At 39.4% G+C, this 60,416-nt stretch overlaps 1 protein-coding gene across 5 annotated transcripts; it reads left to right on the forward strand.

Annotated features, from left to right (window-relative positions):
• The first annotated feature begins 5,672 nt into the window (after window positions 1-5,672).
• On the forward strand, window positions 5,673-57,685 carry WDR11 (WD repeat domain 11). 5 transcript variants are annotated; one of them, XM_075107386.1, is made up of 29 exons: window positions 5,673-5,909; window positions 7,385-7,496; window positions 10,425-10,578; window positions 14,170-14,343; window positions 15,516-15,702; window positions 17,631-17,796; window positions 18,517-18,631; window positions 19,561-19,756; window positions 21,661-21,764; window positions 22,808-22,987; window positions 24,816-24,900; window positions 32,837-32,943; window positions 34,375-34,450; window positions 42,347-42,455; window positions 42,771-42,895; window positions 43,311-43,458; window positions 44,361-44,467; window positions 44,956-45,070; window positions 46,856-47,027; window positions 48,571-48,679; window positions 49,470-49,532; window positions 50,733-50,798; window positions 51,595-51,766; window positions 52,017-52,112; window positions 53,318-53,483; window positions 54,368-54,465; window positions 55,412-55,557; window positions 56,398-56,477; window positions 57,389-57,685. In XM_075107386.1, the coding sequence occupies exons 1-29, from the start codon at window positions 5,824-5,826 to the stop codon at window positions 57,544-57,546; spliced, it is 3,672 nt and encodes a 1,223-aa protein (XP_074963487.1). In that variant the 5' UTR covers window positions 5,673-5,823; the 3' UTR covers window positions 57,547-57,685. The 5 variants fall into 5 exon arrangements, 4 of the variants coding, with proteins under 4 accessions (XP_074963487.1, XP_074963484.1, XP_074963485.1 ...); XM_075107383.1 differs by having other exon boundaries at window positions 5,685-5,909; window positions 22,811-22,987; XM_075107384.1 differs by having other exon boundaries at window positions 5,685-5,909; window positions 21,664-21,764.
• Window positions 57,686-60,416: the final 2,731 nt, after the last annotated feature.

Consider the following 60,416-nt stretch of genomic DNA (forward strand, 5'->3'; position numbering starts at 1 on the left):
CTAAGAATCACTCGATTTCTTTCAGTAACTTAATGCCACATGAGAAAGAAGTTTAAAATGTGAAGATCAGCCACTGCAGGAGTCAGCCTTATTGAAGAAAAAGCCCTTGAGACCTGCCTTCACTCCACCGACCATGTATTTCTCCCTTTCCCATGGTTCCCAGACTCTAATCTAAAATAATTGTTGTTGACTTCCACTTCTTTCCACTTCTTACACATGTGATGTTTTTGCAGAGCTGCCTACTACCTGCTCTGGCCAGTCTGCCCCACAGACTGACACCTTCCCCGCTGATGAGGTGGAGGCCGTCCAAACCACAGCTCCCCATAGCCACACTTCTGTGCTGTTCACCATGCTGGTTTGCTTTCAGAGCCTTTCCCAGAGTTGTCTTTCCTCCTTTAAGCAAACTTCAAAGGATGTTTGCTTCTCCTTCCCCCAGGATGCACCAGTGTCCTTCCCCTGCATGCTCAAGAGCTACACCCTGTGAAGCAGCTTGTAAAGCATCAACAGTGAACCAACTTCAGAAGCCAACTTTTTAAACATGTTTGTTTAATATTTGGATTCTAGCAGCTGTGTAGAATTACTGTCTCTCTGAGTATCACAAATCTGGATATTTTGTTCTGCTACCAATATATAGACTGCATAGTTTATAATTTTGTTCTGCCAGACTACTGCATGATTTTCTGATTCTTACAGACTGGTTCCTAGGTGATCATTCTTTGCCTTACTTAAACTGGAAAAGTGACAAATCCTGAATCAAGTTGATTGATCAGGAACTCTGGTGCACTTATGCAGTTTGTAAAACACAAGGTGTCTTTTCTTCCTGCCTGTGATCTATTTATAATTACTCCAGAGGAAAAAGAAATCATGGAACAGCTAGAGAGAAGTCACAGGTAATCACTGTGCCAAGTAAGAAGGAAATCTAGCTTTGTGCATCATTTCCAGAGTTTTCCTGCATCTGCTTCTGTTTCTTTGCAAGGCTTTGGTCCTCCACCTAGTATATATCAGTATATCAAAAAGAACAGAACATTTTCCCAGATGCTTTTCAAAAAAGAGTAGTAAGGTTCACCAAAGAACCCCAATCCCATAGCAAAATGTTGTGTAACACTCTTAAAATTTATTTTAGTAGAAAAAAAAAGAGCAATTAGAAAGCTACTACTGAGACTGAATATGTAATGCCTCATCAGAAACTACTGCCTAAAGCTGCTGATACCTCTCAGAGGAACTGGTGGGAATACATCCATAATGTGTAATAGAAGTGGTCATTTATAGTGTCAACTGATAGCTGAGTTACTGCCACGAGGACTGAAGGTCCATCAAATACGGTGAACAAAATCTTACTTGAAATAATGTCACTGTCTGCTGGCTAACAGTTTGTGTTTAAACAGGGGCTTTATCTTTCACAGGCCATCTTAGCTTTTTATTTGATTCTTTATATTATCTTACCAAGCTTGAAGCATCCTTAGTTTCCCTTGAGCTTATAAGAGGTTCAGAGCCTCAAAGCTTCACAGTATTGCTTAAGTCCTAAACCAGTCCAGACCACAGAATTCACATCACATTTTGTGGAGGAGAGGAACTGGTGAAGGAATCACCATGGTTCAAGTGGCTGATACACTAGGCTGTTTGTTTCCTTGCAACATGCAGATTGCACTGCCACATATTGAATTATATACAGGTATTTTGCACCATATTGAGATTTTCTGTGGACATCTTCCATGTAAACCCTTGAAGCAGGGCCGTACTTTGATATCAACTGCCAAACATCACTGGACATTGTGGTCAGACAAGTCCTAATATAAAATTTTCTGATTAATGTGAAAACCATTTAATGAAAATGCTATACATTATGAAATAGGAATGACTGAAGAGGTGGCTTAATTCTCTGAATGAGGGATGAAATGAAGATCATATCTTGGAGATCTGCTAGCCCCACAGGTCTTAGTGGACCTAACAGAATTACTCACTATGCAGTTTCATATTTATTGGTTGTATAGCAATCAAAAGTGCATCACTGTATTTACAGCTCAATGAGGAGAGTAAGTGACTTGGCGTGAGTATTTTGCATCCTTGCTCAGCAATGATTTAAATGAAAAATAAGACAGAGAAAGTGGATACTGTTAGCCGCCTCAAAGACAAAGTTAGCACCTCTGGTGTTAGTTCACATCCATTTGCTGTGCATCAGCCTCTGTGTTGTTGAGCTACGGATGGACCCCAGGAATCACACGTTCATCCAATGCACAGCTCTCCTGCCCCTCTGACATCTCACATTTCTATTCCTTTCAGCTCTTCCAATTATTCTTATCATTGTTCACAAACCTCTTCCTCATCTCCTTTCTATTCCTCTGACACATCTTCAGTATGTATTTGTCTGGCTGATGAGCCCTGATTTTCACCCTGCTATCTGACCCCAAAAACTGCTCTTAGATTCTTAATTTTTCAACCTATAATTTGGTGACACAGCCCTCACTCTTGTTTCCTCCCCCCCTCCCCGTTCTTCTGGTACCTTCATCCTCATCTTCAACTACCTTGAAGTACCTATTTCTTCTAAGCATTTCATTTATCCCTTGGTTTTCTGATGTCAAGAAAGTGGATAGAAAATTGTCAAGAAGACCCTCTGGTGTGCAAAAAAAGTTCCAAAGCACCCTCCTCACAAAACCTCAACTCAAAAAACCAAGCAAACAACCACAGCCCTCTGAAAACATGAGTAGCAGGAGGATGTCCAAGGACACAGAGAGAAAACCCAGAATTAGTGAAAAATAACTAAAATTAATGAGGTTAGTGGCTGCTCAGGCTCCTGCAAAATTGATCTCTGGACATGTAGATCATGTTGTCCTCAAAAGGTAGCAAAGAAAAAGGAACAAAAAACTGCTCTACTTCTTGAAAAAATTGATTTTCAGCTTTTAAGGGTAAAGAGAGAGTTTCTGGGAGAAGGAGGTTTTGAGAAATAAGTTCCAGTATTAAAGTTACCTGAAAATGGTATTGAGCAATGTATTATGTTTTCTTTAGAAGAGAGTTGGAAAAGACATCAGCTGTAGGTTGTTTTTTGAGTTCCCACTTGCGCAAATTCAATTTTGATTAAAAAGAAAAGAAAAAAAAAACAGGAACAGCACTTATTGCATCTTTTGTGACAAAGTGACACTGCGGCAATGCAAAAATGTGTGCCTGGCATTATGATCTTGCCAACTTTGGCCATCTAGTGGTATCTTTTTCACTACAAAAAATAAAAAAAAACCAATTACTAACCATCTCTTCTGAAGAGAAAAAACCCCCAACCAGTGCGTGTATGCCAAGCAATGTGCCTGGAGCTAAGCAATTCTGGCTGTCTTATTAATGCTGTGACACAGAAACAAGCTCTGGATGTTTCAAAGCTCTGCAGCCTGGTGCGCTCTGGTGCAAACACACAGCGTTCTGGCATGTGGATGCATCAGCCTGGGCAGCTTTGCCAAGCATGAGCAACAGCTTGCAGGAAGGGCTGGAGGAAGGGTTATGTGAGGCAGGACTTGGTGCCTTATTGTCACCGACCTGCTCCTTCACCTGGATGTTCACAAGTCCATGGGGCTGGATGGGATCCACCCAAGGATACTGAGGGAGCTGGCAGAGGAGCTCGCCAAGCCACCCTCCATCATTTATCAGCAGTCATGGCCAACTGGGAAGGTCCCAGATGACTGGAAACTAGCAAATGTGACACCCCGCTACAAGAAGGGTCAGAAGGAGGATCTGGGGAACTACAGGCCTGTCAGCCTGACCTCAGTGCAGGGAAAGGTCATGGAGCAGATCATCTTGAATACCATTACGCAGCACATGCAGGACACTCAGGGGATCAGGTTCAGCCAACATGGGTTTATGAAAGGGAGGTCCTGCCTCACTAACCTGGTCTCCTTTATATGATAAGGTGACCTGCTTAGTGGATGAGGGGAAGGCTGTGGACATTGTCTACTTGGACTTTAGTAAGGCCTTTGACGCCATCTCCCACAGCATTCTCCTGGAGAATCTGGCTGCTCACGGCTTGGACAAGTGCACTGTGCGCTGCGTTAAAAACTGGCTGGACAGCCGAACCCAGAGAGTGGTGGTGAATGGAGTCAAATCCAGTTGGCGGCCAGTCACGAGTGGTGTTCCCCAGGGCTCAGTGTTGGGGCCGGCCCTGTTCAATATCTTCATTGATGATCTGGATGAGGGGATCGAGTGCACCCTTAGTAAACCGAGCTGGGTGGAAGTGTTGATCTGGTCGAGGGCAGGAAGGCCTTACAGAGGGACCTGGACAGCCTGGATGGTTGGGCCAGGGCCAACGGTATGAGATTCAACAAGGCCAAGGGCTGGGTCCTGCATTTCAGTCACAACAACCCCATGCAATGCTACAGCTTGGGGAGGAGTGGCTGGAGGGCTGCCTGGCGGAGAAGGCCCTGGGGGTGCTGGCTGACAGCCGGCTGCGCATGAGCTGGCAGTGTGCTCTGGTGGCCAAGAAGGCCAATGGCATCCTGGCTTGTATCAGGAATAGTGTGGCCAGCAGGAGCCGGGCAGGTATGGTGTCCCTGTGCTCGGCGCTGGTGAGGCTGCATCTCGAGTACTGTGTTCAGTTTTGGGCCCCTCGCTACAAGAAGGACATTGAGTTGCTGGAACGTGTCCAGAGAAGGGCAACAAAATTGGAGAAGGGTCTAGAGAGTAAGTCTTATGAGGAGTGGCTGAGGGAGCTGGGGTTGTTTAGTCTGGAGGAGGCTGAGGGAAAACCTTATTGCTCTCTGCAACTGCCTGAAAGGAGGTTGTAGCGAGGCAGGGGTTGGTCTCTTCTCCCTAGTAACAAGCAATAGGATGAGAGGAAATGGCCTCAATTGCGCCAGGGGAAGTTTAGGTTGGCTATTAGGAAAAATTTCTTCACCGAAAGGGTTGTCAAACACTGGAACATGGAACAGGCTGCCCAGGGAGGTGGTAGAATCTCCATCCCCGGAGGTATTTAAAAGAAGGGTAGATGTGGTGCTTAAGGATATGGTTTAGTGCTGGACTTGGCAGTGATAGGTTAGTGGTTGGACTTGATGATCTTAAGCATCTTTTCCAACCCTAACAATTCTATGATTGCCCTTGTTGGACAATGTTGTCCAACAGTGGCCTTGGTGGTTTATGGTGCAAGGCAAGTGCTTTATGCTGGTATTGAGGGATGGTGCAGCAACACAGCAGTTACCTCGAGAGGCCCATCACATTTTGCCATTTAAGAGGTAACTTGGGGGCAAAATGACTACGGTGAAAGAAATTCACTGGATCTAGTAGCAGGTCCCACAGAATCCGTGCACCCGCAGGTGTGGTGGGGAGCCCTTTGCGTGCTGGGGTGACCTCAGGAGCCCCAGCCGCCGACAGGCCGCAGGGCCGAGTCTCCCCGGTACTGCCCAGGGGAGGCAGGTGGGCCTCCGGCATCCCGCAGCGCGTTTCCCTTCCAGCCGTGGGATCTAAAGCCCGGGAGGCAGCAGCCACATCCTCAAGCCCGGGCGGCTGTTCTGGGGTTGCCCGGAGGCACCGCGGGGTGAGCTGCAGACGAAGGCACCCCGCGGCGACGTGGCCGGTCCCTGAGGCGGCGGAAGGCGGGAACCACCGCGCTGAGGCACGGCTGCCGCCGCGGCCCGCCGCAGTGGGGGCGGGCGTTTCTGGCCCCGGAACTGCCGTTCCCGAGCCGCGGGTCCCTGGCGGACCCCGGCGGGACGGACCGCCGGCACTGCCGAGCCGGCGCTTCCTGCGCGGCGGCGGCGCTGGGTCGGGCCGCGGGCCGCTCCGCTACCGGCTGCCCGGGCTCGGGCTGGGGCCGCCCCGCCTGGACCGGCGCTCCCCGGCCTCTCCCTCGCCATGCAGCGCTTCACGGTGAACATCAAGCTGCCGGCGCGGACCCTGACGGGAGCCCTCAGCGCGCCGAACAGGGGGGCGGCGGACTGGTGAGGGGCCGCGCCGCGGGGGAGCGGGGCTGGGCCGCCGGACGCGGGGAGGGCAGGGGAGGGCGGCGGGCGGCCGAGTCTTCCCCCGGGCTGCCCCGTGAGTCCTCCGCCGCTCCCCAGCCGCTGGGCTTCCCGGTCGGTGCCTGGTTGAGGCGGCGGGTGGGCCCTGCGCCCCGCCGCCGGCCCGCTCCGCCTCCTCTCGCTCCCCGCCAGCCCGCGGGCCCGTTCACCGGGGCTTCGTGCAGTCGCACGTCCAGGCGCCGAGGCTCAGCCCGCTGCCGTGCGTGCGGTAAAGCAGTGGTAGCGATCCCGTCGGGGAGCTGGCTGTGCCCTCCGGCGAGGGAGTCGTGACCAGCCGCCTTGGTCAGGGCCGTTACCGCAAATACTCGGGTCCTTTTTTGCAAATGGGACCTTTTTTTTTTTTGGCAATGGGCACGCCAATGGGCAATGTCCAAGGCAAGCGCTCTTCTGCTAAGGGCTGGGCAAGCTGCTGACATCCCCGTCCCGCTCCCCATCCCTAGCTGGAGAGGCTGACAGAGCGCTGGCAGGGAGCCCTGTGGGTTGCTGCTGTCAAGCTCTCAGGCAAGAGCAAAGCCGTGGTCAGAGAAGAGCGTGGGCCAGTCCCTTCTGGCAGTAATATTTGGCAGAGGTCTCGTTGGTGCAACAAATTGTAGAGATCAGAGCAGCTTCTTCTGGTTTCTCTTGCTGTAATTTTTTGAGTGTTGATGTACAAAGCCAGTACACAGATTGCTTTTTGTACGCATTTTTCTGAGCAGTGACTTCACCCACCTGTGCTGAAAAGCATTATTACTGCTGAATCTTAGGGAGAGAAAATAAAACGAAATAGTTGAACCAAGGATTTTTTGAAAACTGTGGCCTATGTTTGTCAGCTTGCAAAGCAGTGAACCTTGCAGTTCTCTGAAGTTCTTAGTTTGAAGCTTTATTTTTCGCCTTTGACTGTTCCCACTTGCTTGCTGTTCACCGTGACTTTAAAAATGTCACTAGTGGCTGCATTAACCTCTCCCGAAGTTGGGCAGGCCTCAGGAAGTGTTCACTATTACTGTAATCATTGTTCACATGCTCTTTTTTGGTCTCCAAAAAAAAAAAAAGAGGCAATTAATTATATAACTGCAAATATATTTCTTATCTGCATTCATATATATAAAATTTGGTAATCCTCTTCATGAATTCCTATGTGATGTCTTAAATTTACAAAAGAGGATTTTTATGAATGAACACAAAGAGGTGCTTTGCAGTGGCTTAGGGTTTGGTCAGCAAATGGTTCAGCAGATAGTGCAGCAGTGTCGTTTTATAATGCTTTTGAGTTTCATGTTATCAAATACTTTTTACCTATTTGATGTTTGTGTCCAGTAGCGTGCATTCACCTTACAAAAAAAGAGCCTCACTCTTGATGTGAAGTGCTTTTCGGTTTTTTTTTTTTTTTGCTTGTTTGATGATGATATATGCTTTTCTAGGGGCTGGCAAGGTTTGATTGCATATGGATGTCATTCTCTTGTGCTGATAGTTGATGCCAATACTGCTCAGACTTTACAGGTTTTGGAGAGACATAAAGCTAGTGTTGTCAAGGTGAGATGTACATGTTTTAAGGTATATTACTTGATTCTGGTATATATATGATTTTTCTAAATCACTGATATTTTTCTAAATACTTGACATTATATTGCACTTTATTTTCATATAAAATCTGTTGTTAAATACCCGTATTTTACATGACCTCTTTTACAGCTAAATGAAACCATACATGCTGAAATTTGAGTTGAGGTTGATGGTATACCTTTATAGAGGTATAGAATATATAGAAACATTTGGTAGTGTTGTAGAACATAGAAATGTTTCTAAGAAAGTTCTTAACATGACAGAATTTCACATGAACATTACAAAATACCTGTTGATGCCCCTGTTGATCTTTCCTGTTGTGGGGGTAACCAGAGCCCCATTTGCCTGGAAAGTTACTTTTAAGTTTTTACTTCTGTTCTTACCTATAGAAAAGGAACAATAGCAGACAAAACCTAACACCTATTTTAGTGATTAAAAGTTGGCTAGAATTTAAGCTTAAGTGTAGTGTAGGGTACCTGTACTTTCCTTTCAAGGTCCTTAACTTGAAATTGAAGAGAGTTTGACTTTGGGTCAGGTGTGGAACAGGATGTATCTCTTTGATACATCATTTCTTTGACTGTGGACAGTGACCGTGACAGATTCTGTCAGGGTTTAGAGGAGTGTTTGGCTGGCAGGTAGAATGTTTGCTAGTCCTTAGCTCCAATGCTATATTAGAAGGCCGTCAGTAATTTTTGAAGAAAAATGGATTTTTAGGTAGGGGGATTTTGGTGTTTTTTTTAGTAAAAGAAAAAGTTTGAATGTGCCTTCTGGAAATTGCATGCTATTTTTTTTCCCATTTCAATGGGAATCCAATGTCAAATTTCAAAGCACACCACTATCTGCAATTAAAAAGCGAAGAGAAAAGTGATAGTTTCAGAATCCTTCTGCAGTCTGTTTAGCTATTTTTCTTTAAATACTTTGTGGCCTTTGGCTGTCATAACTGTGTCTGGAATAGGTCATGCCTTTACTGAAAAATGATCCATACTAGCTGCTTGTGTGTTCACATGGTGTATGAGGGAGACTGATAACTTTGTATGGAGTGTATTATATTTGATTTTTTTTGTACCTTTACAAAGAGTACTTGAAAGAGTACTTTCATAAAAGGAAATGTAATTACAGGAACAATTTTTTGATCCCTCAAAAAAATGGAAGGTTTGAAATTACATTTGTATCTGCTCTGATATGTTAATAAACAGTGATAATAAGGTTCTTTATATCAGGTGAGATAGATTGTGAAAATTAAAAAAGAAAAAAAAGCCCCTTCACCTCTGGTTCCTATTTCTGACCAATGCTGCTGTAGTTTCAAGTCAGGGTAGAGAGGCACTGACCAATACAGTAAGAAAATAATTTCTTTCAGCAGAGGATCAGGTCACGTGTGGGACCTTGTTGGAGCAGTGCGACTACAACGAGGAAAGAGGGCTTACAGTGTTAGAGAGCCTCATGAGCTCTGGTGAGAATGATTGTGTAAAGGTCATCTTTCTGTTGTTCATAACTTGGTGGCACCTCCTCCCTTGGAAAGTGATGCTCTCCAGACTTGGAATTTGCTTCAAAGTAATACATTTTTAACTGAGGAAGGAACAGCTTTGCAGGTTTCTGTAATTACATTTTTGAATAGCTACATAGCTACATGCAGGTACCCTTATGGGTAATTTTTTTTGAACAGCAGGGAAGCAGGAATTGCAACACTGAAATCTGCACGTAGAGGACAGTCTCCCAAGAACTGTTCGTTATTCTGGTAGAAACACATTTCAGGCTTATAGATAGAGCTCTTTGAAGATTGCTTGCCATGCATGTGTGATGTCTGTTTAATTTATTTAGCTAGGCTTTGGAGATGCATCCTGATTGCAGCTCTGAGAGGGGTAGCACAACGGTAGCTACAGTCCTTTGAATGCTGTTATAAACCTAATTCACGTTGCAAAGTTAGTGGTGTCTAATGATAATTCTATTTTTTAAATGCTGTGCTTTCAATATCTGCAAAAAGCATTGTGTTTAGCCTCACCCTTTCTCTGTCAGGTACTGTGACAGCACACAGCTAGCTAGCTACAGCGTTGTTTTTGGAGTAGGTAAGCTCCCGTTAGCTTAGCATTAAGATTTCTTTATTCTCTTACCATCTTCAGTCTCTGCAGAAGCAGAGTTCACATTAAAAGCAGATAGCGAAACAAGTCCATACTGAATAGATAAGGAAGGAGTCAGTGCTGTCTCCATATAATCACAGGAGACTTGTAGACAGAATGTTTCAGAATTCAAGTTGCATAGTTTTCGTAAGTATTGCTGACTTGCAAGCCCATGCAGCTTGAAATCCCAAACCAGGAAGTGGTATGTGGAAATCAGGGGTGGCAACAGTCCTGAAAAGGATCAAAAAGAAAGCAAATATCAGCAATAGCTTAGCATAAGACCACATATAGCTGAAAGACTAACCTTCCTTCCTCCCCAGTACCATAATTTGACAGTCTAGGAAAATGACGTGTTTTAGGATGTGTGTAAAAGCTGGATGATAAATTTTCAACTTTCATTGGTTGGAAATCAGTGGGGATAGGTTTGTAGATGCCCACATAACCTTAAACATTGCCATCTAGTTTCTTCTAAACATTTGAGTTAACGTTTTATATACATAGCCTGTGTTTATGGATTGTTTTAGTTACCTTCAGGAGCAAGGATTGTTGATTTATATTATTTGAAAATACTAACCATGGGGTCATGCAGCAGAGTTGCAATATACCTGAAATTTGCACAACTGATGGTAACTTAAAGGTATGCTTACACAGGCACTATTAATGTTAACTATTCATATGCTTTTTTGTTGAGTTGTTTATTATTTGTTTTTCCATCTGAAAAATACGAAGTATGGTGTCTTATATATGTTTGCCTTCTTTGACCAATTTTCATCTGTATCTTCAGGTTAAGTGGGCTAAAGAGAATTACCATCACAATATTGGCTCTCCATATTCTTTGCGTTTAGCTTCAGCTGATGTTACTGGAAAAATAATTGTTTGGGATGTGGCAACAGGAACATCTCGTTGTGAAATACAAGAACATGCAAAACCAATTCAAGGTAATGATAGTGTGTGATGTTTGTATGGAAGTTATTTTATGGAGTGTTGTGTACAAATCCTAGGTTTTGCAAACTATGCTCAATTCTGCCATTGAATTTTACTTTTGGGATTACTAGCCTTCTCTGTGTTTGTCTACTCATTTTCTGTGTAAAGGTAAGACTTACTGTCTCCCAGCGGAATGCTGTGAGATTTAATTCATTATGGTAATATTTTCCAAGATCTTCTGAAAAAACACTACAATCTATTTTTATTAACGTTATTGAAATAATATTTTCAGTGTCAAGTACATCTTCCTGCATTTGAATTCAGGATGTAGTGGAATTTGCATTGCACCTGAATGTTAATGTCATCTATAGTGGTGGTACTTAAAACAACATTACATTGCTGTCAGTTAAGAGTTTTTTGTTGTGCACATATGCTTTGACAATTATTTAGATAGTTCATTATATAGCTACTTCTGATCAAACGTACTAGCATGCTAATGTACATTGCAGTGTAATGAGAGAGAAGGGTTTTTGAGCACCTATGCAGTTCTGATTCATAGGTCCAGGGACGCTTTTCTATGCATTATGTTTTATATTATATTTTTATGCATTGCTAGCAGTGTTAAGATGTGAAGAGTGAAATGGGGAGAGGACAAAATATTGTGTAAAGTTTAGCACAGAAGACCATTGTAAATAAGGTTTGGCATATAGTTGGAGTTAGCCATAGGAATTCTTGAAACTGAGTATGCCACATCTGAATTAGGTTTCAAGTGTAATTAAGTGGACATAAATGGTAAGGATTAACATAAAAAGTCAAGAGAAAGGAAATTTTGAGATAGTATAAATAACTGCTTTTGGCTTTCATTTGAGAAGACAGTTTAGCAGTGGCATTTGCTACTTTTGATTCAGTTCTATGTGCATCTGGGAAGGCCTGAAAAATACCCAATAAACCCTATGCGAACAGTTCTGGGCAGCTGGATGTTTGAAGATTCTTTGTCCCATTACCAGAAAAAAAAATAATCTTGATCTCTTTCAGGGATTGCACAAGTCTCTGGGGGAAATAAAAACAAGCAAAACCAACCAACCAATCAAAATCCCACAAAAAACCCCAAACAAACAAGCCTGGAGAAAGGAGCCATGTATTTATGATGTTGTAAGCTATAGAAGGTTTATGTTCGCTTGTGCTAGAGGCAGAAATGTCTAGAAGCCTGGCATAGAGGTCAGTACTATCTTAATTGGTCTGATGAAGGATAGAGAACAGAAAATGTAGCCACTGGGCAGGTATAAAACAATTAAGAGAATACATTGGAAAGGAATAAGGGAAGTGTCTTACTTCTTTTTGTGCTCATCTGTTAGTAAGGTGTCATCCCTCAAATGCTCTCTTCCATTAGTTAGCATCTTGCACTTCATCAGTGAAAAAGTTAAGGGAGTGGTTAGAGCTCAGAAAAGGGAATCAAAAGATCTAGACTTCATTCCTTGTTGCATCACACACTTAATATCATTTTTATTATTGCTTTAATTGGTGCAGTTTGTAGTTGATAGCAGTACTCTCCTGCTATTATAAAACTTAGGGGTTTTTGTTCTAATTACTTGAGGTAGGCACGTTTCTGTCTATTGTAACCACTCCTAATAGAGCTGACCAGGAGCTGGCTGGAGCACTGGAATCTGGTTAGCTTTGTGGCTGCGCTACTGTGACTGGTCCTCTTCCAGTACCTGTGCTGCTGCTGCGAAGGGACAGCTTCCAGCATCGGGCTGGCTCTTTCAGAATTAGCTGGGAGGGAGAAATCTGCAAGTACAGCAGCATCTACATGCTCTGCTGCATGTTCTGGATTTCTGTTTATTGCTACTGCTGTCCACACTAGCAATATTTCTACAAATTATTTCTGAAGTAAAATTTAGAACACACTTTTCTTTTTCACCCATGAGAAACTACCATAATGAGTTTCTAAGACTAATTTATAGTTTATTTGGACTATTTTAAAAACTTGTAATGAGGCTTGTTTTTACCTGTTTTTTCTTTTGAATTCTATGAAAGCCCACTTAAGAAATTAGGTTATTTGGGTTTTGTCATTATTCTGTTTTTATAAGTCCTGTGAAAGTAGATACAATATTGTAAGTCTGATAGTGGGACACTGAAAATTTATTCTGTTGACTGCAGTTAATTTTATTAGCTTTATTTCTTTTGTGTCTGTGTGTTATAAATTGTGTTTTATTTACTCCTACCAATTCACCGAATGTTTGGAGGACTTTTGACCATGCCGTTTGAAGATTTCTCCAGGTTTCAGACCCAACGAAGGCTTTCCAATCTGCTGAGCAAGAAAAGAAGTCAATAAACAACAACATTATAATTCTGTTCTGTCCTCAGTCCATGTTTTGATTCAGCAATAACCTCTAACAAAAGAGGTTTCTTTTCCATTCCATCTGTTTTGGAGGCCTCTGGCTGTTTTTTATAAGCCTGTAGAAAATGGTGCAACTACAGAGATTGAGCACCAGAGTAATCTGCTGCTTCTCTGGGTGTTATCTGCAAGAGCTTTGTAGGATAACAGCTGGAGCCTCACTGTTTCAGTGAGAAGTGGTGCTTCAGTGTAAAGCACTTTATTTGATCCAAACTCTGCATTCACCTGGGGAGGAGTTAACCATTTGTTAACTTACAGTGTAACTGATTAGGACACAGGGCTGCATTTTTTTGCATCTGAAACCCAGTGAGAAGCACTTACCAGCTCTGAAAAAGCTGAATTGCTAAAACAGAAGAATGGCTGAGGAAGTAAGTTTTTTTTTTTGACAACTTAATATATATGAACACACTGTAGAGAGGCTGTGACTTGGTGAGGTCATGCCGTGAGCGGTAGCAGCTGGACTGGGGGACTTCATCCATTTCCTGCCTGATGCATTTTATTGTCTAAAACGCTGCCCCATAAGGCATGTAGGTTGCTCTAATAGAGCTCTTTTCTGATAGCTGCAGTAGCTCTCTGTTCTTATTGCCAGAAAACATACTCTTGCGTCTGTTTGTCTTGAATGGTTAAATGGTGCCCAGCTGTGATGATTGGTTGCCATACTTTTTCAGACTGACCTTAGCATTTAAGTACTGTGCTTGTATTCTTGATTGGGTGTTACAGTCAGTTTCATTTTACTCTTGAACTGTCTTCTAAAAAGCATTTCATGTGGAGAAGACATTTGTTTCCAGGTCCAGTACTGATATAATCTCAAATATTAATTTGGGATGGTGTATGGTTCATGGTGGCATCCCAAGTATTAATTGGGGTGTTGTATGGTTCTTTTCATTTTGACTCTACAGTGGTTCTGTACAGTGCAGTATGTTGTTTCACGTAGGAGTCCACTGCATGGAAAGGTCTGACTTCTTCAGATTGGATGTGGGTTGTGCTCATGTGTGTGGACATGTGTAACCCAGTGTATGGCTGCTTGTTAAAAACACAAATTCAGGCTGTAAAAGGAAATTATTTTTTGGAACTGTGAAATAGAAACATCTTGTTACTAACATGTCACTATTCATTTCTTTAAAGACAAGGTATTACAGAAGAAAAATATTCTTAATATAGAACAAACTTATTAAAAATTTTCACTGTCTTGTTCCTTTTCTTTTGACAGACATGCAGTGGTTGTGGAATCAAGATGCTTCTAGAGATTTACTGCTTGCTGTTCATCCACCTAACTATATCGTACTGTGGAATGCAGACACAGGCACCAAACTTTGGAAGAAAAGTTATGCTGAAAATATTCTGTCTTTTTCATTTGACCCCTTTGATCCATCACACTTAGCTTGTAAGTTTCCATGTATAAAATTGTGTGATTTGAATATGGGTGACCAGGAAAAATGTTAAACTAAAATGGTAATATTGAGATTGAAGTAATGGGTTGTAGAGAATAATATCATTAATGTCAAGAAGTCTCAAAACAAAGGCGGGAGTCTTTGGTCATTGTGGAATCTTCTAAAATAAGATAGGAAGTAGAAATAAGATGGCATTGTGTGAGGAGATGGGAAAAGTAGTCATGAGTAGAGAAGTTAGAGATCTGAAAATAAATGTTTGAAACTTAATAAAGAAGGTGGAAAGTGTGTAGATAAGGAGCTGGAGGAAGCCAAGTGTAGAGAGCCCTGTTAAACTGACATAAAAAGCTATAAAAGGATGGATGCTGAGGGAGAATCCAGTGAGATGAGGAGACCAAGAATAAATGGTATTTTCAACAGAAAGGATTTTTTTTTTTAAAGGAATAGCATGTGAGCATCTGTTTCAGAAGCAATTCAAATGTCAAGGGGGATGTAGTGCAGATTTATTGACATTTTAGCAGAAAGAACCTACGAGAAATAAGAGAGTCACTGTTTTATTCCTCAATTTATCTTGATTACTCCTGATCTGTAATGAGACAGTGCAGTTTCCAGGCTTTGTGGTTGTCTTTTTTTCTTTTTTTTTTTTTTTTGTTTAATCTGCCATGCCATTCAACCCCAGAAAATAATTTTTTTATTGTATAAACATGTAGCAAAATCTTAGCTATATCTTTACAGCTTCACTAAATCTTTATGCTGCAACATAAATAATGCAACTTAATGACTCTGTGAGCCATGCTCTGCATGAGAACAAAAAATGGTGATATAGATGATGTGGGCAACCCTGCCTTCTATTTGCATTGTGAAGCTTAAAGAAAAATAGTTGGTGAGAGAGAATAACTGTGGTTTCTGCCAGTAATGCCCACAGTATTTTTTTAGTATAGACTTAATTTTGAAAAAAAAAATGGTTTTGTGGATATAATTAAGTGTAATGGACTATCTGCAGCATTTTTGGTTGAAAGTGCCTGTTTAGAATTTTGAGTTTTCTCCCTAACACAGTAGTATTAAAGTTACCAGCATTTCCTCCCACCAAAATTTTATTAAATTGGAACACCACAATCAAGCTGCAAATTGTATTTTGCTTTAATAAAAATTGTTTTTCTTGTTGCAGTGCTCACCAGTGAAGGAATAGTGTTCATCTCCGACTTCTCTCCTTCCAAAGCTCCTGCCAGCTCAGGGAAGAAAGTTTACATCACTAGTCCCCATTCCAGTCCCTCTCACAACAAGCTGGGTGCTGCTACGGGGGCCAAAAAGGCCCTTGATAAAGTAAAAATCTTAATCAGTAATGAAAAACCAAGGTAGGTTGTGAATATTTCTTCTCAGATAATGTTTTGTATACCTGTATATTTTATAGGTATGATTAGGTTCAAGTCATTAAGATAATTAGTTTTAAAAAAGAAAATTCATTGGGGTAGGCAGATGGCTGGAAGTCCTATGTGTAAAGGATATAACATTGACAGTCACTTGTCCAGTTCTGTTCGTAAAACCAGCCATATCATCCCAGCATGTTTTACATACATAAATGACATAATATTCTCCCTTCGCTAACAGATTTTCATGCAGGTGTAAATACAGAAACATCTTTCTTAGGGAAAAAAATATGAAAACGGGCTAATGTAATTAAATTGTGGAAGGAGAAGGGATATAATAAGAGAATAAAAATTCTGTAAGTACTGATACCCAAGAGGAGTTGTCATTCTGATCTTGTACATGATACTGCAGTAGGAGCTGTTTTTTAAGTTAATAGTGTTTAAATAAAACTAGAATTTATATATTTGTCTGTTTTCTGACCTTTTAAAACTAAAGTTGTTGCATTTTGAATTTTTTTTTGTTAGAAATTCTCTAGGCCACTTCTGTGGTGTAATTCTTTTTTTCTTTTTGTATTTTCTGTTTGAGTAATAAAAGTACTTCTTGAGTGTGTAGTGAACTAGAGAACAAACTAATCAGACTGTATTATCAGTTACATTTGACACCAAAATTTAGTGCAGATGTGAAATTTATACTCTGTTTTAATGCGGTGTTTAACGTACAAACTGGGGAGAAGACTTGATGAGACTTCCTCTGGTAATCATTTAAGAAATGGTGATTTTTATTTTTATATGAAGTTAATCATGATCTTGTCATTTTGTTCTGTAGTGCCTAATTTATGATGCATTGGACAGAACACCTGATTTGCAAATACTGAGACAGTACATATGCTGCTGCAGCCTTATGTATGCTTTGTAATAACAGCAAATCAGCAAAGATACCATTTTTCTGTATTCTCCTGATTGCATTTTAAGTTGTGTAGGAATATTGCTAAGCGTATGATAGTCTTCTCTTTTCTCCTTCCTTTTCCTTCTGGAACACCCAAAAAGACTAGAATGGGAATAGGGGAAGAAAAATTGTAGCAGCAATGGTTTGTCTGATTTTATTATAGTTTAGGGAAACTTTGAGGAAAGAGGGGCAGGAGATTGTCAGGAAAGCGATTGATTGCAGAGAAAAGGTGAGTAATACTCCTGAAGCAAGGAATGAGATGCAAGAAGAGTGTAAGGGAGTTTAGTGTGTGGTAGAATGAGGATATTAAAACCAAAGAAAAGCCCTCCAAGGGATGATACATTAAATCAGTTAAGCGACCTTCAGACCTGAACACAATTTGAGGACGATTTTCTTCAATGTGACTTACATACAGGCATTGGATTGCGTGTACCTAATGAACCTCTTTACCTTGCAGCCTGTCTCCTGTTAACAGTCAACAAAATGACAAGCATTCCTGCTCTTTGCTACTTTCTGAGTTTGAAGACTTGCATTCTAGATAGGCTAGTTCTGTTCATTGCAAAATAAAGCAATATGCATAATCATAAAAACTGAAGCAAGCAGTATGCTAAAGGGTAATTTCCCATGAATATCAGTAAATGTCATAGCAGCCAGATCTGTTCGTAATTGAATAGCTTTGTATTTGAGATGTTCAAGAATTACAGTGGTTCCATTTGAATTACAGATTATTCTAAAAATTACTCTATAATCTTATTTAGGCAAAAGTCAACAGAGTGTGTGTCTTTTGAAGGTCAATGATGCTTTGCATGACTGTATCAATTAAATGGAAATCTGCAGTTCCCTAGTGATCAAAACAGGGAATACTTGGAAAAATGCAGCCACAGAAAAACTTATACTGTTAATTTTATTTTGCATTTGAAGTATTTGTTGCTACTGAACTTGATTGAAGTCTGTATCTGATGTATTACAGTGCTGAATCAGTAACGCTCAATGACTGTCTTCAGTTGTCATATTTGCCTTCCAAAAGAAATTACATGCTGCTATTGTATCCCAGAGAAATTTTAATTCTTGACTTGGAAGTGAATCAGACAGTGGGTGTGATTGCAATTGAAAGAACAGGTGTGCCTTTCATACAGGTAATGAAAATTTGATTGGTTTCTAACTTTGTAATAGTTTATTAAGGTCATATGTAAGTTCATGACCCACTGATAGTTGTGTTTTGATTAGTCCCAGAGGGTGAAAAGAAGCTAGCTCACCAGGGGGAAAGATGCCTTCTGAGCCAGGCGTTGTTTAGTTTTCTGAACTCTGCAGCAAAACCACTGTATGGAAACAGTGCTGTGGGAAAAGGACCTTTCGTTCTCTGGTGGTTAAGCTGCTTATACACAAGTCAATGCTAGTTCTCTGAGCATGTGCCTTTGTTTAATTAGACAGCTGTGTCTAGTCTGAGGTCTTTCTGAGACATCTTTATTCTCTTGGAATCATGAATTCTGATACCAAAAGAGAAAGGTTTTTAGGTTTTTTGGTTTTGTTTTTTTGTTTGTTTGTTTTGGTTTGGTTTTGGTTTTTTTTGTATTTTTTTAAAGTGATAGCTAAAAAGAATATATATGAGTACGTTAGTGTTAAGGAAAAAAAAAGCAAACCCACCCCAAACCAGCAAACAATTCAATTAAAATGTTTCAACAAATTTGTCAAATTAATTGGCTTCCTTGCTCACAAGTACTGTAACTAAAGAAATTCATTGAAGTGTTGCATTAATGGTAACATTTTTAGTGACTTGACTCTACATCAGGAATTGAATGATCATTTGCAAGTGTGCAAAGGATAAAGTTTTGATAATGTGGTATTGCTTTACCTAGGTAATTCCTTGTTTTCAGCGTGATGGGTTATTTTGCCTACATGAAAATGGTTGTATAACTTTAAGAGTTCGCAGATCTAACTGCAGTATAACTGGAACTCCAAATGAAGACCTAGGTAAGTTTTGTGTCAAAAATGTCCAGAAATTAACTTTGAGTCATTTTAATTAATACTTCAACAACAATACTAACCATCATGCCTCATACAGGATGGTGAATTACAGCCCTTCTAGTAGGTTTTTTTCTTCTACATTAAATTCAAATTGATGCTGCATTCTCCCAAAATTGTTTTTGACTTCCCTGAAATGTAGTGCAAAATAAGATACTAATATCCTGAAAATCCTTTTATTACTAAATAATACTTTAATTGTGAAATGGCTTAACAGTCACATATACAACAAAGTTTTAGATAAAAGATGATTACTTTGTTCTTTCTATCTTTAAGAAAAAACATTTTTCAGGCAAAGGCAAGGTTTTGGAAGTTATTTGGTCAGCTGGGAGAATTTATTTCAGAACTTAGACATAGGCTTAAATTTAGATTAAAATCTAAATTATTATAACTGTCTCTTATGAAATGTTATTAAGAATGGCCTTTTAAAATGTAATGAAGACTGGAAAAAAGAAGGGAAAACATAGTTCTATAAATGTAAATAAGTTGGTTTTAGGTTAGAATTTGTTTTGTTTGTTTTGGTTTTGGCAGTTCGATAATTTATAGGGAGCTACATTACTTGCTTCCAGGTTTACCAATAAACCAAATGAGTTTCGGATTGTGGAGAGTAGATGTAATTTCTGCCCAGATATGAAACAGTAATTTTTTAGATTTTGCAAGATTGCTGTGGAATAAGATTCTTGGAGAATTTTTGAAAGCTGTGTTATGTACGGCAAGATCAACAGTGTGTAGTCTTTGATTATTCTTCCTAACTGTTGCACAGGAAGCATGTGGATTTCAATCAGAGCTCTGTCGTTCTGTTGATACCTCTGTTGATTGATAGCATCGTATGTTTTACATTCTAATTGTTTGTCCTCTATGGGACATTGATGTTACAGATCCAGACCCAGTTCAGGAGCTGATTTATGATTTAAGAAGTCAGTGTGATGCAATCAGGGTAACAAAAACGGTTCGACCCTTCAGTATGGTGTGTTGCCCAGTGAATGAGAATTCTGCAGCTCTTATAGTCAGTGATGGCAGAGTAATGATCTGGGAGTTAAAATCCAGTATTTCTGGCAGAAATGTGCGTAACAGGTAATGGGATTTATTTCTTTTATCAAAGCTTCCTTCAGTTCAATTTACAAGTGGCATGTGGTATTTCATTAAATTCTAAAAGCAACAGTGATGTCCTTGTGCATTTGGTAGTGTGACACATGCTGCACATGTGTATGAATGAAAGGGAGAGGGACAAAAGGAATCATCCAGATAAATTAGTTCTCTTGCTTTGGGGAAGTGAAAGAACTTTATTTACTCTATTTAAAAAATAATTCCATACTAAGTGCTTGGGATAAGGAAACAAAAGATAGGAATAAATATTCACATTTTGGGGGAACATTTTCTTCTCATTTGGTTTTCTTCAGGAATGAATCCCTCGCTTTCAGTCACATAAAAGTCTGCGAAATGAGTCTGGAAAGGACTACATATTTAGTAGGGTAAATGTTTTATGCTAGATTGGTGTGAATTTGACACAGGCCAATATAAGGCTGCACAGCAGGTGGCTGGAGTACAGTGATATAAACAATATTTTTATATACAAAGCCTTTAGAGTTTTAGATTTTGATCAGTCTCTAAAAATACTATATGAAGTGGTATAGTTCTTCAAACGTTCCGTGCGTTAAGGTCACTCTGCTGCAATAAACCTTTAAAGTACTATTGAATAAAATAAATAACTTACTGACATAAAAGAAAAACAGAATTCTTAGTACACTTTTAAATGTCAGAAGTACCACATTTCCAACATAGATACTTTTGTTGTTCACCAATGATTTAATGTTTTTATTCTTGGTGTTCTCAAACATACTGTTAGATGGATTCTTTGTGATGCATATCCAAGAGAGCTGTTTAAAATCCATATGTTGCTGGGTTTTACTTCTTGGATTCTTAGGCTCATTTCTAAAATATTGATTTTCATCATGATTATATAATGAGAAAAAAAATGTAATAATAACAATTATATAAGAACCACTGAGCCCAAAGGATTCTGGGTATGGTTGGATTGTACTGAAAAGTAAAGCATATTTCTAGTTGGCACAGAGTCTTTAATGGATTTTGAAGGAGTCTTCCTTCCTTAGCTCTTGATCCTGCTGGATTTGATGGTCTTAATTAAAATTTGAACTCAAAGTCTGTTAAAGTGAGGTTTTACAGAAAAAGGCTTTGTACATGCCTTAAACTGTATTTTTTGCATACTGCTGGGTGCAGTCAGTAGCCTTTGGTCTTTGCTTATGAACCTAGACCTGTCCTCAGCCCAGCAAGATCTGATTGCCAAGGCTGCAGGGGCTGTTTGAGTTCCTTTTAGATGGAGATCACACTGGAACCCAGTCACAGTCATTGGGGAAAAAATAACACAAAATCCTGATGCACAGATATCTCACAAGACTGTAAACATAGGTGATACTGTAATTTTCTGCTGTAGCTTTGTATATGCAAAAGCAATTGTGATTCATATGTTTAGGTGAAAAGCATTGCTTCATTTATGGGTTTAATCATCTGGAACCTGTATAAATAGTTTACATAGTTTAACAGAAACCGTTCTCCAACTTTGGGATTCTGTTCTTAAATGTCGAAATATTTATAATTGTTCCTTAGCTGTATTTTTTAACAAAGTTCTATATATTAATACACAATATATTTGAAAGCTTCCATTCAGTGCTTAGGTACACTTCAGAACAAGGGATGCATCTGGGGTTTTTTTTCTGTTACTTGTAAATAGTGCAGTGAGGAAGATGAAAGTTATTTTTATTTTGTACATTTTTGTGCGCGTTATCTCCTGGTAGAGTTGTTCATGGAAGTTGATATTGGGTATAATCTTCTCAAAATACTCTGCAACTAGTAAGTGGTAGGAATACTGAAAGATCAACCTGGGGAAGAAACAAAATCGAGGACCTAAGGCAAGAGGTGATCCAGTTTGTATTCGGAACTTGTTTTCATTTCTTTTACAGCAGCTCAAGCGCATCACCTTTGTATTCCCCAGTCTCATTTTGTGGAATTCCTGTAGGAGCATTCCAAAATAAGCTTCCAGACCTCTCATTAGACAACATGATTGGTAAGAATTTCTTTCACTAATATTACTGGTGCTCATTTCTAGGATTTTTGAATCATTTTACATCTTTGCTTATTTAAGAACTACATGTGCTAGAATTATTTTCTATGCAGTTTAAGTAGCAATTCTGAAAGAAAAGAATTCCTGTTTGCTGAAGAAATTATCAAATTAATATTTTTGAGAATTTTATGTTCAGGACCGATGTTCAAAGCTCATTTTTCTCGGGGGGGGGGGGGGAAACTCCTTCATTTTTAAAAAATAATCCTAAATGGATAAAGACAATTTACCTGACACATCCATCTTTGTGAAATCTAGGTAGCAACTGACACTTCAGTGTTGAGAAATGTTCCATAAAGATGATTACCTTTGTGTTTTAAAACTAATGTTTATTGGAAAAGCAACCAGTGCTTCTTAGAGGTGTAAAGGTGCAGATTTGGATTTGGTTTGGTAAAAGTCGCATATATTGTTAGGTGCAAGTGGCTTACCACTGTGGGAGGTTCTTTTGCGCTTTATCTCATGTGTTTAAATAAGGCACTTAGGGCATGATTCTTCTCTTATCTGCATTTCCTGTAGTTATTGACATCACAGCTATTATCATTTTGTACCTGACATCACTCGGGCTGGTACAGCAGCAGTGGAATTGTATCTTCTTTGTGCCCATCTTTATTGTTGTATCTGAGCAAATTCACTGTATTTCTAGCAGTGGATTGCTCAGTTTTTATGGTTAGGAGTTATACCTCCATAAGTCTTCAAATTACCTTTTTTCCCCCCTCTTCCTCTTGTTCCCCACCCTCACACCCACATGCACCCCCACCCCCTTAGTGTTAGGAAAGAAAGCTACTATTGGAGAAATTAGCTGAAGTGCAGTCTTCCAAGGAGTTTTATCATACAGAGTTCAACAGGAAGGAATGCCTCTTTAAACAGATGTTGCTAACATATATGTTAGGTTATTTGTGATGTTTATGTTATAAACGCCTGTGTCTGATAACTCTCTGTAGCGCATCTCAGATGAAAATTTAATACCAACAAGAGCTTTCATTTTTAAGCAGGGCGAGGGACAATTGCTGGAGAAGAACAGTTAAAAAGTTCTTTTCCGCAAGAAGTGCACCTCAAATTTCTGCTGACTGGACTTCTTTCAGGACTTCCTTTGCCTCCATTTGCTATCCGCATGTGCCCACCTCTTACAACCAAAAACATCAAACAGTATGAGCCAATCCTTGCTGTTGGTGGGTATCTTGAATAGTTTGTTGGTTGCTCTAAAAATATTCTATATTAAATACAAATATAGTTACTAATACAGAAATTCCTTTTTTGATCCTGTGTAACTCATTACCAGTAGTGACCCTTGTATTAGTTTGCATCCATGGTAGTCTTTGGATTCTTTTTTTTACTGCCTTGGGTTTAAATATTGCTACCTGAAAAACTGCAATATATTAGCAAGTTTGTATTTATCTTTTATTTACTATGACATTAGTCCATTGATATTCTCAGCTTTTTACATGCTGCTCTCACTGCATTCTAAATATCACTAAATAGGCACTTCGGCAGCACTGCATTCCTAGAATAACTAAATTGACTTAACAGAGACTGTACTTTTGTTATGATGTAAGTACCTAAAAATATATTTAAAGCGCATTATTTTTCCTGAATTAATCTATTCTGCCTTTTTACAAATGTAGTTAACTCATCTAGATATTACAATAGTTGCAAGTGAGCACCTGATTTATTAACTCTGAGTTCGTCCTATTTAAATCTGACTTTTCTGGCATGCTCTTTCAGGCCACATCAGGGATTTCACAACATATCCACACAGGCTGCTGTCTTTCTCTGCAGTCAGTGGATGGGAACAGCAGACACATAGATGCTGTAATTCAAAGACTGTAGTAGCTTGTAAAATTAGTCCTCCAGATTTGGGTTGTTCAAACATGCTCTTGGTACATCTAAGATACCAGTTGATTCTCAGCTTCCCTGTCAAGGCTCTGCTGGTTGCAAAGCAGACTTGGGAGGTTTTGGTTGGTGTTTTTTTAATTAGTATTCTTAAGTTTGCCTGTGCTATAGAGCCTTAGGTTTTTGGGTGGGGGGAATCATGAAGGTGAATGTTACGCAGGACTTTACAAAGCTTACTCCAGTAATGAACAAGCCATAATAATACATGTACGTATGTGCAGTTCTTGTAATACTTCTATTATTACTGAGCTAAAGGTACCACCAATAGTTTTTGCTCTGAAATGTAGGCAAAGTATCGTTACCTGATGCAATGCTACTAAAATATAACTTTTGATTTTTATATAAGATGTAGCTGTTAAAACAGAGGGAATATAAAGAATTAGGAAACTAATAGGTAGGTATAAAGTGCATTTACAGCTATGTCTGCAGCATTCTAGACTTGAGGTACCTGAACAGCTCTTTAGATATCCATTGCTGTATTTAATAAAGTTGTTATGAGTATAAACAAAAGAGAGAAAGAAAAGTAAGTCTTCCCAGTGCCTAACAGAAAATTATAACTTTTGGGTGTTTCAAAAGGTATTTGATCTAACTGAAACTAATAGCTACTGAGTTATTGATGTGTAAGTTGAAAGAGGTCATTACTTCCAGGATGAGAAAGCAGAATTGCTTTGATGATTTGGTAAAACCTACCCATGATTCTCCCCTGGGATTATTGGTGGATAAGTGTCCCATTTACTCATTATGAGGCATTTACTCATCTTGAGTAATCAAAACAAAAAGAAACATTCATTTCTCCTGCAACTGGGTATGTTGTGAAAATGCAGGAGGAAGGAACGGATTTTCTGCAGGCTCTACAAGTAGGTTCGGGAAAATGTCTTGATCTAAATGGATTTCACTGGCCGCTGAGAACCTTGCAGGGTTTACTATTTGGGGTTTAAGCACTAGGAGTCAAAATACCTTCTATAACTTATATTTTACAATTTTACAAGTGTTTAAAAAAGAAAAGAGAGAAAAGAGAAATAGCTGTATATTGTGCATTTTCACTAAAGTATGGAAGAGAAGAATAGAACAAGTCTCTCATTTTTTTCCCATAAATCACTCTTTTAGGTACAAGTAATGGCTCTGTCCTGGTGTTTCATCTTACAAGTGGACTCTTACACAAAGAGTTAAGCATCCATTCCTGTGAAGTCAAGTAAGATTTTAATTTTAATTCGTACTACAATCCTTCTGGTCGACAAACACGAAAACATCTAACTAATGTTGTACCAGAAGTGTGGGTGTCTTGTTTCATTGTTAATGACAGTCAAGAAAATTGCCTGTTGAGTAGTCTACCGTAACAGTATCTTTGCTACGTATAAGCAGTAACACACTGTCAAAATTAGAGTGAAAATGACATTGAACTAAATATTTGAGTTTTATCTGTGCCTGCTGATCTAGGATGTGTATCAACTACTTCCAGTTTCTTTTAGTGCATTGTAGTACAAGGAAGTCTCTTTAGGACAAAAAACTTTATTACAGTTTCTTATTTATATAAATGTCATGACTCACAGATTGTGTCCTTTGAAATAATTCTGTTTCGTATGCCAAGGTTTATTTACTTTGCCCCCTTGGAGCTGAAATTGCTTTTGAGGCAGTTCTAGTCCTAACTGAAGTAAAAATAATTTTACCGTTAAAAGGTTTTAAAGACAGAATACATGACTCAGTACTTATCCATCTTAAGTAAGCAACAGAGTAAGTTTTAAAGCTGTCATACTCTGTGTTTGTGTCTACACAATGACATCACTTTTTGGATAACTAAGGGCAAAGATATTCAAGATGGTGCTTGCTGGATACACATTTCTAGACAGATTTAAGCATGGAAAATAAAATGCATATTTTTAGGAGTAATATTAGTGTAAATTTGTACCGGAGTTGTGGCATGAAGCCTTCATCAGGGTAAGGTCTTCATTTTAGTGTTCATTCTACAAAAAGGTAAGAAAAATACATGTCTGAGAACAGATAGCTCTAAGAACTCATTATGTAAACCGGCTTTGAATCTACCACCAAAATCAGGTGAGTATATTTACGTTTGTGGTGTGATTAGCAGGCACTGTAAGAATAGCATTTCCCTTTCTGTTCTAAGTCATTTGCATTTTTTGTTTCATACTGTTAACAACTTACAAAATTATTTTCATTTCATGTTCTGTTATGCACCACAAGAGAATACTGCTTTTTTTCTTGTTAAGGTGATTATATAATTAAAAATTAAAACTACGACTAATATTTCACAGATTAAAGACACAAAAAAGTGAAGCTGGGGAGGCATGAGGAAATACGCTTTTGAAAAAAAATATATTTATCTTTTATTTAGGCTTCATGTATTTTTGGAAATATTGTTAGTTTGGGCTTTTCACTTTGCAGAGGTTTTGCAACTTTTGAATACATTGTCTTTCTAGGAAATGTCCTTGCACAAGTGGTATTTTTAGAACTAAATTAAAATTATTGTGAATTTGGTTCAGTCATAAGCTGTTACCTGGGTAAATATTAAATATTTGTTTTAACTTCCTCAGTCCCACTCTTAATGCTCTGAGTGACTTTCTGCATAATTTTTACAAATTCAGGGGAATGCTTTAAGCAATGTAAAATAAAGCACAGTAATTTTTTTAAATTAATATTCATGGAGTGCAACAGCTTTTCTTTCAGTGGGAATTCTTACTTCACTTCTAAAATGCAGATAGATTGGATAATGCCTCTATTTAAGTTTTAACTGAAAATACACCTTTAGGGAACACCGTTATTTTAGTACGTAATTCAGAATACCCTGAACTTGTAATTCAAGGTAGTAGAGTTTTCGGTGCCTTATAAGTTTAGGAATAATAAAGCTAAGGTCTCTGGAATGGCAACTGTCCTTCACGTATCAACTGTGCTAAAATAATGGCCACTGAGTTGTCTAGGTGCTAGCAACTGACTTTTTTTTTTTTAAATTGGTGTTCATTTTAAGAAGCTACATATGTAGTACATACATATGATTTTTTAAAAATTATTTTTAACCTTTGCAGTTCTGTATTGTGATTAGGAGTAGGATGAATTGTTTTTCTGTCCTCCATTTAAGATAGTTCATACTTGTGAGTAACCTTGAATATTCATTTTGTCTGTGATTATTACTTTGCTGTTTCTTTATGTGAGTAAATACTTTTCCTTTGAGTTTAATTTGGTTTTTATTAAGAGACCGAGGCAAGAAGCAGCAGAAATGCTTCAGAGCACAGAGAGGAAAAGTCAGTCAGGCTACTGCTGGGAGCATAATTGAGGGGCAAGAACAGAGGGACACTATAGCATGTGTGCTGGCTGAAAGAAGCTGTGAGCAGGAGGTCAGTCTTTCTTCCTTCAAGATATAGAGAAATGCAATTAATTCTTATTACTATGAAGAATTAGAAGAATCATGAAATTACTAAATCTGATACCTGTTCTGTCTTTTAAGTGGAGCAATCTAAGCTATTGTGGTAAGATAGGAGATGATAATGCGTCTTCAATGCAGAGGAGAATATATTTGAGACATGTAAACAAAATGCCTGTAATGTAGCTTCTAGTTCAGTGAAAGTGGTGCTTTTGCAATGCCTCTCACTGCTGATTTTGCTTATTCTGATAGATAGGTAACTATGACTAGAGTAGTGCTGCGCATTCTTTTTCACTGAAGCTGAGCAAGTTGGGCAACTTGCACGGCTAGTAAGGGACTCAGGAGCACAGGTTATTTCCTTCTCTCTCCTTCCAGTTGCGGGCAGCGACATTGGAAGGAACAAATGCGCCCAGTTTATTAACGCATGGCTCTCTGGCTGGTGTCATCACCACAATTTTGGCTTTTTTTTTTTGATAATGGGATGGCCTACACAGCGCCAGGCTTACTGGTGTCTGATGGGCTTCACCTTTCCAAAAGGGGAAAGGGGGTCTTTGCTCATGAGTTTGGAGGGCTCATTGACAGAGCTTTAAACTAGACTTGAAGGGGGAGTGAGTTAATATCAGGCTTGCCCAAGGCAAGGTGAGGGAACGCGCCAAGGTTAGAGGGACGGGGTGCTAGCGAGGGCACTCTCAGCCTGTGTCTCTGAGATGCTCTGGGCTCACTGGAGCACAGTTGAAGTTGTATAGAAATGAGCTAGGGGCTCCTGAGGTAAGAGCCGCGAAGAGGGAGAAACCTCAAAGGAATAACGGGTTGTTCCTCTAAGAAGGTGACATGGATGACAGCCCAGCTGAAGTGTCTCTGCACAAATGCATGCAGCATGGGCAATAAACAGGAGGATCTGGAAGCCATTGTACAGCAGGAAAACTATGATATAGTTGCCATTGTGGAAACAAGGTGGGATGACTTGCTTAACTGGATTGCTGCAGTGGATGGCTATAAAATCTTTGGAAGGGATAGGCAAGGCAGGAGAGGTGGTGGGGTAGCCCTGTATGTTAGGGAGTGTTTTGATTGCCTAGAGCTTAATGATGGTGATGATAGGGTTGAGTGTTTTTGGGTAAGAATCAGGGGGAAGGCCAACAAGGCAGATATCATGGTGGGAGTCTGGTACACACCACCCAACCAGGATGAAGACGCAGATGTATTTGACAAGGAGCTGGAAGAAGCTTCATGATTGCTAGCCCTTGTCCTCATGGGGGACTTCAATCTACTGGGTGTCCACTGGAAATACAACACAGCAGAGAGGAAACAGTCTAGGAGGTTTCTGGAGTGTGTGGAAGAGAACTTCCTGACAGAGCTGGTGAGTGAGCCAACTAGGGAAGGTGCCCCGCTGGACCTGTTGCTCAGAGTTGAACAGAGAAGGACTTGTGGGTGATGTGATGGCTGGAGGCCATCCTGGGCGTAGCCATCATGAAATAAAATTTTTCAATTCTCAGAGAAGTAAGGAGCGGGATCAGCAGAACAGCCACCTTGTACATCCAGAGGGCACTTTGGCCTGTTTAGGGGACTGATCGACAGAGTCCCCTGGGAGGCAGCCCTGAAGGGCAGAGGAGTCCAGGAAGGCTGGACATTGCTCAAGGAGGAAATCTTAAAGGCACAAGAGCAGGCTGTCCCCATGTGCCAAAAGATGAGCCAGCAGGAAATAAGACTGGCCTGGCTGAACAGAGCACTTTGGCTGGAACTCAGGAAAAAAAGGAGAGTTTATGACCTTTGGAAGAAGGGGCAGGCCACTCAGGAGGACTACAAGGATGTCATGAGGTTATGCAGGGAGAATATTAGAAGGGCCAAAGCCCAGCTAGAACTTAATCAGGATACTGCTGTAAAAGACAAGGAAAAAATGTTTATATAAATACATTAGCAACAAAAGGAGGGCTAAGGAGAATCTCCATCCTTTGTGGGATGTGGGGGGAAACATAGTGACAAAGGCTGAGGAAAAGGCTGAGGTACTTAATGCCTTCTTTGCCTCAGTCTTTAATAGTAAGACCAGTTGTTCTCAGGGTACCCAGTGCCCTGAGCTGGAAGGGATGACAGGGATGGGGAGTGAAATGAAGCCCCCCTAATCCAAGGGGAAATGGTTAGTGACCTGCTACAGCACCAAGACACACACAGGTCTATGGGACCATATGGCATCCACCCAAGGGTACTGATGGAGCTGGTGAAAGTGCTCACCAAGCCCCTTTCCATCATTTATCAGCAGTCCTGGCTAACTGGGGAGGTCCCAGTTGAGAGGAGGTTAGCAAATGTGGATACCAGAGCAGTGGCACAGGCTGCTCAGAGAGGCTGTGGCGTCCCTTCCCTTGAGACATTGAAACCTGCCTGGACATGGTCCTGTGCCCCCTGCTCTGGGTGTGCCTGCTCAAGCAGGCGGTTGGACAGGATGATCTCCAGAGGTCCCTTCCAACCCCCACCATTCTGTGATTCTGTGAAATGTGACACCCATCTACACGAAGGGCTGGAAGGGAGAATCTGGGGAGCTACAGGCCTGTCAGTTTGACCTCAGTGCTAGGGAAGGTTATGGAGCAGATCATCCTGAGTGTCATCATGTGGCATGTACAGGATAACCAAGTGATCAGGCCAGTCAGCCTGGGTTCATGAAAGGCAGGTCCTGCTTAACTGACCTGATCTCCTTCTATGACAAGATGACCTGCTTAGTGGATGAGGGACAGGCTGTGGATGTTGTCTACCGAGGCTTTAGTAAAGCTTTTGATACTGTTTCCCACAGCATTCTCCTGGAGAAACTGGCTGCTCATGGCTTGGATGGGCATAGGCTTTGCTGGGTAAAACACTGGCTGGGTGGCCGATCCCAGAGAGTTGTGGTGAATGGGGTTAAATCCAGTTGGCGGCCAGTCACAAGTGGTGTTCCCCAGGGCTCAGTGTTGGGGCCAGTCTTGCTTAATACCTTTCATCAGTGATCTGGATGAGGGGATCGAGTGCACCCTCAGTAAGTTTGCTGTATGATTCTGTTTGCATTCTGTATGTAAGTTCAAGGTTGCACCAGCTTTAATTTTAAAAATTAAAATCTCACTGACCATAATAAGAGTGCATATGGCCTGCAGGCAAAACTTGGAAATTACTGCATTACATTCAAGTTCTAGCATTGAATTTAAGCTGACTCCCCTTTGGGAGACTGCTTTGCAAACATTCATCAGCTCCTTAAAAAAACTTTCCTCACATAGAGAAAGATGGATGAAAAAACCCAACCATTTCTGCCATAAAGGTGTTGGTGTGCCAGATATATTTCTGTGCATTTGTAAATACACGTTCCCTGACAAATGTAAGCAGTGTTGCGATGAAGTCCTGTGTATTCAGAATTGAATTCTGAAGTCTCCATTACAGGATTTACAACTATCTCAGATGTACTATGTTCAGCACTTAATTGTAATTTCTTTTTCTTAACCTTCCTCCTCTTAAAAAGTAAAAGCTTCTTCCATTGCTGATGTCACTTTTGGACATGTAGACCATACAAATATTTCTGACGTACAAGGAAAATTCTTTTTAAATAATAAAATTAGAGGCTGAGAGTATTTTCTGATACTATGATTGAGATTTTAATAGAGTTTTCTTTAAGATATGGGTTTATTTTCAATTTTACCTTTCGCCTTTTCTTATAACAGTTAAAATTGTTTTGAGTAGCAGCTGCCTTGTCATAAAGCCACAGCAATCCATTCCAATTAGAAAAGTCATTTGTGTTTTTATCTGCTTCAGTGCACTCTCTGATTTGTTCACATTGGAAACATTAATCAAAACAACTTAATCTTACCCCTGAAGTAACTGAAGACAAGTTGAATGTATAGAATCCCTGAACTTCATATTTTAAAAGAGTGGATCCAGTCTAAGGAACAGTTTACTGCTGAATGTAACCCGTAACTCTACTAGACAAAGATGCCTTTTGTTAGGAAACTTTGCAAATGGAGATATTTCTGTTGGGAAGGCATTATTTGTTTACTTCATTAAAACTTGAAGCACTGTCTTCAGATTCTCAATTTACATGTGTGACAATAATAAGAATTATATTGTTTAAGGTGCAAGCAGTTAGCTTAGCTAAGGTTTCCTTTTGATTATGGGTGTCTTGGGTTTCTGTAGATTTTTATTGGTATTGACAGATGGCCAGCTGGAAGCAAAGAAAAAGGACTTGTCCTGTTAAATCTGAGCTGATGAAAGAAGTATAGAAAATGCCTCAGGTCTGTGAATAATTACTGGCACTAGCAATATATTACGAGTGTGTTGTGCTTTTTTGAAAAAACAATAGAGTAATAGATGAAAATTAGAAAGGCGTCAGAATTCATATTTCTTCCATTTCAGAAAGCTCCCTGTATTTACGACCCTTCAGAGGCTTGTAAAGTCACACATTATTGCAATAGTAGATTTCTAGTCAATGTGATGTTTTGATTAATAATTGAATAGCACTAATTTTGATTGAAATTATTGGTTGAACTTTCATAGGTCCTGGTGGGAAAAGGACGGGGTCCTAAATTGTTAACTTTACTTGAAGATGTTGGAATAAAGCTTCCCATTTTTTTAAAGCTTGAACTAAAAACGCAAAGATAGACATGGCTGTAACTTGTATGTGCAAAATATTATGGGAGTGCTTTTTGCTTTCACTCATCAACACTGCATTTAGGAAACTTCTATTTAACACAATATGAGTTGGATTTACCGATGGTAAATCATAAATACTGTTATTTATCTTTCTCATATTTCACGTATAACCTTGCAAATCAGACCATGATTTTAGAGTTGATGTAACAGAAAACTTACTTGTCCTGGAAATAGTTCTTAAAGATTCTGTGTTTGAAGGATTTGAGGAAAACCTAAATGCTTTAATCCCTGTTAAAATGAACTTGGGTATATGTATGTATTAGAACAGTCTGAATTTTCTTTTAGATTAGTTCCTTGATTTGTTTCACAGATAAAGCACTCAACTATTTATGCTGGAACAAAGTGTGTGTGTGGGAAATGGGGATGGGAGGACTACCTCATTTTGGAACAGTACCACCTAGAGCAGCTTTCTATCCTTTTGTGGCCTGTGGTATGCCTCAAGAAGTTGCTTAGCATCCATATGTTATACACAGTGTAACTTTACCTCCTTGCAAGACTTCAAGGTAATTTGGCTTGTGGCTGCCTTGGCATGACCTAAAAGATTAAAAAAATAACACCAGGTTTTTAGTTCTTTTGTGGTAGCCTTTGAAATCTCTGTAGGGACTCTCTTATTCTGTCATCTTGGTTTCTCCTCTCTCTGGACTGAAAGAAGCACATCTCCCCACCCTGCTATTCATATAAGTATTTTTCTCTTTCTGTATGCTGGCAAATTTGAGGTACTTGACAGTTCTTCCCATCCAGTAAATCACTGATTTAGTGAGTGATTTTAGTCTAGTGCTGAGTATCTGTGAGGGATTTCTGCAAAAGTTACCACTGTTTCTAAATGAAATTTTTGTTTTAACTGAACAAGAACTAGTGCAGTCTGAAAAGAAAGTTCTTCTTTATTTTAATTTGGTAACTTTATATCATAGCTGTAAATGCGTAGCTTTTTTTTTAATGCTTAAATGTAGTGTTTCCACAAGATGTAGAAAATTACTTCTGTGCTGTTTTCAAATTGAAAAATATGCATGAAAAAAATTATTGTACTTCAGTCCAGGCTATTTTCTAGCCCTTCAAATATGTTGACTAACATGCTCCATGTACTCTCTTCTGATGACAGGGGAATTGAGTGGATAAGCTTGACTGGATTTATTTCCTTTGCCACATCAACACCTAACAATTTGGGGCTAGTAAGGAATGAGCTGCAGCTGGTGGACCTACCAACAGGTTAGTATTTCCTGAGAAGTCTGTACAAGAGGCTACAGATTGGCTGGGGAATGACAAACAGAAGTTCTTACTACTTTTGTGGGGTTTTTCCCTTCTGTTGTCATGACAAAATAATAAAGAGGAGTTTTAACTGGTTCTGTTCGTCTGTCCTTGTGAAGCCATGTCTTTTCCTGATAATGTCTTTTTTTTTGTTCATTTGTTTAAAATCAAAAAAGAAAATATGTGTACTTTGTAAAACTGATTTAATGTAAAATGGGATTTTGATCTTTCACGCAGCTTGTAGATCAGTATTAAAACATTTATATTTGTGTTAAAATTCTGAGTGTTTCTGTAGGCAATCAAGTTCCAAGTAAATGTGAATACCTGGCACCTTAGCATATGTTTTGCTTAAAAAAAAGTTACTTTCCTCTTCTAAAACTTAGAAGAAAGGCATAGCTACTTAACTGCTTAATTGGTGGGTCTTCCATCACTAATTAGCCCAACTTTAGTTCTAGGAAAGCTGTGCTGATTTGTATGTACTTCATGAACACTTTGACAAAATTCTCATTTACGTTTCTGTACAGCAGTAAGGAAGAAAATTCCCGTGGTGTTTGATCACTAATGAAGAAAATAGATTTGGAAGGTTTTCTGCAGGTTGGCTTCTGACATGAGAGCTCTAACTAGCATGGTTGATACCTAGATCTAGTCACATAATTGGCATAAGTAATTTATCTGAGTAGCGACAAGAGTAGCTAAAGTTTTAAAACTTGAATTTTCCTTGAAAGCTAAGGAGAATGAAACTTGTTTAGGAGATGCTGTGGTACGCTGGTGTTTGTTGATCATTCTTTATTTTAGTGATATGCATTATGCCTTTAATTCTGCCACGCTTCCTACAGGTGATTCAGAATTTGTTGGGGATAAGTTCTTACAGTTTTTCAACAGTGTTCAGTCTTCTAGCTGGAGAGAAAGAATGATTCTGCTAAGTGTAGAATGAGTTAGTACTTCAGCATGGAAGTACTTTCAGACTTCTAAAAATAATATTAGTTTATGGCAGAGTTAATCTATTGTACAAAACCTGAAATCTACTGTTGAATTTCCTCCTTGGGGAATCAAGAATATATATCATTGGCTCTGAGTGGAAAATAATAACTCTTTGAACTCTGTCTCTATTAACATAAAGCTGATTATGCATCAATTTCAGTAGTTGTGCTCTGGAAGCCAGTCAGGTATTGTATTAGATGGTAGAGTTTACATTATATTTAGTCCTTTGAAATGCGGTAAAACTTCAACAGTGACCAGAGTAATGTAAGACAGGGCAGGTTACTTGGAGATGTTCTTGTTTAGCGTGTAAACTGTTTTTGTTTATAAACAGAATAGTGTATAAACTATTTCTATATTTATATTCAGTTTAGTAACTGTTTCTGTTTTCACCCGTGTTGTTTTGTGTTCCAGGCAGGAGCATTGCATTTCGTGGGGAGCGAGGCAATGACGAGCCAGCTATTGAAATGGTAAAGGTCTCACATTTGAAGTAAGTAGATTAGCCTTGTGAAGTTTATAACTTTTACTGTACTGCATGGAGATCCTAATGACTGTTGTGGTTTAGCCGGCAGCTCAGCCCCACACAGTCGCTTGCTCACTCCCCCACCAGTAGATGGGGGAGAGAATCAGAAGGGTAACGCTCGTAGGTTGGGATAAGAACAGTTTAATAATTAAAAGAAACAACAACAGAAATGCAATGTAAAGGAGAACAACGAGAGGCGCAAAGCCCCGGGGGAGGGGGGAAGGGAGGGGAGAGGGGGAATGAACCGCCGAAACAAACCGCACGCGCCGCAGCCGCTCGCCCCCTGCCGACCCGACGCTGCGCCACTTCCGCGCTGCCACTGCCCCCCCTTGATATACTGGTCATGGAGTCACATGGTATGGAATGAACCTGCCATTGGCCAGTCGGGGTCAGCTGCCCCCACCATGGCCCTGCCCCTCCCAGCCCCCCCTGCCACGCGGCAGAGCGCGGGAAGCTGGAAAGGTAGCCGACCCCCACAGTGAGGAGAATTAACCCCTTCTCAGCCAAAACCAGCACATTCTCCACCCCTTATTCCATACCATTTACACCATGCCCAGGTCCCATATGATGCAATACAACCGTACTAACCACCACCCCTCCCCTTCCCATCCTTTAACATAATACACAGACATCATTCCCTTAGCTCACGGACCTTCCCTGTAAAATGTCCATTAAAATGTCCATTGAGTTCACCCAGTCCACGACTCTGGGCTCCATCTGTTGTATCAGTCTTTCAGGGTGGGAGAGATGGTGCGTGTGGCGTTGGGTTGCTGCATACCGAGTCAATCATCGTTCCATCACTGCTGCACGGCTTGTTTCACAGTTTATCTTCCATGGGTTGGGAGGCTCGTACTCTGATATCATTGATACAACACAGAGGCAACACACAGTATTATATAGCAGTTCACATTGTGCCATTCAGTTCATTGACTGTTTTTGCCCAAAATCAAATCCCCTTGAGGCACACATCGGATTTCTCCATCCTCCCGCATCACCCACCAAGTGCACCCAGGTCCTCGAGCAAAAGCAATCCCACAAATGGGTTTGCCTTTGCCTGGGGCAGGAAGAACCCAGACTGTTTTGCCCAGCATACTTTTTGCATGCACTACAGGGACTCTATCCCCTTCCACAGTATGTAGGATTTCTGACTGGGCAGGGCCAGCTCAGTTGGCAGATCCCCTCATGTTGACTAACCACATGGCTTTTGCTGAATGTGTATCCCAGTGCTTGAATGTCCCACCCCCCATTGCTCTCAGTGTAGTTTTTAACAGTCCATTGTATCGTTCAATTTTCCCAGAGGCTGGTGCGTGATAGGGGATGTGATACACCCACTCAATGCCGTGCTCTTTGGCCCAGGTGTCTATGAGGCTATTTCGGAAATGAGTCCCATTGTCTGACTCAATCCCCTCTGGGGTGCCATGTCGCCACAGGACTTGTTTCTCAAGACCCAGGATAGTGTTCCGGGCAGTGGCGTGGGGGACAGGATATGTTTCCAGCCAGCCAGTCGTTGTTTCTACCATTGTAAGCACGTGGCGCTTGCCTTGGCGGGTCTGTGGGAGTGTGATATAGTCAATTTGCCAGGCCTCCCCATATTTATATTTCAGCCATCGTCCCCCATACCACAGAGGCTTTACCCGCTTTGCTTGCTTGATTGCAGCGCATGTGTCACATTCGTGGATAACCTGTGCAATAACATCCATGGTCAAGTCCACCCCTCGATCACGAGCCCACCTGTATGTTGCATCTCTCCCTTGATGGCCTGAGGTGTCATGGGCCCACCGAGCTAGAAATAGTTCACCCTTATGCTGCCAGTCCAGATCCACCTCAGCCACTTCAATCTTGGCAGCCTGATCTACCTGCTGGTTGTTTCGATGTTCTTCAGTGGCCCGACTCTTGGGGATGTGAGCATCCACATGCTGTACCTTTACAACCAGTTTCTTTACCCGGGCAGCAATATCTTGCCACAATGTGGCGGCCCAGATGGGTTTGCCTCTGCGCTGCCAGTTGCTTTGCTTCCATTGCTGCAGCCAGCCCCACAAGGCATTTGCCACCATCCAGGAGTTAGTATAGAGATAGAGCACTGGCCACTTTTCCTATTCAGCAATGTCTAGGTGGATGGCCTTTACCTCTGCAAACGGGCTCGATTCACCTTCTCCTTCAGCAGTTTCTGCTACTTGTCTTGTAGGACTCCATACAGCAGCCTTCCATCTCCGGCGCTTTCCCACAAGGCGACAGGACCCATCAGTGAACAGGGCATATTGCTTCTCATCTTCTGGCAGTTTGTTATACAGTGGGGCTTCTTCAGCACGTGTCACCTCCTTCTCTGGTGATAATCCAAAATCTTTGCCTTCTGGCCAGTCCATAATCACTTCCGAGATTCCTGGGCAACTGGGGTTTCCTACTCGAGCCCGCTGGGTGATCAGTGCAACCCATTTACTCCACGTAGCATCAGTTGCATGGTGTGTAGAGGGGATGTTTCCTTTGAACATCCAGCCCAGCACTGGCAGTCGGGGTGCCAGGAGCAACTGTGCTTCAGTACCAACCACTTCTGAAGCAGCTCGGACCCCTTCATATGCTGCCAATATCTCATTTTCCATTGGGAGTATAGCGGGCTTCGGACCCTCTGTATCCCCGACTCCAAAACCCTAGGGGTTGACCCCGGGTCTCCCCATGTGCTTTCTACCAGAGGCTCCAGGTAGGGCCATTCTCCCCGGCTGCAGTGTAGAGCACATTTTTTACATCTTGTCCTGCCCGGACTGGCCCAAGAGCTACTGCATGAACTATTTCTCGTTTAATCTGTTCAAAGGCTTGTCGTTGCTCAGGGCCCCATTTGAAATTATTCTTCTTCTGGGTCACTTGATAGAGAGGTCTTACGATCCTACTGTAATTTGGAATATGCATTCTCCAAAAACCCACAACGCCCAAGAAAGCTTGTGTCTCCTTTTTGCTAGTTGGTGGAGACGTGGCTGCTATTTTGTTGATCACATCCATTGGAATCTGACGACGACCATCTTGCCATTTGATTCCTAAGAACTGGATTTCTCGTGCGAGTCCCTTCACCTTACTTTGTTTTATGGCAAAACCAGCTTTCAGAAGGATTTGGACTGTTTTCTCTCCTTTCTCAAAAACTTCTTCCGATGTGTTGCCCCACACAATGATGTCATCAATGTATTGAAGGTGTTCTGGAGCTTGTCCCTGTTCCAGTACAGTCTGAATCAGTCCATGGCAAATGGTAGGACTGTGTTTCCACCCCTGGGGCAGTTGATTCCGGGTGTACTGGACGCCCCTCCATGTGAAAGCAAACTGTGGCCTGCATTCTGCTGCCAGAGGGATTGAGAAGAATGCATTAGCAATATCAATTGTGGCATACCACTTGGCTGCCTTTGACTCCAGTTCGTATTGAAGTTCTAGCATGTCTGGCACAGCAGCACTCAACGGTGGAGTGACTTCATTAAGGCCACGATAGTCTACTGTTAGTCTCTACTCTCCATTGGACTTCCGCACTAGCCATATGGGACTGTTAAAGGGTGAGTGGGTCTTACTGATGACTCCTTGGCTCCTCAGTTGGTGAATGAGTTTATGGATAGGGATCAGAGAGTCTCTGTTGGTGCGATATTGCTGCCGGTGCACTGTTGTGGTGGCGATTCACACCTGTTGTTCTTCGACCTTCAGCAACCCCACAACAGAAGGGTCCTTCGAGAGACCAGGCAAGGTAGACAGCTGTTTAGTCCTTTTTCTCCAAGGCAGCTACACCAAAAGCCCACTTGTACCCTTTTGGGTCCTTGAAATACCCTCTCCTGAGGTAGTCTATGCCAAGGATGCATGGAGCCTCTGGGCCAGTCACAATGGGGTGCTTCTGCCACTCATTGCCAGTTAGGCTCACTTCGGCCTCCAATACAGTTAGCTCTTGGGATCCCCCTGTCACTCCAGTAATGCTGATGGGTTCTGTCCCTATATAGTTTGATGGCATTAAGGTGCACTGTGCGCCGGTGTCCACTAAAGCTTTATACTCCTGTGGGTCGGACGTGCCAGGCCATCGGATCCACACAGTCCAGTAAGCCCGGTTATCCCTTTCCTCCACCCGGCTGGAGGCAGGGCCCCTCTAGTCCTGATCATGGAAGTCACAACTCACTTCCTGTAAATGTGAATCAGGAGTCCCTCTATTACACTTAGAAATAAAATCTGCGCTTCTACTCCTCTGTCTGGGCACTTGCTCACTGGAAACTGGAGCAGCAGCTTTCCGGGAAGAGCCTCCCTGAGTGACTGTTCTTCCTTGCAGTTCATGCACTCGTGCCTGTAGGGTCGAAGCAGGCTTGCCATCCCACCTCATCATGTCCTCTCCGTGGTCACGCAGGTAGAACCATAGGGTGGCCCGTGGTGTGTATCCCCTTCTTTGAGCCAAAGGACGCTTATTCCTAACAGCTGAGACACTACTCTGTCGAGGTGGGGAGTAGGACAGATCTTTGAGTTGCTGGACCTCTTGGGATCGTTTCTCCACAGCAGAGACAAGCAAGGAAGAGATATTTGTGTCGTAATCCCGGAGTCTATCAATCACCTCTGCCACCGTTGGCGTCTCGTCATCTTTCCAGGACATTACTGCCAATGAGTTTGCATGCGAAGATGGTGCGCTCCGTACAAACTTCCGCCACATGGGTCGTGCGCACTCGGCTTCATCTGGATCTTTGGATGACCATTGATCGTCCAGGTCACCATAAATCACCTCAAACACAGCTAATTCCCTTAGATACTGGATGCCTTTCTCCATAGTTGTCCATTTTCCTGGGCGATATGTAATATCTTCTTTAAAGGGATACCTTTCCTTCACTCCAGACAGGAGTCGCCTCCAGAGGCTGAGGGCTTGTGGTTTCTTTCCAATTGCTTTGTCAACGCCCCCTTCCCCAGAAAGGGATCCCAGTTGTTTGGCTTCTTTTCCCTCTAGTTCCAGGCTACTGGCCCCATTATCCCAGCATCGGAGCAGCCAGGTGACAATGTGTTCACCTGAAAAACGGCTATAATCTTTTCGCATATCTCACAACTCGCTTAAGGACAGGGATCGGGTGGTCTCTATTTCATTTATTACTTCTCCCTCCTCTCCCCGTAATGTCCCTGGTTCTTCATCATCCCGTTCTAAACGAGTTGATGTCCGCTTCCAATATTTCGTCTTGTGTATGGGGGCAACTGATACTGGTACGGGTTTATTTTCTGAGCTAGCTCCGGTACTTGTTGTGGGGGTTTGAGTGGCTGCAGTGCCTGTTGTCAGGGCTGGATTGTCTACAGTGCCAGTCACTTTGCATTTCAATCCAGAGACCTTCTCTTCCCCCTGGGGGCACTGAATACTGTTGAGCAGGGCTCGGTATGCATGGGCCAGACCCCAGCACGTTGCAGTTATCTGTGTCTCTCTGGAGTTCCCAGCGTAACAACATACTTTCTCCAAATATTCTACTAGTTTTTTAGGATTCTGCACTTGTTCGGGGGTGAAACTCCAAAACACTGGGGGTGCCCACTGCCCTAGGTATTTGCCCATGCTATCCCAAATGCCCTGCCACTCGTAACTATCAAGCCTCGGGGCAGATTTCTGGGTGATATTCTTAAGTTGCTTAGTCAAAACCAAAACAACATGCCCAAAAACTAACAATAAGTGCACCTTAACCACCCAAGGACGTTCAAGATACAAAAAGGTTGTTGTAACAAAGGCACAGACATCATAGAACAAAGTTGCAAAGGTACTATTCTATATTTCCTCCATATAAAATCTCTCAGAGGAGGAGGTATAATTGCTAATTGCCTCAACAAGGTGGTATCTGAAGTACAGTAACAGTTTCAGCAAAAACCCCAAATACCAGATAAAGCCGAAAACGAGTGTTTGTATAACAAATCTTGTAGGCAAAACATTACTAATCACAGCAGAACACAGCAGACTCAACAAACCAACACCGATCTTTAACACCAACTGCAAAAAGGACAACATGGTGCTGTGACCAGGAGCTGTTGTTATCTCCAACCCTTGAGCCCCACGTTGGGCGCCAAAAAGACTGTCGTGGTTTAGCCGGCAGCTCAGCCCCACACAGCCGCTCGCTCACTCCCCCACCGGTAGATGGGGGAGAGAATCAGAAGGGTAACGCTCGTGGGTTGGGATAAGAACAGTTTAATAATTAAAATTAAAAGAAACAACAACAGAAATGCAATGTAAAGGAGAACAACGAGAGGCGCAAAGCCCCAGGGAGGGGGGAAGGGAGGGGAGAGGGGGAACGAACCGCCGAAACAAACCGCACGCGCCGCAGCCGCTCGCCCCCCACCGACCCAACGCTGCGCCGCTTCCGCGCTGCCACTGCCCCCCCTCTATATACTGGTCATGGAGTCACGTGGTATGGAATGAACCTGCCATTGGCCAGTCGGGGTCAGCTGCCCCCACCATGGCCCTGCCCCTCCCAGCCCCCCCCCCGCCACGCGGCAGAGCGGGGGAAGCTGGAAAGGCAGCCGTCCCCCACGGTGAGGAGAATTAACCCCTTCTCAGCCAAAACCAGCACAATGACTTAATAGAAATAATAGAAATTCCAGGAAAACAACCCACTCCAGAGAATATAGAAGAATGAGAAAAATAAGAGAGAGAGTATTTTCAAGAGAAAAATACTTTAGCATATTAGTTCAAAATGCAAAAGCTGTGAATGTTTTTGTGGTTAACTTTGTCGCTTCAGGATCCAATCACATTGCAAGCTCAGTCACTAATATTTTAGTTCTTAATAATTGCATTCACTGAATGGACATTCTGATAATATTAGAGATAATAAAAATGCTGAACAATTTCTGTCAACTTTGATTATGTTATGAGTTAATTCCCTTTTCTATAACTTAAGCCTTTACTTAAAACTAGAAGATTGACATTAAAGATGGGTTGATTTTTCACCATCAAATCCTGCTTAATTTGAGATCAGGCCTGTGACAGGATGCCCTGGACAAAAATAGTAATAGTAGTACTCTGTGAGATTACTTTACTTTCCTGTGTAAATGAAATTAAAGTAGCATTGAGTTTAATAAGGCATTGTATCCAAAAGTTTTTTTTTCTTTAGAGTGAAAGAAAGAGATTAATGTTCTGTAACTTGCATAGGAAAATTTTCAGAAGTATGTATGTGTTCAGGGAATTTGGAAGAGTTCAACCACATAATGGTCTTACTAATACATTAAAAATTAAGAACAGCTGTAGGCTTAGATGAAGAGACTAGTGTTAAGCGAGAACAAGAAAGGCTAGTTCATTTGAACAGAAATTAATGCAGTTGAGAAGAGTACATACATATAGCTGCAGAGCCTCTCTGTATTTTCAAGTTACATGTGAAAAGTGTAGATTGAAGGTGTTTTACTCATCTAGCTCCACAGATGAAAGGTCTGAAGACATGACTGACAAGTGGTTTAGTGTAAGAGGATTTTGTTCATTTATCACTGGATTAGGGAACCAGCATGTGACTGGAGTACAGAAAAAAATCTGTCCAACCTAAAGGCTTGGTATGTCTTTCTGGTATCTTGCAGTCGTCAATTTGGGCTGAATATTGGCTAAATTAGAGGCGGTGCTGCTTTCTCTGAATTCCTTCCCTTGTCTCCTTTACAGTAATTGAGCAATACCACCTGACAGAAATTTCTAATTCTTTTACATTTGAAGGAGGATGCTTTTCCAGACAGTCTCTTTTGCACCTGAGTAACTCAAGGAAATCACAAGTTTCAGAGTGCGATTTGAGCCCAATTAATTTACTCTGCTTTCTCTTCGTTTTTTAGGATTTCCAGTGTGCTGATATGAGCAACACGTGTGAACTAAAATGCTCAAATTAAAATGGAATGATTACTTTTGATGTAGTAAATTCTTATTTGTTTTAGGCAGTATCTAGCTGTAGTATTTAAAGACAAACCACTGGAGATCTGGGATGTCAGAACCTGCACTCTGCTCAGAGAAATGTCTAAAAACTTCCCTACAGCAACTGCTTTGGTAAGGAATAAAATCTGTTACTGTTTATTAATATGTTGAAATAGTATTAAAGCTATGAACGATTTTGCAGCAAAATGTGACTGTATCTGTAGCATACAGGTAAGTGATTTCACTCTTCCATTTTCACTTGTCATCAAATAGGGGCAAGAAAAAAAGATGTACTAGTGGAAGAATTGGGTGTGCTCCTTGGGTGGTGGAGGGACGTATCACAGAAATCAGTTTTCATTGAAATCATTATAATTAACAGAAAAATCCCCAACAAATTCAGGGAGTGAACATTTGTCTTTTCCATTTTTCCTGCACAATTTTTCACAGGAGTGGTCACCTTCTCATAACTTAAAAAGCCTGAGGAAGAAGCAGTTAGCAGCCCGTGAAGCCATGGCCCGGCAGACGGTTGCATCAGATACTGAAGTTAGCAGCGTAGAATCTTCCATGATCAGGTATTTCTCATTCTGATTTCGTCCTTTTTAGCATCAGTTGTTTTTCCACTGTGTGCCATTGTTCTATAGAAGAGAATATTTTGGAACTGATTCTTGAGTACATACCAGGCAAAGTAACTTTATGGACCTCCCGTTAGCTTTTAGGTGTGGAACACTGATTTACTGCTGAAGAGTGTACCTGTTTCCCTCAGGTGTGTCTGTGGCACTCCATTAGTTGCGTGGTTCTTGAAGTAAAACTCATATTGCACCCAAACATTTCCACAAGTGTATAAATGACAACTGTTGCTTCTGGATAAATTGTTTTGAAGGATATATGCAGTTTTGCGCTGCCTCTGTGCATTAGTTAGGGAGAATTTGCCTTGCAATTCTTATTTCAAGAAAGAAATACTTGTGTCTCATTCTGTTTCCTTTAAAGCTTGTTACAGGAAGCTGAAAGTAAATCGGAGCTGAGCCAGAACATTTCTGCCAGAGAGCACTTTGTGTTTACAGCTGCTGATGGGCAGGTTTATCATCTCACAGTAGAAGGAAACTTGGTAAAAGACAGCTCAAGAATTCCTCCTGATGTGAGTTCCAGTTTTCTATATCATTGATGCTTTAATTCTTTTCTTAGGTGTGATTGCCAGAAAAAAAAATAAGGAATATGCATTGTAGTGGCAACTGGTCCTTAATGTAGTAGTTTGAAATGTGAAAGAAAAATTCTAATTTCAAAAACAGTAGCAATCCTGTTTTCACAATCTTAGTTTTTCTGTTGAAAATGCTGTTGAAAGAAATGTTTGTGGAGTGTTTTGTTGGTTTGGGGGGTTTTTTGTTTTGTTTTTCTCACAAGTTAGAATTTTCATAGGCCCTGACTTGCTTTCTTGCTTTCTGGATAAATTATGTGACGTATTTCTAAGAATTTTAGTAAAGCATATATAAAAAGCTTGAATAACAAAGAGGATGTTATTGAAACATGACTATGCTCTGTTAATGGATTTTATCTTGCGTCATAAGGAGGACTTGTGTGGGCCAGAGCACCCTTTTGTGAGTTCTAAGTTTGACTTTTTTTTTCCAGTTACTCTGAAGAGGGGTCTTTCTTTTTTCAGTTGTTCTTGAAGGCTTTGATAAATCGAACTTACAAATAGGAATTATTTTATTTTTGTCTTCTACTTTAGTATATGCTAGTATTTTGTTTAATGAGGTCTGCCATGTTGCCTTTTCTGTGCAACAAGACACAGAGAAGTGATTTGCATTGCTTTAAACCCAAAATTTCTTACAAGGCAACATCTTCTGAAGCATATTGAAGCAAATATGACCGACTTGATAAATGTTTATATTCAATAGAATTGTTTCTGTTTTGACTGAGTACAATTTGGTCTATCATGTCATACAATATTTTTAAAAAATGAAATACTAATGTTGAAGTGTTTTTTCCTGTGTTTGGCTTTATCAATCATAAGATTTTATTCTGCTTCTTAAATACTTCCAGGGAAGTATGGGTAGCATTACGTGTATTGCCTGGAAAGGGGATATCCTGGTTCTTGGAGATATTGATGGAAACTTAAACTTCTGGGATTTGAAAGCTAGAGTATCCAGGTATGAATGCAAATTAAGTCTGATAAACATGAGAGAATGAGTGTTAGAATGGTTTTTCCCCCTTCATTTTTGTTCTTCACTGTAGCAGGTCATCTGTGGTGTTTGAGGGGAAAAATGCAAGTATTTTGAAATGGAATTTCAGAAGATGCCTACTGTGTTAGAATTCTCTACATTTCGTCTTTTTGTTTTCAGATGGAGTAACATTTTATCAAAGTTTTTAAATCAGCTAGTTATGTTAAATCTGCACTGGCTTCTGATAAAATGTTAAGTATCGTAGTATTTATTTCAAGCATCTAATCCTTTTAGTTTTCATGATAATTTGGATAGCTATTTGTGTGTGTGTATACGTGTGTGTGTGTGTGTGTCTGTATGTATATATTCTCCTCAGTCTGTACAGTATGATCTGCAACATTCATGGAAAGGATTTAACTAACCACAATATTAAGTATGGAATGATTGATATTAATCTTGTGCTTTTCTTCTCTTAGGGGGATTCCTACACACCGAAGCTGGGTGAAAAAGATACGTTTTGCCCCAGGGAAAGGAAATCAAAAACTTCTTGCAATGTACAATGATGGAGCAGAAATTTGGGATGCAAAAGAGGTAAACGTTTGTTGTTTTGATATGTGCTTCTTTGCAAAATACACATATTGCTCTTAAAAATCAGGATGAGTCAGACATTAAGTTTTACTTAGTCATGATTGCTTACTGACAGTTGTATAATGAAGTTGTATGGCTTTTCTCAGAAGCCATACAGGTCCTTTTTTCAGGTCCTATAAAGCATTTTAAAGCTGTATTCAATGGAAAGTACCTCTCTTAAGGTAGCTTAGACTCCCTACCTTAAGCTGACAATGTCTCTGAGATACTGTTTGTCATTCTCCTGTAACGTTTTTTGAGGCAGATGCTGAAAATGTAAGGGAGGGCCCTCAATCTTAGCATTTAGTCTGTGGACAAGAGAGTGTTTTACTACAGGTTTCTTAACTTCTCTGCCTATTCAAAGGTATGTATTCTTCAGTGCATGGATTTGACTTGTTAGGGTATACCAGAAAGCTAGAAACTTGCTAATTAATGTTGTCTGGCTTCTCATCTTACTCAAAAATTCTGTTGTAATGTTCAGAAGTCTTCTGGGGTTTGCTTTGTAAGTCTTTCAGGGGACTATGGGACCATGGGGAAGGAAAGATAATTGTACTGCTTTAACGTAGCCCCTGGAGTAAGGTCAAATCATGAGGGTATGAAACAGGAATTTAAATTTTTTTCCACTCACTTTGTAGTGAGCACAATGTCTGAAATCAGACACTTAATTTGAGGAATATTAATCTCCCTTGATGATAGGAGTTGGACAGCAGATATGACCGACAACTGTGAATGGTGTAGGCAGAGGAGAGTATTATCCCATGAGTCTCTCCTTGAAGAACATTTGAATAGTTTTGATGCCATGGGGTACTCCTCCTGTAGCTGTTCTCTCTCTTTTTCTGGGACAAGGGAAAGAGTTTCCTACATGAAAGCATTTAAAATTAATTCACATTTTCAGCTGAAAATCTTTCAGAATATCTGAAAAAGTAATTTATAGTCTTAGTCCTATTATCTATATAATCCTTTCCTTGGAACTTCACCTTTGCCTACAACCAGTTATCAGATATTTCCACATTTTTCCTCTAATTCTCTCAGTGCTAAGAGTGACCATGCTCTAGAGCTGGTGTGCCTTACATCTCTCTAACTGCATGCTTTGCTCTACAACAAGTGGAAAGAAACAGCAGAATGTCGATTGCGGCAGCGGTTTTGTCCATTTTTCCTTATATTAATAATTGTAATGTTCTGTGATGCTACGGAAGGGTTACAAAATGTCTAACTACTGACCTGTGGTTAAAAGTGCAGTTTAGAAGGTTTTGTTTATCTGTGTATTGTTTGTGGACAATAAATCATTGTATTCCCATAATGTTATGTTAATAGTACATCTAAATGTATTTCTAGACAAGTTCAGTATTTATCAAGAAAGTATATGTTTATGAAGTGCATGAGTTAGTTAATGAGAACTACACTTCCGCCTTGATGCACGTATGCTAGATCAGGGACTGGAATTAAAGAGAGAATGTAAATTTTCACCAGTCTACCATGGAAATTTTATGTCAGAAAGCAGCTGCACAGCTGTGCTCAAAAGGATGTTTTCTCAGTGCTCAGTTGGGAAAAAGAATTGTTTCAGGGCAACCATGTGCCCTACTCCAAAGTTTCTAAATTCCCTGTTCTCCAGAGGAGACCATCATTAACATGATTTATGACTACTTCACCTTTTATTGCAAATTTTGTGGTATGCCTCTTGGGCGTGTGACAGAGTGTTACACTACGTGATGGAGAGCCTATTAAAAATGAAAAATAACTCAAATTTTCAAGGTACAAATGGTGAGCAGTTTAAGAAGTGGAAGAAACATCAATTTTCGAATCCTGGATGTGGACTGGTGCACATCAGATAAAGTGGTCTTGGCATCAGATGATGGGTGCATTAGAGTTCTAGACTTGTCCATGAAGCCATCGTGCTTTAGAATGGATGAACAAGACCTAATAGGTATGTTGATTTCTTCTTTGCTGTTGGCTGCTAGATATTCCATTTAGAAAGTGGCCCGTAAAAAGTTCAGGTCTTCTGTTAGAATTGTTGTATGTAGAGGATTAGGTGTCTCTGTAGTGGTTTTCATAGATGCTGGTAAACTTTTTTTGGCATAGTGCATTTCATACAAGTTTAATCTCCTAAATAAACGCAACTTTTTAATATCTTAATTGGAATATAAATTAAGAATATAAGAGCTTTTTGTAGAGATGCATAGCAAGTTGACCTAAAAAGCATTGGTGTATCAATTGGGTATCAGTACCTACACCGCTGCTATTCAATACATAATTTTGAAACATTTGTTAATGTGTGAAAATGTCTTTTCAGATATTTCCAGGTATCAAAGGGAGTTTATAGACCGATTCATTGCTTTTCAAAGTAGATTTCTGCACTAGCTCTAAAATAGCACTGTTAGTGCTGTTTGGCTTTTTTTGCCTTATGTTTAAGAAGGTAGTTTAAATATTTATTTAAATAGTTAACTAAGCTACATTTTTCTATTTTTTTATTACTGGTGTGCCAAATAACTGCTTTTGTTTTGGTCTTTTTGGTCAATCCTACCTTTACTCATACAATTTCCTTAAAATATGTGGATTCTGACTAAGACACACATAACAAGCAAAATTGTGGTGTCAGGAGCTGTGGTGTGGGATGTTTGAGGAAACACATAATTTATCACAGCTATTTTTACTATCAAATGAATGTCTGTAATATTAAGCTATAAAAACTAATGTTCTAAAACCAAACACACTGAAATTAGGCTATGCCAGGGTTAAGCTTGCAGAGATTTAGCTGTCCTTCTGCCTCCACACTGTGATAATCTTTGAATTACAAAATCACACTTAAAAGATTCCTACATCATTCAGTGCATATGAAGTACAGGGAATTGCTGGATATTTAATAATGTAGCTTGTTGTTACTTGTTTTACTCCTCTGAGTCTCTGGGTAGCATTTACTGCATATCATCCAAACCTTGTACTGAATACAGACATACTGACTTTTAAATTTGTATGGCAACAGATAGTACTATAATTTTCATCTTATATCTTTGCTAATATAGACATGTTAAACTTCACAACATCCTTTTGGCATGATGGGTATTATATTGTTATATTGTGGAAACTACAATTGCAAAGGAAAACTAAAACACACATTATGGTACATTTTGGTGTAGCTGTACTTATTTTCCACCATGTTCTTGTAGTAACAACACTCATCATATGCATCTTTAATTAATGCCTGTATGATATATTCCAGGAGTCTGTGGCTAACTTCAGTGTGGAATGCCCCAAAACTCCCATTTGAGCATGGTTGATAACCCTCTACCTACTATGAAATGTTTTTGCTTGAGTGTAAAGATAAGCTTTGTTATCCAGTAACCTATGCCGTGTATATGAAAAGCCTGTGATTTACCGGTTTTTTTTCTGGTGCTTGCCAACAAGGTTACTGAACACGGTGTTACCGCACATTAGCCACTCAGCAATTAATTTTTTTCCTTTTGTTTCAGAACCTGCATGGTGTCCCTATCTGCTTGTTCCAAGGGCTTCACTAGCTTTAAAAGCATTCTTGTTGCATCAGCCATGGAATGATAAATATTCTCTAGATATTATAAACATGTAAGGAGAAATATATATCTATATAAAATATTATTTTCAAAAAATCTATATCTTTTGGTAGTCTTTCTGTGCAAATAACTGTTAGACATATGTTTCCTCACTCTTTGGGACAGTCAAAAAGATCATAGCTTCATTATTTGTTACTAAAGATAATAAATAGAAAAGGCTTTAAGGTCAAGTATTTTGTTTCTTTTGACTTTCAGTAGCCCTTGGCTATTGAAAAACTGCTGTCTACTTTAAGATATTGGCAACATTTTGATGTCATTTGCAGGCTATATTTACAGGTTATGTTATTTCAGATGAAACTGTGTGTTCTCTTTGTTCAAGGAGTTAATGTAAGAGTAGTCAGGGTTGGTTCCTAAAGTGTAAATGAAAGTGATATTCTAACTGGTCATCTAACAGGTATGTTTTTGATTTTAGTGAGCCATACTTCATGTCACAGTAGGAGCACATTTTTGTGTCCTTTGTTGTATTTGTGTACTGTTGTTGGTCACATAATCATGGGCTAGGCATTGTCATTCCCGTTAATTTCAGGGTTAATGAATAAAAGAAAAGTGGGAAAAGAGATTGGTGGCACTGACTCTTGGTTTTGCTTTCTCTCAACTCATCTTTTATTACTATTTTGAAACTAGTAACTAGACAAAGAACCTTGCACGAATGGCTTACCAAAAGAATGTGAAAGATTGTTTCCATATATGTTCTTGTGGTTTTCTACTACCAGTAATACTCTTCCATTTCAGATAATTCTGTCATCTTGGTAATATAGGAAACCTTTTTTTTTTTAACCCAGTGATTATCCGGAGAATGAAAACATTAAAAACCTTCTTCAAGAGCAGTTGAATTCATTGTCCAAGTAAGAATTTTTCTGTTAGTATTTGAGTAAGCTGGTGAATTCAGAGAAGGCAAAAAAAAAAGACATTTGTGGCAATTCACAACTTAATGAAGAAAGAATGCTTTTTGCCGCTCTAAAGATAAGCTTGAGTAATGACAGCTTTTATTTTAAAGTTAATTTTTAGGTAACTCCTGAAGTTGTTTCTTTATTCACTTTATTGAAGATTTTAGGTTTTTATTTCTATTATTTCTAATTAAAAGTAAGCCATAATGCTATCTCAAAATATTTTTTAAATAACAAAGCTTCTCAAAGTAGTTGGTTAATTATTGACTGAACAGTCAAAATGTACTGTTCTCAATATATAAAGTGATGGAAGTCAGTATTGAATTTTTAACATTGACTGAATCATAGTAGTGACTGACAACAAGAGTTTTAAAGATACTGATTAGGGTTAGTGTATGATTTGTAACTGACCAGTGAGCATTCGTAGTTTTCTAGGCAATACTTTTCAGTGATGTATGGTTCTTTGATGTTGGTCCAGACTGTATTGGACACTCCTACTTAAATATTCCAATGCCTGTTAAGGTACTTAAGCTCTCAGGAAGAAAAGGCAAACAATTCTAAAAAATCTTTCATGGAAGATGTATTTCCAGAGTAATGTTAATACACATAGCTCTGCTTACATAGACAGGTTTTGACATTCCATTTAAACTATGACAGTAATATTTGAAGCTGGTAAACAGAAGATTTTCCCTTTCTTTTTGTCGTTTCACTTACTAGGATGGAAAACATAACTTCTTATATTTCTATCCACTCTGAAACATCTGTAAAAAACCAAAATTTATGTGTGTGGGTCTCCTATGCTATGGCACTACATAGTTGCAAAATTATTTGTAATTGATCTTGTAATTTGTAGAATCACTGCAGACTGATTTATAGCTTTGTATACACCCTTGTGGTTGTTCCCTTCATTACACGAGTGAGGGTTTCCTGACAGGCTCACTATTTGTATTTAAACTGGTAGAGTGACTTGCTCCTTGAGATCAATTATATTTCAAATTATGTATACTTCCTGTTGTAATTGTTTTGACAGATGCATTTTTTTACCTCATAAAATAAATTGTGGTTGGTTTTTTTTTTTTCAATTTGTTGGTGATATATCCTATTTGTGTTCAAAACCAGACAGACTTGCACGGCATTTATGGCTTTCTCATTTTGCAGTGACATAAAGAAGCTTTTGCTTGATCCAGATTTTACTCTGTTGCAAAGATGTCTCCTCGTTGCCAGGTAGTAGAGATTCAGATAACTATATAAAATGTTTCCTAATAAAATCTTGATCCTATTAATGCATATGAATGTGCTGAAATTTAAGTACTCAGCTAATTCTCATTTAACTCTCTCAGTTAAAGGGGACACATAGGAACGCCATTCCTGAAGTACTTTGTTATCCACATCAGAGTGTTTTCAGGACTGAGGATGGAAATATTACCATACTGAGACATTTAGTTTTAGTTGCTTGCTGGGTGTAGACTTTCCTTCAGTCTTGGTGTTACTTTTGTAAATGCAGTTCTGCTAACTCCATTGCATTTAGTTGTACAATGCTGAAAAATGTAACTCAGAACTTCACAACACACAACAGATTATATGGAAACAGGGGAAGGCCTCCTTTTTATTTCAAATGTATTTGTTCTGTGTTGTTCTTCTACCTAAACTGTAGCTAATTTTAGTCTGTCTATATTCAGAGATGTTTTCCAGACTTAGTAACTTTCTTTCAGTTGAAAGAGGATTTTGGCGATTAAGTGTAAAATAACAATAAAATATCAACTTCCACATATTTATATGCTGACCCTTCACTGTGTTTAATTGCTATTGTAACAGTCTTCTGGCCAACCTCTTACTTACCTAGCTTGCTGAATGACATTCCTTAATCTTTCCTTGTAGTTTGTCCCATTGATAATTCAAAGTACTTGTGGTGCCCACAATAACACACAGTCTTTGTTAGAAAATATTTTAAATGCGTGATATTTTTGTGACATATGAAAAATTACAAACATATTTCACCTCCTGATTTGTGTCTTCTCAGACTGTATGGGGATGAATCTGAACTGCATTTCTGGACTATTGCTGCCCACTATTTGCACAGCTTATCCCAGCAAAAGCCTGCAAAACCTACAGACACAGCTATCCTTCAAGAGCAGTTGGTTAATCCATTGGATATATGCTATGACATACTGTGTGAAAATTATTACTTTCAGGTATTTCAAATAATTCAAAAATATATTTAATAAGAATATGATCAGAACATTAAAAGCTCAACACTGAAACCTTCTTATCTTAGAGCTTTTCACCATACCTCACTTTTACTAGTAACATACAACTCTGGATTAAATGACTCCCTGTTATTTAAAAATTATTTAAAACTGCCAAAATACTTCCTTTTTCTTTTAAATGCTTGTATTTCTTACGGGAATCTTCTGTTTACAGTATTTTTCCTTCTTCATGCAGAAATTCCAACTTGAAAGGTTAAGTCTCCAGGAGGTGAAGAGATCAACATATGATCATACCAGGAAATGTGCTGATCAGCTTCTTCTTTTGGGCCAGGTTTGTGGGTAATATTTTAATTTTTTGTTCTTCATTGTCCATTTTATGTACTTGCATGAGTTAGACAAACCTTTAATTGAATAGGATTTGTTTTTTCATACTTTTATTCACCCAGTGGATAGTTTTTGCTGTCTTAACATGTTCTTACACTGCAGACTCAGTGTAATGACACAGTATATGGTAATGTTTGGTATTATCTGCTTCAGAATGTATAATAAACCCTATAAAAATGTTTCTTTCCATATGGTGACTAGAAAGGAAAAATTACATTTTGAGTTTCCCAGAAATAACTTAGGAACAACATCTTTGGGATAGCTAACTCTTAACTTTACTAGTACTCTCATTTTAGGTAACAAAGGACATGTCTAAACTTTTGGCAGATCTGTACTGAGCAGTGTAACACTACCGAGCTGCTTACTGATGCCCTGATAAGAATATTACTGCATTTGTACAGTATATGTCATGAGCTGTTCCCGACAGATGCAGTTGTGCTGCGTGCATTTCCAAAAACAGCTTTGGGGTTCTAGCTCAACCTTAAATGTTTTCTGTGCCACTGTGCATTTGAGCACATCAAAAAACGTTACCAGTAGAAGATCCCAGAAATATTTAGTCTGTAGACAGTCGGTTTAAAATGCTAATTTGTAGAAGTTCAAAAATACCAGTTTATTGAATCACTGTATTTTAATGTATGCAGTGTGGCTTTTCATTATTTCTGTAACTGTAATTGTAATAAGCCCCACAGGTTAGGTGCTTAGCTGTAGCTAACATTTTAAATTACTGAATTCTACCTTTGTTTTAAAATATCAGGCATTTAATCAGTCCTTGAGATCCTGGCTAGTTTCTGCATCTTTATGATTTTATTTCTTCTCTGATTATTTCAAATGCTTCTCTTTTATAACTCTGCAAAAGATTATGTAAACAAGGAAATAAACGTTCTGAATTAAACTTTTCTTTGGCTTCTTCTAGAAATTTTAGGCTTTGATTAAACGTGTTCGTGGTGGATTTTTAAATGCTATCCTTACTAAGGACACTTTATGGAAATAGAATCTTAATTATTACTATACTGGTAGATATTTTTGTAGTCTGCTTTAGAATAACTTTCATTGTTATTTGTTACGTGTCTTAAAAAGGGTAGAAATATAAATACTTTTGTTTAAAAGTGAATATGCTGTGGTCAAATTTGGATTTTTTTTTTCCCTTGCCAGACTGACAGAGCAGTACAACTATTGTTAGAAACAAGTTCAGAGAATGCACATTATTACTGCGATTCACTCAAAGCTTGCTTGGTCACAACTGTCACCTCATCAGGTCCATCTCAAAGTACCATTAAACTGGTAGCAACCAACATGATAGCCAATGGAAAGCTTGCAGGTGAAATGTTATTTCAGTTTTATAGCTTATAAACTAGTAATTCTCATCTGGTTAAGGCTGCTGGAGGTGGGAGAGCAGAAAAATGTATAGATCTTGTATGTTATGTATGTTGACACCATCTACAGTAGTTAACGCAAAAATAATCAGTAACTCAGCTGTAAAGCTTCGCTTGTTTTGATGAATTTTCATTGGAAAATGTATTTCTGGACTAATTCTTGTAGCAATTGTTTGTACTAAAAGAGGCCGAGCACATAAAGCTACATATTTTCCACTTTCCTAATTAAAGAATTGATTTTAAAATGGTTTCTTATTGGTGAAGTTGAAATATGGACTTAGTATCCTTTCCAGTTCAGAACTTGTTTCAAAAAGTGTTTTCTTACATGAATAGGTTCATTTTGCTTAAGGCAAGAGATGCTGACAATACGGTGATTGACTGAAATATTCAGAGAGGTGCAGAGAAAGTACAAATGTCTGTACTTGCCCAGAAAAAGTACTTTCCGCTCTGTGGACAATTAAGACTTCATTGTTAATAATTACACTATGGACAACATTAAATTAAAATAAAGGATTATTTATGAAATGTTTATTTGATGTGCAAAGATTATTATAAGTCCAGTGAATTCCTTGTCATTTGGATTTAGGACAAAGATAGAAGGACCTCACAAAACTCTCCTTTAAGTTCTGTAGCCCAGGAAGAAGGTATGATAACCTATGCCCAGGTTATATGGAGAGCCAGGTGGTAGAAATTAGGGTTTTTCAATGTCTTTATATGCTAAGAAGGATATAAGAGAGAGATCCTTTTTCTGGGGATGAATGATCTGCTCACACTTCCACAGCAGCTCTTTTTTCCCTTAACTTAAGATATTGTGGTTTTCATTTTCCAGAGGGTGTGCAGTTACTGTGTCTGATTGATAAGGCTGCTGATGCCTGTCGCTATTTGCAAACTTACAGCGAATGGAATCGTGCAGCATGGCTTGCAAAGGTAGGTAATTTCTCCATTTTCAGTTTGCTAACTTAAATGACCTACTTAGTATATGTAGCTATGAAAGCTGATGAGGGTTAAAAACCTGAAACATCAGTTTGAAATATCCTCATCAGTTCTATGTGTTAAGCTATAACAAGCCAATCCATTCCATCAGTGTTGAAAGGTCCTTCTTAAGCATTTCGACTACAAAGTTCTGCCCTGATCATCCAAACGACAGGATTGGGGCCAAAAAATTAATAGAATACTCAATTTTCTAATTTTTGAGCAGTGATTTGTGAAGTTGCATATAGCTGCCACAGCAATACAGAGTTCATAATAAAATACAAAAAACTACTGCTGGACGTGGATAAGTAATTAGGCGATTAAGTGACTTTGTGCTGAGGTCTGTGTAGCTTGTGTGCTGATTTTAAAGTTAGCACCAACCACAGAAATTTGCACCAACTTCTGTTTTGGTACGCAGGTATTATTACAGTAAAAGTACCTAGCCACAGCATTAATTCTTCATATTATAATGGACAGGAGTCAGTAAGGATGATCTTTCAGTGTCTCCAAGTAAAGTTTCCTGCAGAAAGTATGGTAAAAGTCATACTCAGATTTCCTAAATGGATGATTCCCACTCTTTTTCCCTTAAGTTTTCAGCAAAGGATAAAGATTTCTAACTTCTTGATACTTGAGGTTTTAGTAAAGCCTTGTGGTAACAATAACGTTAACCACATGTAAATGTGGAGTGACCAGAGTGGAGGGTTTTTTAGATCTGTGTATTTCTTCTTTTTGTTACATTGTATTTGTTCAAGGGATTAGTGTACTTTTTGTAATAAAATCGGTAATTTCAGATGCTTTTACTTCTGCCCAAAGTTTCTTGCTGAAAAAAATGAAGCAGAAGCAGAATGCTGTCTTTAGTTAGTAGCTGAGGATTCATAACTGGCTTTCCCATCTCTTAAAGGTTCGTTTGAACTCAGAGGAGTGTGCTGATGTGTTAAAGCGTTGGGTAGATCACCTTTGCTCTCCACAAGTCAACCAGAAGTCCAAAGCCATTCTTGTCCTCTTGTCACTTGGATGCTTTACAAGAGTTGCAGAGATGTTGCACAGGTAAAGCTGTAACAGCACAATCTCTGTTTTCTCTTGTCCAAAACTGATGGTTAAGCATTTGTGATGCAGAAGTCAAGGGGGAGGGAGGAGGACTCCAGTTGGTTTCTGACATTTGTTTCTGTTTTAGCAGGTTGTTCTTTAATTAACTTTAACCTCAGCAGCACATCATTTTTGTCTGCTGGGACAGATGTTTCTGTTGCAATTTCAGGAAATATTTTGGGACTTAAATTTACTGCAGGCCTTAAGATTGCACACGTTGGCCGAGCAGTAGCAATTTATAGTACCTGTGTTTATTTCTGAGTAAGTTGAGCCTTGATCTTTCAAAAATTTTGCATCAAATGTCAGTTCCTTGAGTGCAAGAAGGAAGGGGGGATGTAAGTAGTTTGAGGAGAAGGCAGTGCCAGACTAATGGGTGCAAGAGGAGCGTGAGGCAGTACGTGGGAACAGTACAACTGGTTCCTACATGCTGCCTTGGAGCAGGGTAGCAGCATTTGCTGCCATGAGGAAAGCACCCAGCTCTGTCGTAATACAGTGAACACTCAAGGCCTATGAAGCATGAAGGTGCAGAGAGCAAGGTAGAGCAACATTGGAAACTGAGAGCAGCGTGTGATGTGAACATGTGAGTGTGTCGTAATGGCAGCTAAATGGTGCTACTGTTTTACCTTGGCGATGTTCAGAAACCTTGTTCAGCCCTTAGCGCAGAGGAGAATTGCCACTACAGACCTAGGTACACAATTTTACAAAGCCTGTGTGCAAGTGTTTTGATGCAATGTCCTGGAATGCTTTTCTCTTTTGCTGTCCTGACAAATTCTCTTTTTTTTTTTTTTCTCCATTTAACAGTATGAGGTACTTTGATAGAGCAGCTTTATTTGTTGAAGCTTGTCTGAATTATGGGGCATTTGAAGTTAATGATGATACAAATATCCTTTTTCTGAAATCCTGTTTTGCATCTGTGTACTCATGCACAGTGAGTATGTGAGCCAATGTTAGATGAACTAGTCTGCACAGGAACAGGAGTTCCTATTTTTATTTTCCAGGTTGTGTAGTTTGAAGGAGTTAGGAGGAAACAAGTGAAAAGGAGTTGTTTGCATAAATCCGTAACTACCTCCTGATGCTTTGTGAAGCCAGTGGAACTGGAAAACAAAGTAAAAGTGGAAAAAAATGAACATAGGAGAGGAAAGAACGATGATAAAATGTTCTTTGCAGAACTTGGAAATTCTTACTGCAGACTGTAGTGAAATCAGTGGTTCAGTTATCTTTAAAACACTGTATCTCAGGAAAAACAACCTGCACTGAACCCCTCTATACACCAGCATACTGGCTTAGTGATTGAAGTCCTTTATGAAGGAGTTGGTTTTGAGACAGTGAAAACAAAGAAAATGAAAGGTCAGGATCAGATGAACTGAAATGTAATAAGTATTTCAAAAGGTATCTGAAGAATCTGCACATCTAACCTGGTGTTCTGGGAACTGTGAACAGTTCTAACGTCTATTATATGTAATAAATCATTATGCATATGTAAATAATACCTGATTGTGTTTTATGGAGTCATTACTGATGTTAGCTTGTAAATAAAAAAAAACACTAATAAGTCATGTAGATAACTCCAGATCTAAATAACAAACAAATCTTGTAGTATGACCCTACAATTTCTTAATTTCTTTTGCAAGTTATGACATGGTGTTATGGTAGGTACTTATGCATGTCTGAAATGTATCTGTTTTAGTTTATACCACTCTGCATATTGCCTGAGGAATGTTAAGAAAGAAAGATTCTGAGTTTTTTCATTTTCCTATTCATTTGTGTTTTCCTTCCTTAATGCTTCATTTACATAAATTGATCCATGCTGTATATGCAGATTATGCCAGAAGCTTGAAGCTCCTGGGCTTTAAACAGGGAGCTATTCTCTTTGCCTCAAAAGCAGGAGAAACTGGTAAAGAGTTACTCGTGGAGCTCAAACAGACTAAAGAGGAAGTGACACAAGAGTAAGAAAGTTATGGGGAGATTTGAGTTGTCTGTCAGACTGAGATTCCACTGGGTGAAAATGCATTTTTCTCTTGAATCACTGTAATAGCTGATATGTGTGATTTGAGCAAATACTGTTAAATATGTGTGGAGGCAAGATTAAGAACCATTTTGTGTTTGTTTTTATGTTAAAACTGTCTTCACTTTCACAAGAGGGGAAAGAAACCTATGGTAAAATTGTACAAGAATATTTCCAACTTTTTCACCTGAAGCAGATCTCAAATTTAAAAATGTGCTGAAAGAGTTCTATACCTGTGTAAAAATCTTCTCCATTTACTTCTGAAAATCAAACTTTATAGTTCTTCACTACTGTTGTATTTATATGTATAAATGATTTAGTCTGTACTATAAAAATATAAATATATTTAAATAATAAATATAGATCACAAAACACACCATTCTTTCCTGGACCATCATGTTTTCTCAGTTCAATGTCTCTGTTTAAAATTACCATTTAAATCGGTTCACTATATTGTCATTTTCCTGTGTGGAATGGAATCTTTACCAGGTTTACTTATAAAAGTCTCCAAACATTCCAAAATCCATGAAATATCCTTTTTTTTCAATCAAGGTATTGTTATATTCCGTGTTATTCTTAAGTGTGCACTCCCTGCAGACCTTAGGGACTGAATTCTGCCTTGTCTTGACTGGTTCATGGGATCAAAGGACGGGAGAAGATCCTACCTCAAAAGCAGCAAGGTAGGCTCCTGCAGAATATTCAGGAGACTGCTAACGCTGTCTCCACAGTTATTGTTTTGTTTGTTATGTGAATGTGTGATTAACAATAGGTAGAAAAAGCCTTTTGCAAAGCTAAAATGTTGGCTTTTTAATTAAATATTTTTTTATGCTATGCATCTTTTGGTCGAGATACTTAAGGATGCCACCAATAACATTTTTTCTCATTGTTGTGCCAGTATTTCAGTATTTAAGCACGTGTTTTCATTATTGTTTCTTATGTCAGATATATCTTCTCTATTTGTTACTGATTGAGAAATTATACAGCTGAGAAGTGGATGCTGGTGTTAAATTGAAGACTGGCATGTGAAAATTAGTTTTGACTAAAAAAATAAAACTATTCTTTCTACCAACTTGTTGGAGCTACTGAAGTTTAGTACACAGTAGTGAAAAGAATCATATCATGTGAAAGGTCTCATTTGAATGTAATTCATGGCTTGTCTACTTGAAGTAATAGTGCATTGGATTCTCCTTATGTTCTAGTATTTGTGGATATGTATTCTATACTCCTTCCTTGAGGAGTACCAGCTTTGGGACATCTCTTTAACTCTGTAAACCTTTTAATTCAAATTTAAAATAGCATTTCTGATAAAATTTAAAAGGTTAGGCTTTTCAATAATGATGTTTTTTATACAAATTGAAAACGCGAGTTTCATTGCTCTGAATAGAAAAGTAAATGTTTTAACTGAAATGTATCTTATTTCTTCTCGCCACATCTTACATACACAACATAATACTTTCTGTTCAATGTATTGAACTTGTAAGAATGCTTATATAGTTACTTTAGTGTGGGAAATAAGTGTACAGTGAAATATGCCTTAAGTTTTAACTGGTGAGCAGCAGACTTGAGCAAAATTAACTGTCATTAACAGTGGGTTAAATTCTGGCTCATGTTGATTACAAACACTCTTCAGTTCCTGTGCTTGTTTTTGGAAGAAGTACTTGTGGACAAGGTTACTCCAGAGCTAATGTAAGCACACACAAACTTTGTTCTTTGATCAATAGTCTTTTTTTGCCAGTGGGTCTCTGGAGAAAAAAATCTGCTTTAATATACACTTGGATTTATAAATCTCATGTTTTTAAAAGAAATACATTGCAAAGGCCTTTTAATACTGAATGTTTCTATATACTTTTAAGTGTGAAGGTTGCAGAATACTGTGTGGCATTCCCTGTTGAAACCTTTATGGTGAAAATAGAGTGTAAAAGTGATTGAAAAGTTTATTTAGATAATGATGTAGTCGCACTACAATAATAAAAACCAAACTTTTAAAATCTCTGTGTGTCTTTATTTCATAAAAAAAAATCGTGTTGCACTGGGATTGAATGGTGATTGTGTGGTGGTTGTCATTGTTCCTTCTGGACGGGCACAATGCTCAGGGCTGGATTTAGTAGAAATGATTATCCTTTGTGCATACTGGTCACATGTTCCTTATTAGTACTAATGAAATGTTGGGTTTGAGCAGTATTAATTCCTACCCTTTACTAGCAAACATAAGAGTTGTGCAGGTTCAATTAGAGCAGGACATTGCCTGCGCTTTCTGATTTTTAAAAGCATGGAAATAAGTGATGAAAGAAAAACCTGTCGTTTCTGTTTTCATGGTGCCCTGCGGACAACAATACAAGATTTTTCCTTTCTTCTCAGATTATGCCAGTGAGCATTGCACATCTTGCTTTTGTCTAGGAGGCAGGTACCCTTACATCAATGTAGGTAATCAAATTCTCACAGATACGAAATGCATTCAGTAGTGCTGAGATCCCTGTCAGTGAAGTCTTGTTTTTCTCCTTCCTAGTGTACATAACTTTCCTCTTGGCTTTTAGGATGCTTTTGACACTTTAGCTTAGAAGTTGTTTAAAAAAAAATACAGATAAACTTCTGATGTGTCATTGGCTTGTATGGAATGAAATGAGTAGCTGCTCACTTGCACGTTTGAAAGACAAGCCTGAGAGTTTGGAACACAAAAAGAAAATGAACTGAATTTTAAAAAGTTTACAATAAATATGATTTTAAGTCCTTTAAATCCCTTTGAGAATTCCTTCCTCAAACCAGTGTGAATCATTCCAGAAGCAGCTGAAGTTTATAATCTGTATTTGCCAGGTTT

The sequence above is a fragment of the Phalacrocorax aristotelis genome, chromosome 12 (genome assembly GCF_949628215.1).
Source record: "Phalacrocorax aristotelis chromosome 12, bGulAri2.1, whole genome shotgun sequence".
NCBI lineage: Eukaryota > Metazoa > Chordata > Aves > Suliformes > Phalacrocoracidae > Phalacrocorax > Phalacrocorax aristotelis.

What these genes read in the sequence shown, in the direction of transcription:
- WDR11 (XM_075107386.1), top strand. Translation starts at nt 5,824, where the DNA reads ATGCAGCGCTTCACGGTGAACATCAAGCTGCCGGCGCGGACCCTGACG. An exon ending in ATAAAGCTAGTGTTGTCAAG is followed by an intron (nt 7,497 to 10,424) that starts GTGAGATGTACA and finishes CTGTATCTTCAG; the next exon opens with GTTAAGTGGGCTAAAGAGAA. An exon ending in GTGAAAATTATTACTTTCAG is followed by an intron (nt 51,767 to 52,016) that starts GTATTTCAAATA and finishes TTCTTCATGCAG; the next exon opens with AAATTCCAACTTGAAAGGTT.